The sequence below is a fragment of the Stegostoma tigrinum genome, chromosome 4 (assembly GCF_030684315.1).
Source record: "Stegostoma tigrinum isolate sSteTig4 chromosome 4, sSteTig4.hap1, whole genome shotgun sequence".
Lineage (NCBI taxonomy): Eukaryota > Metazoa > Chordata > Chondrichthyes > Orectolobiformes > Stegostomatidae > Stegostoma > Stegostoma tigrinum.
In genome coordinates, this window is record NC_081357.1 from 102,268,794 (window position 1) to 102,340,882 (window position 72,089).

Sequence of the window (72,089 nt, forward strand, 5' to 3'; positions counted from 1 at the left end):
TAACTTTGCCTACTGACAACAGTCTGTACAGAATTTGGTTAAAATCGTAGTTGAGTCTGAGGAACAACCAACTAAATTCTGTCTCATTACCATCTCTCTTGTCCACAAGTGACTTAAAATTGGAAATTGTAAGAAAAGTTACAGTATGTAACACTAGGGAAATTACAAGTGGTCTTGCACCACATACAGGTGCTAGATCCTAGTCATCTCCAAGACACAAACTAACCTTCTCCACTTCATGTTCAAAAGCATTATTATTACTGAATTCCCAATTCTCAACTCACTGCATTCTATCATTGTCCAAAAACTGATCTGGACTAGCCGTATACAGTTTAAAATTACTGTTGGGCATCTGAAACTAAGAAGAGTTTTATTCTCCAATGTTTGTATCCCTCATAATGCTAATGTTTAAAAAATAAACCTATTTCCAAAAGATTGAGTAGAGGTATGGATAGTCACACATTAAACTCATGAGCCAGAGAATGGTGTAATGTGAATTATGATTCATCAAGGCAGATGCATATCAACGTTTTGCTTCAATGTTTATGAAGAGATAGTTGAGCCTTTAATCATATTATGGTTAGACTGGAGAGAGAGGTTTGTAAACAGTGTAGGTGCTTTTGATGTAGGGTCAAATATAATTTTTTCTATTTAAATATAGTAAACAGAGGCCATACAAAAATCAAGACAACACCTCTGACACAAGGTTGGAGAAAGAACCATCTCCTAATAGTCATGTGACTTTGCGACCCATTCCAACGATGATCACTTATCTTACTCATATATTCACATTAACCTTTCAGACTACATCAATCCCATGTCTCTGATTCTATCCCTGGCATTACATCTGATTTTCTCTTCAGCTTCCCGCATTTTGTTTGGAGTCATCACAATGCTGGTTAATCATCCTACCCTGTGATATTGCATCTGATTATTTCCCCATTCAACACTTAAATAATCTATTAAACAATTTGTAAATTGAGGCACAATCTAACTTTTTCTAAAGTTGAAGAAAAATCCTCCCAAGGTCATGTAACCCATGGGGTGAAATATAATGACGAGGTTGCTTGCTTGCCTGCCATTATAGACATTGCACGCAAGGAGTGCCTGAAGGCTTGAGTCAGAGAGACGACTCACCAGTAGATTTGGTCTGAAGTTCTAAACTGGAAGAAAATACTTAGGAGGCTCAAAAATGTGAGAAGCAGATGAACAATGGTTGTGATATTGAATAAAGAGCTACAGCTGAGAACTCAGTTGAGCAATGCTCTTTCCTAGGTATTTCATGGTTACCTACTGATATAAAATGACAAGTAGAGAGTGCAAACACACTTCCAGCCGGGCATTGAAATTTCATAGCCCCAGTCTCATCAGCAGATTACGCTGGCAAGATTTAAAACAGCAAATAAATTATGTATGCGACAATCAGTACTGTGTACATGACCTGCTTTCTATTTTGGCAATTCAGTTGCCATGTGCAGACCCCACTGAACACAAGGGAATGCTAATCAGTTGTGAGGTCCTTTCTCCAGCACTATTTAAAGGAATCATGTGATAATTACATTACATACCTATAAAATATTAAAGACTTTGCGAATAAATCAATGGCTATGTCTTTGGTAGAGGACCATTCCAGTGAGGAAACAACTAATGGAACAGAAATGTGTCCATTGTGAGGTCAATAAATAAAATAATAGTGTGAGAAATGGCATTTTGGGTGACATGAAGTGAAAAATAAATGAGTATCACTTTGGTAGAAGTACGTTTCTGTTGGAGAAAACTAATTGAGGGTGAAATACAAATAAGTGTAGATTGACGCGGGGTGAAGAGAAAAAGTAATTCAATGGCTAAAAAGGAGTAAAATTATTTAGGGATGCATTGAGTGAAGACGGCATTGTAATTGGTGTTTTAAAGCTTCAGCTGGAGTTTAGCCACAACTTTGGCCTGTGCACAGTGGCCAGAGCTTCTTTGTACCAAACTCCTGACTGATTCAAAAACTGGAGTGCTGGAGACAGCATCTAAAGCGTCTAAAGAGAAAAAAAGAACGTTAACATTTCAAGTCCAGTAGAATCATAGAATCTCTATGGTGTGGAAGCAAACCATTCAGACTATTGAGTCCATACTGACCCTCTGAAGGGCATTCCACTCAAACCCATCCCATCCCTGTACCCCTACATTTCCCATGGGTAGGCCACCTCGCCTACACATCCCTGGACACTACGGCCAAGCTACCTAACCTGCGCATCCTTAGACTGTGGGAAGAAACCAGAACACTCAGAGGAAACCAATGCAGACACGGGGAGAATGAGCAAACTCCACACAGTCAGCTGAGGGTGGAATCAAACCTGGGTCCCTGCTAACCAGTGGGCCACCTTGCCACCCTAGTAACTTTTCATCAGAACAGAAGATAGCCGGGAAAGCAGGGCATATTTATAAGCTAGGTGTGCTGGAGGAAGGGAACCAAAATGGAGCTGGGTGATCACATTCTGAAATTGTTAAACTCAATTCTGCCTTGGACTAATAGGAAATTTCTCAATGTATAGTTTCAAATTGTTATCAAGAGAATCTATTTAAATGCTTATGTTACATCCTTACAGTACATACAGGGGGTTGCATGGTGGTTAGCACTGCTGACTCACAGCACCAGGGCCCTGGGTTCAATTCCACCCTCAGGCAACTGTCTGTGCAGAGTTTGCACATTCTCCCTATGTCTGTGTGGGTTTCCTCTGTGTGCACATGTTTCGCTCCACAGTCCAAAGATGTGTCTAGGTGGATTAGCCATGCTAAATTGCTCATAGTGTTCAGGGATGTGTAGATTGGGTGGGCAACGGAGGGATGGGCCTGGGTAAGATGCTCCAAGGTTCAGTGTGGACTTGATCATCAAAAGGGCCTGTTTCCAAGCTGTAGGGATTCTATGACTACATTCAAGAAAGATAACTATATGTGGTTATAGCCCTTTTTTCCAGCAGACTGGAATTATATACCATCTTGTACATTTTATCACACAGAGCTATCAATGTCATTTACAGGACTCATTTAGCACTCATAAGTAAACTTCAGCTATCTTGTTTAGATTGGCTCATTTTTATCCAGTTTCCTTCAAGATCCTTTAATAATGTGGTATGATTCCACTTCTGTGCTGAGGGTCTTCTGTTTGCTAATTAGTACTATTTATAAGATTTGTCAGTATGCAATTCTGAGTGCTGGCAGGCATTATACAATTATTGTAATTGCTACGTGGACTCATGATGTCAGTGAAAAAGCCTATTTGTTCAGATGATTTTCAAATATCTTCCACAAGAATTTCTCATTTGCTAACAGGGACTACAATAAGCAAGATGCTGTGCAGTAAATCACAAATTAACTAACTGATGTCACCTGAAGCTGCATTTGACTCCATTTTCTCAAAAGTCGCCTGTTCTACAGAGTCCAGATGGATTAAATTATCTGCCTGCATGGAGTGTTGAGCCTGTGTTAGAAAATGTCACTAATCATATTCTGCCAGCCCATCTTTCAAACCAAAAACTAACAGAATGAATTTTTAATTCGATTCATAGTTCTACTAAAATGTTGTTTTGCCACATCCTTCCAGCGGGGTGACAAATTCATATTTTAAAAAAATGCATCCCAAACAAATTTCATGTAAAATTAATAGCTTGTCAGACACAATCGAGCGTTTGCAGGCAGTAACCTCAATTTTCAGCCATCTTTTACATTATGCGCTGGAATTATCTTTGCTGGTTTCATTTCTTGTTAAATCAATCACAGAAAATGATGTTTTCCAAATCCTTGTAACAGGATGCCTAACCTGAAGGAGTTACCCTCCTCCCTCCGGGCCAACCTCAGGGAATCTCTCTCCCACTGCAACTCTCTTGTAATCTCCATCTTCGGTCCACCTCCCCCTCTCTCCCTATTTATTCCAGAACCCTCACCCCATCCCCCTCTCTGATGAAGGGTCTAGGCCTGAAACGTCAGCTTTTGAGCTCCTGAGATGCTGCTTGGCCTGCTGTGTTCATCCAGCTTCACACTTTATTATCTTGGATTCTCCAGCATCTGCAGTTCCCATTATCTCCGATACAATTTTAACCCCTTGTATTTCTGAGGTGCTTAGATGACCAGAAACAATCATTTCACTCCCCTGAGATACGTAAAGGCAGCTGAAGAGGGTGGGCTGTAATAAAAGTGGGACGGATATACTTTAGGACAGGTGATGAAAATGAGTAATGGTGACAGGCAAATGGAGGAGGAAGGGAATGCAGAAGAGCAGAAAGGGAGAGGGAAGGAAGACAATGAAGGAAATGATGATAGAAAAAAGGGAGTGAACATGGGGAGAAGGAGAAGAAAAGGCTAGGAAGAGAAGGCAAATAGAAAGACGTGGAAAATGGGGAGGGGGAATAAGGAACACAACAGGAGAGTGAAAAATAAAGCAGAAAGGAGAAGGACAATAAATGGAAGTGTAAAGAACGAGGAGAAAGTGTACTGAACGTTGCATTTCAATGAATACCAATGCAGTAAGGGAGGGGAGGTGTAACATGAAAAAGGGTGCCTTAACCTTTCTGGCTGTGGTAATTTAGCTCAGCCAGGGTGAGTTAGATTAAAGAAAAATTGGACTAACAGTGGTTCCAACCACAGAACTGCCTATGCTTCCAGAACAAATTAGTGAGCACGACAAGTTTCTGGACCTTTTTGGTGTTCTTTCAGGCACTTATAAATTTAGCTAACATTATTACAAGGTTTTTTTTGCAAAACATGTTTAAAGTATATACTGTATTAAAGTGCAATATGACATTGAATGGTCTGCATGAAAGAAAATGTTAAATATTTTGGTGCTTTTTTTTGTAAGTAACTTTTTAAAAGAAAAAATAAATTTTGCAAACTCATGAAATGGAAAAATAATTAAATTATGTTTAAAATTGAATCATTCACATAATGGTTTGAATTTTCATTGATTAGGACAACCTAGCAGCTCATCAATAGATGGATGCTATTTTATATATAAGATGTTTCTCATTGCAGTTATGAATCTTTGGGCTCTGGCCTGCAAGAATAAATTTATCAGTACATTGACTGATATACTGTAAGTGCAGAGATGGTAAAACAGTGCTTTTTTGCCATTGAATAAAGTGTTATTATGCATTCAAAATTGACAAAAAGAGTGCTAAACAACTCTAGGCTCAGAACATAATTTGATTTGTGTCTACAACATTTTAAATATGAAAAAAAGTAATGGCATTTACAGATTTTATTTGGAAAGAAAAACAAATCAGCCATCTCGTTCAGCTTTGATTGTCAGAACATCTAGAGAAGTCCATTTATATTAAAAAAAGATCTCTTTCATTGGGCTCCATCATATGAACTTTAATGGTGGGTTTTGAGAGCTGAGCTTGGTTGAACTTGAGAAGCTATGAAACATCTTATCCCAGCAGCGTTGATATATGTAGAAGATTTCAAAAGGGTTATCTGTCTTTGAGGTTACTGAATGGATGCTTGCTTTTAAAATGGAACTTCAGGAGATTCTAATCTTTTATTATTGGGTGTGGAGCTATTTTCAGTGTTATGTGTTTCTGAGTTTGAGTAACAGCTTTATTAGATTGTCAGAAATGTAATGTTGTCATACCCGTTTCAAGATCTTCCCTTTCCTATGGCTTCTGAGCTCCAAACTTAGTGGATCCTTGGTGAGTGGGTATTGGTGTCTATTGGTGAGTGGGTATTGGTGTCTATTGGTGAGTGGATCCTTGGTGAGTGGGTATTGGTGACTATTGATGAATGGATCCTTGGTGAGTCAGTATTGGTGACTATTGGTAAGTGGATCCTTGGTGACTGGTCATTAACATAGTCCAGGCGTTTTGTGGGATACTGGAGCAAGGTCTGATTAAGGTAAATAAGATACTAAAGGGGATTAACAAAGTAGCTGTAGAAAGGATTTTCCTTCGGGTGGATAATCTAGAGTTTACCATTGGTTTAGGATCAGGCATCACAAATTTAAGGCAGACATGGGGAGAAACTAGTTCTCTTAAAGTGTCATGAAACTATAGAATTCATTACCCCAGACTATGGTTGATGCTGAGACATTGAGTAAATTTAAGGAGGAGACAGGCGGATTTTTAATTAACAGGTTGAAGGATTATGGAGAGTGTGCAGGAAAGTGAAGTTAAGACCACGATGAGACCATTCTTGATTGTATCACATAGTGGAGCAGATTGGAGGGGCTGCATTGTCTGCACCAGTTCCTAGTTCTCAGAGGAGTGGATGAAGAGACATGGAGGGGGTGTGAGGCCACGGGGGCAATGTGGTGAAAGGCAAGTGTGAGGGAGTGTGTGGGATATGATTCATGGGAATGGGGGCTATGTGTGATGTGTTATATATGAGAAGGATGAAGAGTGGGAGTTTAAGCGCCCGTTATTCATTAATACAACTCAGTTAGTGACGTGGATGGCATGGTGGCTCAGTAGTTAGCACTGTTGCCTCACACACCGGGGGCCTGGGTTCAAGTCTACCCTCAGGCAACTGTCTGTATGGAGTTTGTACACTCTCTCTGTGTCTGTATGGGCTTTTTCCAGGTGCTCTGATTTCTTCCCGCACTCCAAAGATGTGCAGGCTAAGTGGATTGGGCATACTAAATTGCCCATAGTGTTCAGTGGTGTGTAGATTAGGTGGGTTATAGGTGAAAGGGTTTGGGTGGGTGCTCTGAGGGTCGGTGTGGACTTGTTAGGCCGAAGGGCCTGTTTCCACACCGTAGGGATTCTATGACTCATTATCGGGTAGCTGTTTGCCTACTTACTTTGACAACATGTGCCTGGCTCCAGAGCCAATGGGACCAGGTTCATCTCACTCCCACCATCCTGTCGATGAAACTATCACAGGCAGCACCTTTTTTAAGTGAGGAAGTTTCCGTACCTGGCCTTTCTACCCCCTCCACAAAAATCTGTCTTGAATTTTTTGAACATTGCAATCACTCTCACAATAGAATCTGATCACTTGCCTTTTAATGGCAGCAGAAAAATTACTAGCATTTAATTTAACTAATTTAATAGGTGCACACCTACCAAAAAATGCTTAGTTTTGTTTTGATAAACATGTTCCAGCTCTATTCTTGAAACATTGCTAGGCAACCATGCTTAAGGGCATGAAGAAATATGACACAGCTTGTGTGCTTTATCAAAAGCTGGTCCTTAGCTCATTCTCTCCTGGTACTTCACACAATGTTGTCATTATTCCAAATCACACACACTAGTTATCTTAGCCAAAGGAGCTAACCCACCCTACATTTTAATATAAGAAGGTTTAAAAAAAACTCTAAACTACATTGGAGGTTTTAATACTTATGATAACATGACTGTGGGAACTTAAACCATGACTTAACTTCAGAAAGCCAGCTCAGGTTTTGAACAGACTGCCAGTAGTAGCTGTCAGAAGAGGCAATTAGTATCTGAAAAAGTAGAATCGATTTACAAGACTGGTTCCAGGGAAGAGAAACTTGAGTTTTGAGGGGATATTGAAGATGTTGGGACTGTTATTCATAGACCAGAAAAATTTAAGAGGAGAATGGATAGGAGTTTAATGAGGGGGCTAGACAGAGTTGGGCATGAGAAATTTCTCCCACTCACAAACAGAATGTTTTAAACTGCTTTACAAAAGAATGAGATGTAAGATGAGAAAAAGTTATTTTCACGCAGTGACTGGTGAGGATATGGAATGCACTGTCTGGAAATATTGTGGAGGCAGGTTCAATTGAGACATTCAAGAGGACATTGGATGTTTATTTGGATGCCAACGCTATGCATGAATACAGGGATAAGACAGGCGATAGGAAAAAAAACCAGCGCAGATATGATGGGCCAAATTGCTGCCTCCTGCATTGTAACAATTCTGTGATACTGTGATTCTTTGTGTTTATGGTATGTAACTAAAGTAATTGTGTACACTTACCCTTATGCTGAGTCTGATTTTTCATAAGAAACAATCACGCATGCCAGATGAAATGTAGCAAGTTTTATGTATTTTTAATGCTGCTTATAGGATTTAATTTAATTTAACCTTTACGCAGAGAGTGGTGATCATCTGGACTGTGCTGCTGGCAGTGGTAGGGGAGTCAGATACTCTAGAGATTTTTCAGTGACTCTTGGATAGGCACATGGATGATAGGGTATGCAGGGTAGTTTGATTTTAGTAGGATAATAGGTTGGCACAACATCATGGGCTGAAGGGCCTGTACTGTGCCATACTGTTCTATGTTCTATGTATGTTTGTTTTTAATTTTTAACGTATTATGGAAAAATAATGCTTTTCAAGCTTTTTTGACGTGGTTTCTTCAAAACAAGCCATTGTAAGTTCATAATAAATTGAAATAACAGACATTGAAATTTTCTCTTAATCAATCATTCCTAGAAATCTAGTAATAACTTCTGGCTTCACTGTGGGCCTTGCTGGGGACATTTTGAACAGTGACTAACTTGGAGAGATACTTGTTTGATCTCGCTCAGTTGGAGGAAGGCCTGGAAAAAACCAATTACATCGGAGATAAACTCACTATGAACAAGTTTCCTAGCTTAACTCTCCCATTTCTTAAAAGAGAGCCCTCTACATTAGTTCAGGGTGAAACCTATTTTATCTTTTTAAAGAATGATTGAAAGAACATCTCAAGATTATATTTCCTGAGCAGTCTGTGACTAAAAGACTTCTGAGGTAACTGCACGATTGGTGACTTGACTGTATGCGCCAGAATGTCACAGCAAGATTCTAGAACACTCTATTATTTTTCAATTGTCTTCAAGTATAATCCATTGGCAAAATTGTTCTTTTTCAGAAAATCAACCTCCACAGGAAATCATTTTTCCATTTCCACGAAGAGGGTGTGTGAGCGTATTTATATGTTTATTCTGGCCATTAGTGAAAACAAAGTAAAACATCAACATATCCTTATATTTATGAATGTGACAATAGGATTCCTAGAATCTATTCATTTTCAGGATAATTCCATCTAGGGCAGTACTGGAAAAATTGGTGTTTTTTTTTAACTTGTTAAGGATTACCATTTGAGGTACAATCTGGCCAAACTTTACATCTAAGGCTTTCCATGAAATCATCCACAGTTTGGATATAAAACAATTGAAGTGAACTATGTTTTGTCTACAAATGCAGGCAGCTTGGAAAGGTTCCATCAGAAACTCAAATCCATGATTAAAGCACACTGCTCTGAGATAAAGGATTGGGTTTGCTTTCAGAGATTTTCTTAATGAAACCACTCTACGTAGTCCATTTGAATTTATTCATGGTCATAAGATTAGAGGTCTACTAAAATTAATTAGAGAGAAGTCCTTGAATGATAAAAATGAATACTTAATATCAGATTATGTTTTAGAAATGCTCCAGTGAGTCCAAAGGGTAATACAGGAACTTTTCACAGCTTCTCAGCTGAAAATGGAAGACTGGGCAGATAAACATTCGACAGCTCTGGTCAAGAAGGTAAGTAGGGATATTCCAGGCAACTATAGACCAGTGAGTCTAAGATTAGTAGCTGGGAAGCTATTGGAGAGAATTATTAGGCATAGGATTTATGTGCTTTTGAAAAGTATGGCCTAATTAGGGACAGTCAGTACATCTTTGTGCAGGGCAGGTCATGTATTACTAACTTGGGTGAATTTTTTGAGGAGGTGACAAGGGTGATCAATGAGGGTAGAGCAGTGGATGTTGTCTATGTGGATTTTAGTAAGGCTTTCGATAAGGTCCTTCATGGCAAGCTCATCCAAAAGATTAAAATGCATGGGATCCATGGTGATTTGGCTGAGTGGATTCAAAATTGGCTTGCCCATGGAAAGCGGACGGTAGCGTTGGAGGGGTATGGCCATAATGAGAGGCTAGAAAAACTCGGGTAGTTTTCTCTGAAATGACAGAGGCTGAGATGAGACTTGATAGAAGTCTATAAAATTATGAGTTGCGTAGATAGGGTGGATGGTCAGATTCTTTTACCTAGAATTGAAATGTCTCATACTAGGGGACATATATTTAAGGTGAGAGCAGGACAGTTTAGAGGAGTTGAGAGAGGGCAGTTTTTTTACACAGACAGTGGTATGAGTCCAGAACATGCTGCCATGGATGGCGGTGGGGCAGATACAATAGGTGCATTTAAGGGACTTTTAGATAATCACGTGAATATGCAAGGAATGGAGAGATATAGACTAAGGGCAGGCAGAATTGAAAAGTTTAATTTGCATCATATTTGGCACAACATCGTGGGCTGAAGGGCCCATTCTTGTGCTCTACTTTCTATGTTCTATGTAATTATAACCAAAGTATTTAATTTTCTAGTTTTCTTGGATTATATTACAGTAAAAGGTAACATGAGAGGAACATGTAGAACAACTAGAGAACTTATTTAAACTAGATTGTTCTAGATGGGAGACAAAGTTTTGATGGAGCACTTCTTTGCAAGGTGAACTTCTGAAAATGAAATCCAATAATCCATATGAAGTGGTTAAGAGGGTTAATAATGTGACTTGTTTGGTAAATGTTCATCATTGTTGGAAGAAGAATTGGTTATATTACATAAATGTGTTGAAAAGTTGTAATTGTAAGAAGAGGAGAAGGATGAACAAATGTGTCAGATGGTAAGAATGGTGGACAATGATGGAGATACTCAGGTGAGCTAGGAGAGACAGACAGTTCTCAAAGCAAATGTCCTACAATTCGACTAGCTACTACAGAAATACTGAGAAAGTTAGAAGCTGTTCTCGGATATGGAGACAGGAAAACGGGAAGATCTTATAAGACTACTGAGGAAGTATAAGATAACCTGGGAAAATATATTTTGATAGATGTACTACATTAGCTGGCCAGGGTGTGGACATTGGGGATTCAGAACCAGTAAAACAACATCCCTATTGGTTGAGCCAACAAAAGTAAAATTCAGTGGAAACAAAGGTTCTATGCATGCGAGAGAATCATTGAATTGAATTTAGTCAAAACAGCAGGAGTTCACGAAGAGAACCAGTTCCTAAATTCATGGGTCCATTCGATTCTGTACAGATGATGAAAAGGTGAATTTGGTCTCAAAAACAGATCTGATTTCAATTCTATGCATTAAAGGCTGTATTAAAATGGTTGGCAATGCCTCATACATTTCTAATATTTATCCATTGAAGGGTTATTAACAAATGCTATTAGCATCTAGGGCCAAAGAAATTTCCACTTTTTTTATACTGCAAAGGTTACACTGAATGGGTTACACCAGTGTTAATGATGCCAATGGGTTAAAGGGCACCCCAGCTTCATTTCAGAAGCTTGTGGCTAAAGCTTTCCACTGTGTAATGTATTTGGACGATATGGTACATTAGCAATTCTTGGGAAAAACACATAAGACAAGTCAAAGACCTATTCAATTGATTGCAGTTATTGGCTTAGTGATAAATGTACTCAAAAGTGGATTCACAAAAACAAGAGTGACTTACCTGGGACTTGCTACTGTGCTGTTATGCACAAATCTCTGCTAAAATCTATACATTCTTGACTGACTAGCAGCTTTCAGAAAATTCCAGTTATGAACAAAATTACCAAAAAAAGTCCTTAAATGTTTTACTTTGACATTAAGTGGTTTTGCCCTGTTAAGGGTTTAATTTCCACTCTGCTAGATGACATATATTACATACTAAAGCTATTGGTGCAGCAATAATGAGAGAAGCTAACATAAAAGATGCCATAGATTTGGCTCTGTGTTGTGATGAGGAACTAGAATTGCTGGGTTTTTTTTATTGAGCTCTGCAAAGTGGGGGAGTGTACTAGCTTGAATATAAAGATGTTTTCTTGCAACATGCCTGTTGAATGACAAAATCCCATCACACATGAATCCAGAATTCCTTACAACAGCCCAGGAAAATTATTCTAATATTGACAAGGAAGCTGTGGCAATGGTGTTTGCATTTCCGCGATTCCACACATGCCTGTCTGGAAATGGATCATGAGCCTTTGGAAATGATTTGCAATAAGTCACTGAAAAATGCTCCAATGTCTTCTTTTCAAAATTCCAACACTATTGTCCAGAGTTCGTAATATAAACTGGGATTCAAGGTAATAGCCTCATGTCATCTGATGATGAACAGCTACATTTGTTACAGCATATCATTACTGGGAGTGGCTTGAACATACAAAGCTGGTTTCTGGGAAAATACGTTCTTTTTGCCACCTTTGAAATGAGCTAGACCTATCGAGAATTGTGGAGGCAGATTTTCCTTTTCAATGTCTGACAATTTGCTTGGGACTTTACAGGAAGTGCATGTGCAAACACATTTAAAGGGCCTCCATTCTTCTTGAAGGTTCCACATCAGTTGTTTATGACCTTCAACTGAATTATGGAGATTCAAAGAACTGCTGGCTAAAGTAATATAAAATTGTAAAGTCAGACAACGCCCTGAAAGATATGAATTTGACTCAATGATGTTTGTTTCTGTTTTGAACTTTGTAACATTTTAAGAAAGTAAGATTTTTTGTGGACTCAAAATGCCTCCAGCTGTTATAGAGATCCTGTGTACTCTGTAAGCCAACACGTTTGATGTGAATTTGTCATGCATTACTTTTGATCATCTCTTCCAAGTAAGTGTTGGCAAAAGCACTTGAAAGTGAAAGTTTTTGAAAAGTGGATGATAGGTCTGATGCCTGTCGTAGATATGCTGCTGAGTTGAACCTTGAATGTAACATTATGTCTCACTTGAACAAGTTATTCGTGAATCCTCCTAAGTGTGGAGACTGTCATATACAAACATGTATGATGTCTTCTGTACAACTGAAGCTTCAATGGTCGAAGAGGTATGTTTTTTCTTGACAGCACCATGCGCACATTGGGTTTATCAAAGGAGGATCCGACATGTTGCTGTTTCCCAAGCTTTAGGTCTCAAGGTCAGTACACAGCCATGACTTCTGGAACTAGCAGCTTCAAGGAAATGTTGGATGGAGCCCAGAGCAGAGGCATTTGGTCCCGAGGGTTGCGTTCAGGGCTGAGGAGGTCCCTTCATGAAGAAGGGGAAGATGTAGAAGGATAGAGGGTCAATATCAATAATAACATCCTGCCTCGTAAAGCTACTCAATCCATCCTCTGCTTGGTTATCATTAATTGAGAGATATTTTGCTTATTTACCCATTATGTTGAAATCCATTTTGACTGCGCATTTAGTATTATACCTTTTGCTTTGTGATTCATGCTCTTGAAGGCACAATTTGTTAAGGAGTGTTTAAAAGATTTGTATTATGCCATCATTTCCATTGGTACTTTTCATGCATTGCCTGCTAGTACTGCAAAATAACTTTGCACAGCTATGCATAAGTCATGGCAATGCAAATATTAGCAACACACTTTTGCTCTGTTTTGTATAGTCTAATCAATATAGTTGAAGAATGACATATAAGCTGTATGAATGATACACAACAAATATCTCAGCAGTATGCATTTTTATTTCTAAATAAAAGCCATTTGTTTACATATTTGTTAGTAGCCTACTTATCCTTCTGGGAGAGACTGGGGCAGGGGAGAGCTTGGCGGGGTTGTGGAGGGAGGTGGTGGGAGTTTGGGGGGCTGTGGGGTGCCAAGAGTTAGGGAGAAAGAGAGGGTGACATTCATGGAGGAAAGGCCAGAGGGAGCGAAGGTGATACACAGACAAGGAAGAAGACTCACAGGGAAGAAGGGATGGAGATCCAGAGAAAAGCACAATGAGGGAGTGAGTGACATATATTGTGAGGTGGGGAGAGAGTGAGTCACAGTGGGAGTGAAAGAGGTACATACGCAAGGAGGAAAGGTGAGAGAAAGTTACAATAGTCTAACAGACTTAAAGAGCAAATTAGATTCTCTCAGAGGCAAAGCTGCATTTTACTTCATTAAACTTTCATGAATCTCTTGGGGTAACGGCATTGAAGGAACTGAAGGAGAAAGCAGGAATAGGCTCCTGAATTGGATGATCAGCCATAATCCTATTGAATGGCAGGTTTGGCTCCAAATGTCAAATGGCCTACACCTGCTCCTATTTTTAATGTTTCTTTATGTTTACGTTTATGGCTTCTGATTTGGAAGTGGCAAATCTCATCCATTATTTTCAAGGATGAACATGTTGATTACTAAAGTTTTGCTTTGTCATGTTGAACCACCTCCACATTGATCAAAGTGAAAACGTAAAGACAATTGTTCGATTAGCCTGATATCAACAAAGAATAGACCAATTGATACGATCGTATGAGAGATGTCAACTATATCAATTCCAGTAGTATGAAGAATGCAGTAGTATAATGCTCAAAATTCCCTCTGAACTATTGCCACAGTGTTATTTTAAGCCCATGGTCAAGATTGTGTATTGGTTTTATTATTTATTCATTTATGAGACAAGGCTGTCACTGACCAGGCAGCATTTATTGCCCACCCCTAATTGCTCAGGGGGCAGTTAAGAGTCAACCACATTGCTGTGGGTCTGGAGTCACATTTAGGCCAGACCAGGTAAAGATAGTCGTTTCCTTCCTAAAAAACATTAGTGAACCAGATGTTTTTTTCTTCCAACAATCAGCCATGGATTCATGGTCACCATTAGATTCTTAATTCCAGATATTCATTAAATTCAAATTCCACCATCTGCCATGGCAGGGTTCGAACCCAGCTCCCCAGAACATTATCTGTGTCTCTGGATTAATAGTCCAGCGATAATGCCACTCGGCCATTGCCTCCCCTTATCAATCCACTGGTGATGGATTACAAAACTTTCTTTCATCATGCAGATCAACGATGCTACCAATACTGCAGTCATTGACTAATTTAATGTTATTTTTAGCATGTTTGGCATCTCACTTTAGATTATGTCAGATTGTGGTTATGTAAGCCAGCCATTCAGAGACATGTGCAGGAAATGGGGCGGGGGGGGGGGGGGGGGGTGTTGGGGGGGCGTGTGGTGAGTCCAGCATATCACTTTCTCTTGCCATTATCCACAACGTAATAGTCTGACAGAGTGAACTGCATACACATTTAAGGAAATAATCATGAAGTGTAAAGCAACACAACAAGACCTCAGGATTGCCATGTTGAACTTGTAAGCTGCCCCTCAAAGAAAAAACCTACCTTCACCAGGAAATCTTATGTTGAGAAGACAGATCTGTGTTGTCCTTTGATCTCCTGAGATTCATACCCAACTGAAAGAACATAACTCTTTGCAGAGCACTTAGATAATTAACTCAGCTTCACCCAGCTCAAATGTAGAGAGACAACACATTGATGCCAACAATTGGATATTTGCTTGATTTGATTTAATTATTGTTGTCACATACGCAGAGATACAGTGAAAAGTGTTATTTTGCATGCTGTACAGACAGATAATACCATACAAAGTGTCTTAGGGAAGCAGAACATAATGCAGAATACAGTGTTATGCCACAGAAAAGGTGCAGAGAGAGATCAGAATTAACATTTGAGAGATTTGTTCAAAGTTTTGATCACAGCAGTGAAGAAGTTGTTCTTGGATCTGTTTGTATGTGCGCTTAAACTTTTATATCTTCTGTCCTCTTCCCAATGGAAGACTTGGAAGAGAGTTAAACTAGGGTGAGGCAACAAGACATGTAGATGGAATAATTGGATGGAAGGCTGGTTTCTGTGATGGACTGCGTGGTGTTCATAATTCTCTTGTGTTCTTGGGAAGAGTAGTTGCCATACCATGCTGTGATGCACCCAGTAATGACGCTTTCAATGGTACATCTATAAAAATTGGTCAGAGCCTTTGTGTACATGTCAAATTTCCTTAGCCTCCTGAGGGAGTAGAAACATTGCTGTGCTTTCTTGACCTGTTGCGTCAACATGGATTGTCCAGGACAGATTGTTGGTGATCATCACTCCCAGGAACGTGACTGTCTCGACAATCTCCACCTCAGCACCATTGATACAGACAGGGGCAGGAGCCCACTCTGTTTCCTGAAGTCAATGACCAGCTCCTTCGTTATGCTGACATTGATGGAGTGAATTTTGTCTTTATACCATGCCACTAAGCACTCAAAATCCTTCCTGCATTCTGTCTTGTTGTTGTTTGAGATCTGACCTACATTGGTGGTGTCATCAGCAACGTTGTAAATGGAATTGGGGTGGAATCTAGTCACACGGTCATGAGTGTAGAAGATGCATGGTAGGGAGCTGAGTATGCAGCCTTGCGGGGCACAGGTGTCAAGGATTATTGTGGAGGAGGGGTTGTCACTGATTCTCACTGATTGCAATCCATGGGTCAGGAAGTCCAGGATCTAGTTCCAGAGAGGGGGGCAGACACCTAGGTCTTGGTGATTAGAGATGAATTCCTTTGAAATTATGGTGTTGAAGGTGAACCTGTGGTCAAAAGGAGCCTGACATAGGTCTCGTTGTTATCCAGATGTTTCAGGGAAGCATGTAGGACCAGGGAGATAGCATCTGCTATGGGCCTGTTGCACCAATTGACAAATTGCAAAGGGTAAAGGCAATTTAGTACACTGAAGTTAATGTGGAAGGCCGCTGAAAAAAATTGCTCAACCCAGGTCATAGGACATTGCTGTGAACAGCAGTCATGTTCTCAGTTGAAACAGAGCACACACTTGAATTGCATATTTACATCCACAAGTCATCCACAATGATGATTCAGACACTGAAAGTATAGTGATTACACGAGATAGCAAGACAACCAAAGTGATCGGTCCACTCCAACTCATAGTAGCTGGCAACACAGAATGGCATGGAAGTGTGCTGAAAACATCCTGAGAATGGTATAAGAACTCAATCCAGTCACATTATGTAAAGTCCAGAAGAATTGCGAATGCCGTAAATCAGAAACAAAAATAAAATTTACTGGAAAAGCTCAGGATGTTTGGCAGTATATATGGAGAAAAAGCAGAGTTAATGCTTCGGGTGGAGTGACCCGCCCTCAGAGCTGAGGAAAGGTTACTTGACCGGAAATGTTAACCCCGATTCCTCTCCCTAGTCACATTATATGTCTAATGAAGCATTATCTAAATGTGTAAAGATAAGTTGAGGAAATATGTCTCTGTTAAATTTGATTCTTGAACAAAATAGTCATTGAGAAAATGCTATTTATTAAAATGGGGAATATTATGATATTACATGTATCTCTGATCAGACAAACTTTTGACTTTTGGAGAGTTAAGTGGTAACATCAGTGTGATGTCAAACCAAGTGATATCCTAAAATTGATGCATCATTTCCAACTTGAGTACTTGCTGTGACTGTAAGGTCAGTAAGTCAAAGAGCCTGGACTTTGCCAATATTTTTCACAGATTTGCAACATATTTAACTAATTTTTAAATATATTGCCTGGTACCTGTTTTCAAGCCCAATATCATTGTTCATATTCTGAAATACAGAAGTTAAAATCGTAATAAAATCCAGAACACATACCATCCCTGGGCTTAAGGACCAATACTACCCTACCCCTACTGCATGTCCTCCCCACAACCCTCCCACTGACTTCCCCTCCCCAACCTCAGGCTCTCCACCAATTTCACAATTCCCCATGATACCGAAAGCACTGCCTCTCCGGCTCCTCCCTGACCTGTCATCCTGACCTCATCCACCAACCAGTCACTTTAACCTCCTGCTAACCTATCTTCTAGTCAAATTGTGACTCTGCCAAACATCCACCTAATCCTGTCACTCACCTACCTCACCAAAACCTTACCTACATACCTCACTCACCCTACTCATTCACAAGAAATAATCAAGCAACTTTGAATGTTAAAATAAATTTTAAAATATCTAATAACGCTTGGAACAATTATTAAATAGCAATACAATAAATCTTTAAGAGTAATTTTAAAATTTTAAAAATCATTACTCATTTAGTCAATCAAGAAAAACGTAATCAAATGGTTAAAACAAACAGAATGTCGTGTTTACCAAAGTTTCGATACCCTTATCACTTAGTGTTTATTTCTATGGTGTTTGTTGCCGAGCTTAAGGAGAGTCCCCAACTCTTCTGGTATGATGAAGGGCATGGCTTTGCCTCCCATGTACTGTCTCTTGGCAATGACAGGAGTCTGCAGTGGAGGCATCTGGGAGAAAACAACCTCAGAAATGTGGATGAAAAGCAGGCAGAAATGTAAGTGAGCATTATTTTGATCCGATTACCGACAGGTAGATCTGTTCCGACAGTAATTGGAAGTCCTGGGCCTAGCTTTTTAATTCCAGATCTGTTTATTAACTGGAATTCAATTTCGCAGCTTCAGTGATGGGATTTGAACTCATGTCTCTGGACCATTAGTTCAGGCATTTGGATTGCTGTCTAGAAATATAACCACTATGCTACTGTCCCTACAGCATTGAGATCAGTCATTCCATTTCATTAAATTGCTATTTTGTACTGCACAGCATAATTTAAATGGTAAATTGGCAGAATGTGCTGAATTCCCAGACCTCAGCATCTTAATCGCATGAGTTTGAATGACCCACACAGCTTTCTCAGTGAGATCAATGACAACATTACTGCTAAATTTCAACTGGATTTAGGAGCTACCTGCATTTTGCTCCATATCAAGTTCTTAGAGGGTGTAAGAAATTGCAGATGAGTTTCATCTACTCGTAAGTGCGGAGATAAACGATAGTTGGGGTCACCTTGCACAAAAAATGTTGAATTTCAGTTAATGGGCATCTTAGTCCTGAGTACTGAAACTTGTCAGAATCACACTAAACTTTCTCAAGGTACTAATGGCTGATAAAACTTGCTGTGGGAAGATTGTTAAGAAATTAATTAGAGATTGGTTGATTTGGAAGAAGAATTTAAAGGAACACATTAACTTTGTTAAAACATCTAACTTGCCAACAGGGACTACACCATGTTTCATTTGTATTCATTCGTGGAATATGACCTTCGCTGGCTGAGCCAATATTTGGAAGGAATTCCAGGATTTTGACCCAGCAACAGTGTAGGAGCATTGATATATTCCCAGGGATGCTGAAGCCAAGGAATGAAAACGATGGTGTATTATCCATGCAAATTTCTGCATTGCATTGAAGAGTCTGCCAAGGGAAGCAAAGGATCATGAATGGCAAAAGAAATGATTCTAGCAGATTGAGTTTTAGGCTGGGGCTCTGGTGAAATCTTAGGAAAAGCAAAAAATCCTAACTCAAGAAAAACTCTAGAACTCAACAATGAAGTGGTGAGAGTGTTCATAATTGATAGATGAGAAGAATGGCACAAAAGTTCCTGAATTTTGGATGTTTAAGGTTAGAGACCCCAAATTCTGTGGCAATTTTAGTAGTGTTCCTTTGTAATCCCAGTGCGAGCTGTTGTGAAGTGATATTATGTGTTTGTGTCCATAGGAGGCAGTTCTTAAACTGCTATCAATTACTATCAACTCAACAGATGTGATGTAGTGGTCCCATGACCTGTATTCAGTTTGTAGCAGAAAATGGTCTGAGATGAGAAATATATGACTTTTCTTCCTAGTCAACATTATTTGTATGTAGTGCCATCTTCAAATAAAGAATTCATAGTATTGGTTCACCAATACTTGTAATGTGTTGGTATGTTGATGTTACAAAAAACAAAGGAGATGTGCTATTTCCCCTTTTTAAACCCCTCAACACTGTCTATAGAGGCATGAACATTTTTGCCTCAAGTGAAGAATGTATAGACCAATAAAAAATATTTTCTGTGTTTTGATTCTGATCTGAAATGGAAAATGATTGTTTAAAACTAAGGACTATGGGAGAAATTGCCATACTTTTAAAAGCACATTAATGAAACACATTGTGAAAAATAGTTACACTGCTGTGTTTTTCAAGCAGAGAGGGAAACTGTTTATAAATAGTCCAGCACCAGTGTGTATATGGAATGTGATTTGGCCATCAACAATTCAATGATTGAACGGTGGTTCCCAAAATTATTTTCCCTGCATCCATGGAACTGATGCTTTTTGCTTATCTAACAAGTAGAATTATGTGCTGATCATTCATTGCTATTTACTTGTGATTAGAGTTTACTTAAACAGTAGGTTTTTATTAATTATAAGAACTGGGTCAGTGTCAACTAACAAGTAAATCAGGGACTTTGCATTTTTTGATTAGATCATTAACTTTTGTGTTGACTGTGGGAGTAGTGAAGCTTGAAGATTAGTGAAATTTCCCAGTGGGTCATAACGAAGGCCAGATATTTGAATCTTATGCCTGAAAAGCATTGAGTCTTCTCAAAAACATTTTAGCAGTATGTTTACAGTATAGATTTCTTCTACCGTTATTCTTGATTCTGACCAAGACAATTGCTCTCTTTATTGATCAATAAAGATACAGAAAAGAAGAATTGAAAGACTTATCTCTTGGTATCTCATTCTTTCTCACATCATTTTAAAGTGAATGTTGTAAACCCTCAGAATACAGGCAGAAGCTTAGGATTTTCATTGCAGGTAGTGCCCCAGAAGTGAAGAAGGCAGGAACAGGGGCTAATTCCGTCTTCCATGGGTGCCTGGCCCTTAATTGTTGCTGTGATTACTTTGACCTAAGGAGTTGTTGCATTTCTTTGTTCACTGACTGTTTACTGCTTGAGCACAATTGGAAAACCCAATTTGCTGTTGATTCAGATATTCTTTGCAAGCTTACATTTCTGTTGCTTTTTTCAGTTTGCGATGTTCTTTTCATCACAGATGTACACTTCTTTAGCTCTGGAGCTATAAGTTTTAAAAGCTAATTCACATTTAGAAAAATGAGGTCACAGAATGAAATGGACAACAAAGTAGAGACGAATTTTTCAATTGAAGAGAGATGAAAAGACTAATGTATATCTGGATAGGCTGGGGCTATTTTCCCTGGAGCTTCGAAGGCTGAGCAGTGACCTTATAGATGCTTACAGAATCATGAGGGACATGGATAGGGTGAATAGTCAAGGTATTTTTATTCCCCAGGGTAGGGAATCCAAAAACAGAGGGCATAGTTTTAATTTGAAATGGAAAAGATATACAAAGGACCTAAGGGGCAACTTCTTCACACTGAGTGAAGTAATGTATGGAATGAGCTACCAGAGGAAGTGATGGAGACAACTACCATTACAACATTTAAAAGGCATCTGGATGGGTACATGAATGGGAAGCGTTTAGACGGATATGAGTCAAATGTAAACAAATGGGATTAGACTAATTTAGGATATCTGGCCGGCATAAATGATTGGGACCAAAGGGTCTGTTTCAATGCTGTACAATTCTATGACTCAATGACTCTATTTATATGATGACTGACAGTTGACCAAGCTAATTGGTAATGTCAAAGTCATTAATGAGGTAGCCTTATTGGCTGTTTTCATGGCCTTGCAGACAATTAGACATCATAGAGTGCTATAGAACAGTTATGACTCATTTGTACCAACAGATGGAAATAATTTTACTGAAACGTATACATTGTAACATTATAGTCGCCATAAAACATTTAAACACACCTCTTAGAAATATAAGGGAATCCTTGCTGGTTATCTTGATACTGAGAAATCCAACAAAGGAGATTAAAATCCTTTTCTCTTCTCAGTCATTACAAGTATTAAAAGGGGAATCTGATAGATCAGTTGACCCATTTGCCAATTAGAAAAGCAAATAGACTGACATTGATAGATAACTATTGCATGAGCCATATTACCAGAGGTCTATGCTGTACGAGTAATATTAGCTGGCTGAATATAATTCAGTTGAACGAACTGTCTAACCAATCAAAAATCAAAAAAAATCACCATTTTTTCAGAGTTTATTCTTCTAATTTTTAATATCCATCAATAGCTAGAAACCATTTTCTACATTCAAACTCCATAATTTGGAAAACATTTAGAAGTTTTCAATATGTATAACAAAGCAAAGGAATCAGAATACCCACTGACCTCAGTGTTAGGTAGGCTGCATGAGTGTGGTAGCTGTTTGGTGGTTTCAACCTGATTTCTAACAGACAAGAGTCAACAATGTTAATAATAATAAAAAAATTTGTGGCAATAATTGCTACAAAATTAACAATGTCAGGCCAACATAATGATCAACGCAAAAATGGATGTGCACCAATGCAGTAGGAAGCATTCTTCAGAGGAAGGCTTTAAACTAGATTTGCAACGATTGCACAGATATAAAATTTTGCTTTGCACCAAAGCCACTAGTGTAATGTAAATGTAAGTCAGATATTGAACTTTTTCTCCAGAGTTTCTCATTATGTTTCACTCTATGAAAGTTGAGTTTAGCTCGCAGTATCTAGATTGAAATAATCACCACACAAAATTATCGCTTCCTTAGTTCAGTTTATTTGGTAATGTTTGTGGATACATTCAATGAACTCATCTTCAAGGCTGCCTTGTCTGACCTGTTTCGACCAATCAACATTAAAATGTCCCATGATTGGGAAATTCATTTTTTTTCTCACAAGTTGCCTGTCTCTTTGAGGATCTAACAATACACTTTGTCCTCACTGTGGTATATTGCAGGAGTGTATTTTGATGAAGGCTCAGAATGAGTTGCTATTACTATTCCAAAACCAGGGTTCGAAGGTGGATAGAACTGTCTACCTTTACAAGCTTTATTTGCATTTCTACATTGTGGTTGGGAAGAAGGACAGATATGAGATTGAATGTGCTTGTTTTTGTGAAGAGTCAGTTTCATTGATTTTCATGAAAAAGTTTTCTCTGTGCGGTTTAGCAAGTTCTCTTGCCACATTGTACCAAACCCACTTCCCTTATCTCATCATCCTGCCCCTATCTTGCCCTCTCGTCTGATTCTAGCCTTATCTTACTACTCACCTACCCAGAAAGCCTCATCACTCACTAGATATCTGTTAAAAGGCTGTTATCCCTAATGCCTGTACCAACTTTAAAAGGCTCCTCTGCACCCAGGTATGTGCTGGCAATTCAGCATTGCTCCTCACTGGTACCATCAAGGCATAGCAGGCTCATAGCTCGCATAACTGACATGTCCTGATTGGTACATGTGAAAATAAATCAAAGTACAGTGAAAAGCTTTGTTTGTGAGCAGTACAGGCAGATCAGAGTAAGCAAGGGTGTACAGATCAGAGGTTGTAACAAAAATAGACTGAGGCATACTGGTTACATTGCACAGAGCATGTGCTAGATGAGATCAACATTAGCAAGATCAGCAATATTTAAGGCTAAAGGGTCCATTCAGCACCTAATAATAGCAGGGAAGAAACTGTTCCTGAACCTGCTGGTGCTTGTGTTCAGGCTTCTGTATCTTCTGCCTGACAGAAGAAGCTGCAGGAAATAATTACGGGGGTGTGATGGGTCTTTGATGATATTGGCAGTCTTTCTGTTGCAACGAGCCATGTAAATGGAGTCCATGGATGGAAGGTTGGGTTCTGTGCTGGTCTGGGCTGTGCACATCACCTTCTGTAGTTTCTTACGGTCCTGGACAGAGCAGTTGCCATACCAGGCCATTATGCACCCGGACAGTATGTTTTCAATGGTGCATCTATAGAAGTTGCTGGGCGCCCTTATAGATATAACAAATTTCCTGAGCTACCTAAGGAAGAAGAGACGTTGTTATGCCTTCTTGACCATCGCATCAATGTGGGAAGTCCAGGACAAGTTGTCAGTTACTGTCACTCTGAGGAACTTGACGCTCTTCACCCTCTCAACCTCAGTTCCATTGATGTAGATTGGGGGCGCATTCTCCTCCTTTCTTTCTGAAGTCAATGATCAATTATTTAGTTTTGCTGACATTAAGATAGAGGTATTTCTCATTGCACCATGTCACCAAGCCCTGTATCTTCCTTCTGCATTTTGACCTGTCATTATTAAATGTCCATCCTGCTATGGTGGTGTCATCAGCAAATTTGTAGATGGTGTTTGTTTGGAATTTGGCAACACAATCATGGGTGTACAGGGAGTGCAGTGGGGGGCTGAGGACACATCTTCTGGGGCTCCAGTGTTGATTATTATCGTGAAGGAGGTGAAGTTACCTATTCTTCGATTGTGGTCTGTGGGCCAGGAAGCTGAGGATCCAATTGCAGAATGTAGAGCTGAGATCAAGGTCACGGAGTTGTGAGATCAGTCTGGAGGGAATAATGGTGTGCAAGGTGGAAATGTAGCCAATGGGCTGGAATCTGACGTGGATGCCCTTGTTGTCCAGATGTTCTCGACATCAGTGAATGGCTAGGAATATGGCATCTGCTGTGGACCTGTTATGTTGGTAAGCAAATCGTAGGGATCAAGGCAAGTTGAGACATTGGAGTTGGTGTGGACCTTAAGCAGCCTCTCAAAGCACTTCCCACCCTCTTCACTGTTTATCAACCAGGTCAGACGGTTTACCTGTCCATAGCTGTATCCAATCTAAACATCCTCTCTAAGTCACCACTACTCAGTCGCCAATGTCCATTGGAGACCAACATGTTGTCATTATCCACTGGGTGAACATTACATACAGGTAAACAAAAAGACAAATTCAAACATGAGCATTTAGTTACAGGCAGCAAAAGTAAACACAAATAAAACAAATTCATGTTGCGATCATCCCCCACAATGCAGATCAAATCTTGGCTTCCTGACCAATAATTGTTTAATCTGCTGAACCTAGTTTTTATTTATTAGAACCAGATGTCAGACAGCTCCCGTCTACCTTATAGTGCCGGAAACAACTGAGTTCTGTCATCCACAAGGAACGCTTTCACCTCCCCCAGTGTCCTTTTTCATGTCCTTAGAAGATTACCCCCACTTCCTTGGTTACTCAGTTCTATCACATTGCGCCTTTGCCTGCTGTAATTATTCAATTGTCTGGACTATCATGGAGGAACTCTACCTCCTCTGCCCACCAGTTTCTTCCTGAAATCTACCAGCTGTGCAGTGGAAGTTCTAAGCAGCTGTTACCTTCACAGCCACTGGCAGAGGAAGGCCTCCCACTCCTGCAATCCTTGGCCTACCCTCTAGCACATCACATTCTACCATATGGCAGAATAGTACCGTTTCTTGCCAACCCTGATCAAATGGATTTGGTGACGATAAACTCTGGCCCCCCTGCCACCCCCACACGTCCTGAGGAGTTTGTGATTGCTACCTCAGCCTGAGCTGGGTGCTCCTCAACTTCCGCCCTGGCCTGCTGTAGTCCCTGTACTTGCCACTGAATCTGGTCACCCTGCATCCTTCATAGGAATGAGTGAGTGATGTCACACCAGCACCGGGATACATTACTCTAGCTGCAAATAACCTGCTTTGGGAACAGAAGGACCAAAACAAGTTCTTTGCAAAGAGAACAGTCAGTGATGACATACCTGCAGAGGGGAGCTGTACTCCTCCATCCAGTGAGACATTATACATCCTTATAATGAAGGCCATGTCGCTAACATTCGCTTAGTTTCAGCTTCAACATGCTCGTCACTATGGTCAAGGATCTGTACTAGTTGATTGACCATTACTTAAAGGGACTAGCTGCTATGTTTAGATACCCTTCCCATCCAAGACCATGACACTCAATAGGGTCCATGGTAATATTTAAAATAACAGACTTTTAAGCAATTATCTCCACATCCCACAGCAGCTTGCAAGAGTTACACATTATAGTCATGTTGGGCAGCATTCACCTATTTTTAAGTCATTGTCTCCAGTGTATGCATCATTGAGACATCAATGTCCAACTTGCACTCACCAATGATATGATGCGAATAAACTTTGGGGCAATATTTGATCCTTAAATTTGTTCCCTCTGCAAATTAAATGTAACAGCAGTTTACAAACACATGCTTCACATATTTGCCCCTTCAATGCCCTTGTGTTCAGTAGACATGGATCCCTCACATTTGGCCATCAAACCGATACTGGCTCTGCCCACTCTGGGTGTTGTCCCAGCCATTTCCAAATGCAATTAGTATCCAGAGAACAGAAAACAATGGCACAGAATATATTTCAAGGTGAACAATGTCAGCTCTGGTCTACTACCCCTCCCTGATCTGACCCTTCATGTCCCCTTTTACCTTGTACATCCTGACAACCAGTGCCAACCAATACCATCATATTGAGAGGCAGTGTCATTGATTTTTACACCAAGTTGCCTCTTTGCCCTTAGCCCTGACATAACGCATTACTGATACCCACTGTGTTGCTGTACTCTCTCTCTGTGAAGGGCTCTGCTCCGTGCCACACATTCTCTCCATATCTAATTGGGTTTCTACTAGACTCCAGTTTCCTCCCACAGTCCAAAGATGTGCAAGTTAGTTCAACTGGTTGTGGGAAATGTGGGGTTATGGGGATAGGGTGGACGTTTGGTCTGGATGGGATGCTCTATGGAGGTACAGTGCAGACTTGATGGGCCAAATGGTCCATTTCACACTGTAGGGATTCTATGATTCTATGATCATAACACTCATCTCATCAGAACCCACATCCTCCAATGCTGTATTGCAAAGCTCTCTTTGTAACTCGAGATCCCCTATCACCATCCTTGCGCTCAACTCAACACGTCCTCTGCCTCACTGTCCCACCAGCTTTTGGACATGAGCTCCCCTTGGCCATATTGGCTCTATGTAACTTCCTCATCAGTCAACACACAGATTGTTGGGACTCTATTTACCCCAGACCACCGGATGACTTTGATGAACAGTCCTTTGATTGACCAGACCCCTGACCGCATTTTTACAGATCTCCAATGCATCAAATGTGATTCCCCTGACTGCATGTGATGGCCCGACAGAACATACACTTGTTCACTCCCTGAACTTTGAGATGTACATATCCCCTGGCCATTGGCATTCCAGGTGGATGACTGACCATGTTCAAGGCCTCGTTCCATGTCAAAACTTGACAGATCCCTACCAACAAGCAACCTGTCTCTGTGTCTGTGCAGAAGAGTCAATAAAGTTGCCACAGGTAAAGTTGCCATTGTCCTAGAGGATGATGTGGCTGCTGTTTTATTGGAGGGAGAAAGTCGGTGCTATGTTTAACGTGAATGTTACCACACTTTAAGCAAGAGGTGAGGTTGAGAAGGAGAGTCCTTCATTGTAGCGTCAGCTGCTGCATGAATTGAATCCACATTGTTGGCATCACTCTGCACAAAAGAAGAGAGTCAATCCAGCAGTACTGATAGCCAATGGTGAAGAGCTAATACATTAACATGACAAGACATGATGAGGTATGCATGCTGCAGGGAGGCTTTAAGGATGCCAAAACAGAGTATAGGCAAGCAGGCCTCAGATGCAGCCTCATCCAATCTGTGAGCTGGGTGCCTGACCCTACATGGAAAGTGTTCTTGCAGTAGCCATTCAACATCAGTTGTTGGTGCGCCCTGCAATGTAGATTGTACTTCCTAAGCATCCTGCAAGTAGATCAGAAAGATTCCATAGGGATCTTGAGGTGTAGGCAATTATCAGTTGCCAACATCTGTAGCTAAAGGTTGTGAGAAACTGGCTCGTGCCCTGAAATGGGCTTGCTTGGAGACAAAATTGAAGCTCTCTACATCTGAAGCCTGAAGGCACCAGGTATCCGCTCTGACTTCCATACTGAGCAGTCTCAGCAAATAGTTTGCTCATGTTGGGTGGTAGGATGGGAAACTGCATCTTAATAATGCATGCTATGCAGTGAATAGGTTGTATAATAACTGCTACAAAGCTCATGGGGAGTTACTAACTAATCTGAGTGCAGCGATCATTGAGTAAGATTTTCCTTGGTAATGGGCAATGGCCTGCTGAGCTAAAACTGATCACCTGCACCCTTTATAATGGAGGCCCAGGGATTATCTGCAGAACTATCCATCCCAGCCTGGGACTAGCCTATGTGCACCATGAATAGTAGCTTTATATTGGTGTTCAACTATGTTCCTTTCCTGTCGTGTTTCTTGAGTTATAATAGATTGTTAACAAGCAATATACATGGTTAATAAGGAACTCTGCTGCCTACAGAGATTCTCATTGTGATACCTGGAACATAGTCAAAAGATAGGTCAAGTTGTTTCTGACATTGACATAGGCCTTGTGGGAATTCTGAAGTGATTCTGCCACATTTCCCACCAGAGCCCATATCATTGAGACCCTGTGAGGTTCCACCCACAGTTTTCATTTCATTTTAGATTTGTTCTCTGAGTAGTAAATGTGGTTGAAATTTGTTAATACATGCATTTTTAATGAGGGATTACAGACTTGGAATACAGCCTAAGGGAAACAATTGCATTGGGATAAACAGGTAGCAGATAAAACTATTGTTGCCTAGCAACAGAAGACCAGAATTACAGGAAGACAAATCAGTGCAGAAGGTCAGGGACTGTGTGTGCAGGTTCAGTCAGAGCAACAAAAATGTGTTGTTAGTTCAGCAGAATCTAAAATAGTCATGATTCAAGAAAGATTCTAGAATTGCTTCGAAACAAATTCCAGAACCAAAAAAGTACTGTGGAAGGTGAATGTTTGGACATTCCATGTGTTAGTTTTTATTTGTTCATTTACGGGAGGAGGTCATTACTGGCTTGGCCAGCATTTATTGCCCAGAGGGCAGTTCAGAGTCAACCACATTGCTGCGGGTCTGGAGTCACATGTAGGCCCAATATAAGATGGCAGTTTCCTTTCCTGAAGGAAATTAGCGAGTCAGATAGATTCTTGGTCATCATTAGACTCTTAATTCCAGATTTTTATTGAATTCAAATTCTACCATCTGCCATGGGGGATTTGAACTCAGGTTCCCAGGACACTGCCTGATTCTCTGGATTAACAACCTAACAACAACTCCACTTGGCCATCACCTCCCCAAATTTCAAAGTTGTTAGAAGTCAGTTAAAAATACAAGATTACATTAGCGCCAATTAAACAATGAATTTTATAGTGGAGACAGGGAGTCACTTCACCGTGGTTTGAGTATCTGTAAGTATGTGATTGAAAGTAAAAAATTGCAATTTCTGATATTTGAAATAAGATGAATTTAACGTGTTTTTGTATAATGTAATAGAGTCAGTGTTTTATCCTCTTGTGAATATGTTCAGTGACTGACCTCCAAGGTAAACAAAAGCAAAAACAAAACTTATGGTCCATCACCCAAGTTTCAGTTTGTGAACTGACTTGTCCAGTATTACCACCAATTGGGATCAAGACTGAATTCTCAAACTGGAGAGCAGTGTTCACCTTCAGTATCATCTAATTCATTGGATCACAAGGATGTATGCATTACATGCAGTCATACATGCTTTCACATATCTAATTCTTTGCATTCACTGGATTTTCACTGTTTTTAATGATCTAGCTTTTGAAAAGCAAAATAAAATTACAGTACAATTCAGTCTATTTCCAAATAATTGGTTCTTTCAATATATATTTTTGACTTTTTGTGTTTATGTTTTCTATTCATTTATTAATTACAATGAACAGTCTTAATACGCTATCTAAAAATTAGCAATAAAACCTTCAGCGTTCAGTTCATGCAATGAAATTGTTAATCTTGCTACACAATATATTTTTTGATTATCAATCCTCATACAATCAGTTTCAAACTTGACAGTATCATTCTATTTACTCTTTTGCCCCATTTTAGAGAGTATTCCATGAATTTGTGGGAACACTGAATTATATTTTACTGAAAGTCATTTTACCCTTTGGTGCGATAAGTAATGTGACTACTTGTTCTGTAATATTGTCGGAATATCACCCCAGGCTCATTAAACTAACCTTTCATGCTTGCTGCTGTCACAAACTCTCATGTACTTGTATTGAATGTTATTCTGGAAATTCCAAAGGAAACATTCCAATGCAACAGCCTCAGGAATGGCTGCTCAATAAAATCTGGAGGTGAAGGAGCACAGCAGGTCAGAGAACATCAGAGGATCCGGAAAGTCGACATGCCCTGATGAAGGGCCCAGATTCAAAATGTCACCTTTCCTGCTTCCTTGATGCTATCGGACCTGCTGTGCTCCTCCAGCTCCACATTTCATCAACTCTGACTACCTGCATCTGCAGTCCTAAAGATCTTCCAGGAGTGGTCACTGTTGCTTCATTGTAACAACATTACAAATCAAATTTCTTAACATCACTGCCTCTTTATTGGAGAAACTAAGTAAGTGAGACTCTAAATTCAACATGAACTAAGGGGTTTGATGAAAATTGAAGAATGGAAATGTATTGTTTACCATTTATTTGCGACTTCTGTAAGTTAATATTCACTACACATTCTCTCCAATTCAGGACAGTTTGTGTCAGTCAATTTTATTTAAAATTACTTATGACCAAGTGACAATGGAAACAATTCAGTGTAAGTGAATTTTACCTGTGTAACTGGATAACTCAGAATAACCTGCAAAGTGTACAATTTCAATATCAAGCTTTACCTACCTTCGGTAAATTAAGTTGAGTAGTTCTATAGGACTTCAGTCTGGTACAAAAAAAGGCTCATTAACTCATGTGCCCACAAATCCTGTTCAGATTGTGATTACACTGAAGAGGATGGAGAGAAAGAGTAACCAGAATTAGAATCCCTACAGTGTGGAAAGAGGCCCTTTGGCCCAACAAGTCCACACTGAACTTCAGAACACCCCACCCCCCTATAGCCCACCTAATCTAGTCACCCTGAACACTATGGGCAATTTTGCATGGCCAATCCACCTACCCTGCACATCTTTGGACAGTGGGAGGAAACTGGAGCACCCAGAGGAAACCCACACAGATACAAGGAGAACATGCAAACTCCACACAGATAGTTGTCCAAGGCTGGAAATTGAACATGGGTCCCTAGTGCCATGAAGCAGCAGTGCTAACCACCATACCACCCCAGGGTTGGAGCACTTTAGTTGTGAAGAGAGGCTGGGTAGACTTGGGTTGTTTTCTTTAGAGCAAGGAAGGCTGATGGTGACCTGATTCAGGTATATAGGATCATGAGGCGCATGGGCACAGTGGACGGGAAGCAGCTGTTCCCCTTAGTTGAAAGGTCAATAAGAGGGGGCATAATTTTAAAATGCAGGGTAGGAGGTTTACAGTGGATTTGAGGAAAGCCTTTCTTGACCCAGAAGCTGGTGGAAATCCGGCATACACTGCCTGGGAGTGCGGTAAAAGTGGGAAATCTTTGAAAAGTCTGTGGATGAGCACATGAAATGTCATAACATTCAAGGCTATTGGCCAAACATTGGAAGGTGGAATTAGTGTGAATGAGTTAGCAGAGACTCGAAGGGCTGCTTCTGTCCAATGTGGCTCTATGGCACTTGATCAGAAACACTGGCCGACTCATCACACTACCTGAGGCATCAACTGTTCTGAAAGCTTTCTCTTTGTCCTGAAGAGTAAGTCAAGCAAGACTGCAGAACAGTTACCCAGTCTACAATGTATACTCTAATCTAAGTACATTTCTGGATGCTAATTCAATGATCCAATGGCATTTTGATCTACTTATAGAGTTCTTCACTTTTGCATCTATATTTCTATATTCATGTTTTCAGCCTGATATTCACTCACCTTGTCTTTAGGAAAGAGATTCTTTGAGTGTTGTGTGATTTATTTGGGAATCTATTGTGCACATAAAATGCATCAGGGAAACAAAAATATTTATACAATGATTTGAGTGGCAAGTTGGTAAGAACATAGTGTTTAGGGGTTTGGGAGAACTGGTAGATGGTGGGGCAGACTTGGAAACTGTAATGAAAAGTCAGAGAGTTGATCACTGAGAGGTGGGGTGGCAGGGGTGCATAGAGATCACAAGAGAGGTCAGAGGTCAGAATGGGCAATCAGAGATCAAGAGGTTCATGGTAACTGAAGATCATGGAGGCAGTTAGAGATCATAGGATCGGTTATTAGACAGTCAGTGGGCATAATGGCTTGGTGGATATAGCGATCCTGCTCTTGCCGGTCCAACGCAGTGCATTAAATATGCATATCTCTTGGCCATAGCTATTCCGTCTCCATTTACGTGGAAGATTTTCTGAACTCCAAGAAAGCTAGTCTCCATTGGTGCATAAAAAGAGATTTAATAGCGAGGCATATGGCTTATTTTGAAGGTCTTAATGAAAGATCTACCTCTTAAGAATAAATTCATAGCCTGCGTCCAGCCTGTCTCCATTAAAAATGGTCTGGTAGAAGGGAATTGGTGGAAGAGAGCTTGCTTGAGCATAGAAGGCTATTGGGGCTATTGTTAAATATGCTCATGAGGGAACTTGACATAGCCCTTATGGCTAAGGGATCAAAGGGAATGGAGAGAGAACAGGAATGGGATACTGAAATTTCATGATCCTGCATGATCATATAGGATGGTGGTGCAGGCTTGAAGGGCTGAATGGCCTACTCCTGCATATACTTGCTATGTTTCTCTAAGGCTTGAGATTGTAAATGTTTTTACCTCTTGTTGATCTCCAAATCAAATAGACTTGAGATTTAAAACTGCTCCCCTGATGTGAATCAAAATTAAATGGCTTACCTTTCTTTGCATATTGAGCTCTGTGTTTTAAAACAAAAACTGGGTCGAAAATAATTCTCTAATAAAAACTTGAATGGCTCTTCTAAACTGAGAACCTTTCATTTTGGAATCACCTCTTTTCTCAATCCAATGTAATGCCTTTAATAACCTGGCAAATGTGGATGCTTGACTCTACAAACAGTATAGATGTTTTGAGTGCACACCATACAGTGAGAAAGTATGAGTGGTGCATGTCAGAATTTCCAATTTGCAGTGCTATTAAGAAACGCTTCCCATTAGCAGTTAACAGTGATACAATTACCCTTAATAGTTTAAATGTGACTTCACTGGTCTGCAATAGAAGTTTTGAATACCTTAATTTGACATGTTCAAATTATCTTAAGATGCCTCCTAGAGTGCATGGCCAATCTTTAAACTGACAGAATACTTTCAGACAAAAGAACTAAAACACATTTCTTTTTTCACTTACGCAAATAGATACACTTTTATGTTGGTCTGTGTCTCATGTTTCATATTCCATTATCCTATACTTGTCTGCATGATTGGGTCCATTCTAATCATTCAAGGACCCTACCAATAATATAATTGCATCATCAATAACATTATTTTCTGTTGAATTGACTAATCTTTTGACTGTTAGCTGGAACGTCCAGTCTGTGAAATTGTATGCATGAAGCTCAGGAACAACAAGAGGTTATTCTTAATTTTTAAATAATTTTAGGTATTGGGCAGATAGATTCATTATGTACATTGGTAAGAAGATATGAGTAGGACACTTGACACTGCCTTCAAAAGCTTCCCTGAAGGTTCTAATTTGTGGAAAATGAGCAATTGTTTATAATTGTTACAGAGATAGTAGGAATGGCCGATGTTGGAGAATCTGAGATAACACGGTGTGAAGCTGGATGAGCGCAGCAGGCCAAGCAGCATCAGAGGAGCAGGGAAGTTTGACGTTTCAGGTCAAGGCCCTTCCTCAGAAATGGGGGAGGGGAAGGGGATTCTGAAAGAAATAGGGAGTCGGGGGAGGCGGATAGAAGATGCAGAAAAGAGAACAGAGGGTGAGAGGAGACAGGCAGGTCAAAGAGACGGGTTTAGTTCCAGTGAAGGTGAATGTAGGTGGGGAGTTAGGGAGGGGATAGGTCGGTCCAAGGAGGACAGACAGGACAAGGAGGCGGGATGAGGTTAGTGGATAGGAGATGAGGGTGTGGCTTGAAGTGGGAGGAATGGTTAGGGAGGCGGTGGGTTTTCTAATGTTGAAGTCGGGATTGGAGCAGAGGGCTGCACGTTCTGCGGGGGAGAGGTTGGAGTGGGTGAGAGGGGTGGAGAGGTTGAGGCAAGGTTGAGGTGAGAGGTCCTGCAAAGACTGCTCCTGTTTTTTATCCTTCATAAAATCCACAACCTGACGTCTCAATTTTACTCGGCTTTATTAGATACTAAAAACCGAAAATACTTTAAACTCACTGGTGCTTTCCACCAAACCCAAAACCTTCCCCACCATGTGCCTGCCGCCATGAGACCACCTTCGGGGCACCAGCGGCTTCCACAGATGACATCACATCCGCTGTCACCTGGTACGCCACTTCCAGTACAACCGACGCCATCAACACTGCTACTAATGCCACTGCTTCCATTTCCAAGGCCAACACAGACGTCGAGGACGCCGCTTCCACCAACATTCTCGATTTACCAGCCGACATTACTCCGCCCACTGCCGACGCCTCTCTGCCCACTGGCGACATCACCGCCCCCACCAGCGACATCACCCCACCCACTGCTGATGTCACTCTGCCCACTACTGGCATCGCTCCACCCACTGCTGACATTGCTCCGCCCACCGCCTTAACAGCCAGCATCTCCAGAGAAGACAATGACACCCAGCCCTGCCAAGTCTTCACCGTCTCCCCAGACCTCCCCCTTACTGAGGACAAACATTCAGTCCAACAATAAAGGACTCACCTTTGTCCCCCTCCTCCAACACATCGACAAATACAACTCTGGTTTGGGCATTGAGCAGTTTTTCCGCCACCTTTGCCTCCGCACCTATTTCTTTAACCGTGGGCCTAACCCTTCCTCTACTGACCCTTTCTCGCACCTCCAACACACCTCCTCCTCCTGAACACCACCCCAAGGCCTCCTACCCTCCTTCAACTTCTTCATCTCTAATTGTCATTGAGAAATCAATCGCCTCAACCTCTCCACCCCTCTCACCCAATCCAACCTCTCCCCCGCAGAACGAGCAGCCCTCCACTCCCTCCACTTCAATCCCAACGTCACCATAAAACCCACAGACAAGGGAGGCACAGTTGTAGTATAGCGCACTGACTTCTACATCTCTGAGGCCAGGCGCCAACTCTCCGACACCACCTCCTACTGCCCCCTTGATCATGACCCCACCCCCGAGCACCAAACCATCATCTCCCAAACCATCCACAACCTCATCACCTCAGGTGACCTCCCACCCATGGCCTCAAACCTCTTCATTCCCCAAAACTGCACTGCTCGCTTCTATCTCCTTCCCAAAATCCACAAACCTGACTGCCCCGGTCGACCCATTGTCTCCGCCTGCTCCTGCCCCACCGAATTCATCTCCACCAATCTCGACTTCATTTTCTCCCCCATGGTCCAGGAACTCCCTACTTACGTCCGTGATACCATCCGCACTCTCATCTCCTCCAGAGCTTCCCATTCCCTGGTCCCCAACACCTCATTTTCACATGGACATCCAGTCCCTATACACCTGCATTCCCGTGCAGATGGCCTAAAGTCCATGCGCTTCTTCCTGTCCCACAGGCCTGACCAGCCCCCCTCCACTGACACCCTCATCTGCTTAGCTGAACCCATCCTCACCCTTAAATTCTCTTTCAATTCCTCCCACATCCTACAGACAAAGCGGATGGCAATGGGTACTCGCATGGGCCCAAGCTATGCCTGCAACTTTGTAGGGTACGTGGAACAATCCAAATTCCGAAGCTACACTGACCCTATCCCCCATCTCTTTCTCCGTTACATCGATGAATATATCGGCGCTGCCTCGTGTTCCCATGAGGAGCTCGAACAGTTCATCTACTTCACCAACACCTTCCACCCCAACCTTAAGTTTACCTGTGCCATCCCTGACACCTCTCTCTCTTTCCTGGGCCTCTCTGTCGCCATCTCTGGCATCCACCTGGAAACCGATATCCATTTTAAGCCTACCGACTCCCACAACTACCTAGAATATTCTGCCTCTCACCCACTTCCTGTAAAAAGGCCATCACCTATTCCCAATTCCTTCGCTGTCACCCAGTATGCCACTTCCGGTGCATCCAATGTTATCAACACCCGCTGCTGATGCTGCCACCTCCGTGTCCGAGGCCAACACAGACATCAAAGACGCCGCTTCCACCAACATCCTTGATTTACCCGCCGACATCACTCCACCCACCGCCGACGCCACTCCACCCTTCGCCGACATCACTCCACCCACCGCCGACGCCACTCCACCCACCGCCGACATCACTCCACCCACCGCCGACGCCACTCCACCCACCGCCGACATCACTCCGCCCACCGCCGACATCACTCCGCCCACCGCCGATGCCACTCCGCCCACCGCCGACGCCACTCCGCCCACCGCCGACGCCACTCCACCCACCGCCAACATCACTCCACCCACCGCCGACATCACTCCACCCACCGCCGACGCCACTCCACCCACCGCCGACATCACTCCACCCACCGCCGACGCCACTCCGCCCACTGCCGATATCTGCTCCCGAGATGAAGCATTCCACTCCCGATGTCCTCTTTTTACAAGAACCGCAATTTCCCTCCACAGTGATTGAGAATGCCCTCGACCATGTCTCCCGCATTTCCCGCAACTGATCCCTCACACCCCCTATCCGCAATAATAACCAAAACAGAATCCCCCTCATCCTCACGTAGCACCCCACAAAACTCCAAATCCAACACATCATCCTTTGACATTTCCGCCATCTGCAATCTGACCCCACCACCAAAGGCATTTTCCCCTCCCCACCCTTATCTGCTTTCCAGAGGGACCACTCTCTCGTGACTCCCTTGTCTGCTCCGCACTCCCGGCACTTTTCCCTGCAACCGAAGCAAGTGCTACACCTGCCCCTACGCCAACCCCCTTCATCCCCATCCCAGGCCCTGAGATGACTTTCTACATCAAGCAGATGTTAACCTGCACATCTGCTAATGTGGTATACTGTATCCACTGTTTCCGTTGTGGCCTCCGCTACATCGGGGAAACCAAGCGGAGTCTTGGGGACCGCTTTGCGGATCACCTACGCTCAGTTCGCAACAAACAACTACACCTCCCAGTTGCGAACTCAGCACCCACCCCCAACTCCTCGGACGACATGTCCATCCTGGGCCTCCTGCATTGCCACGATGTTGCCGCCCGAAAGATACAGGAACAACATCTCATATTTCGCTTGGGAACCCTGCAGCCCAATGGTATCAATGTGGACTTCACCAGCTTCAAAATCTCCCCTCCCCCAGCCACATACCAAAACCAGCCCAGCTAGTCCCCACCTCCCTACCCATTCCTCCCACCTCAAGCCCCACCCCCATCTCCTACTCACTCACCTCATCCCGCCTCCTTGACCTGTCCATTCTCCCTGGACCGGCCTATCCCCTCCCTATCTCCCCACCTACATTCAACTTCATTGGCTCTAACCCCACCTCTTTGACCTGTCTGTCTCCTCTCACCCTATCTTCTCCTTTATCCATCTTCTACCTGCCTCCCCATGCCTCCCTATTTATTTCGGAACCCCCTTCCCCTCCCCCATTTCTGAGGAATTGTATATAATGTCCACCTGCCCAGTGACATATCTAATTAGTATTTAATTAGAAGATACAGTATCCAGATAATTCACACCCTTTATAGAAAGTACACTGTAGTTAAATTTCTTCTGCTCATTCTTATCTTTTGTCCTGTATCCATGATGAAATAACCTAATGTTGTTCTCAGTTAATATCTCCATTGCTTATGTTGTATTAATTCTGCTTAAATGTTACTTTTTTGTTACTGCTTCAGCATATCTGTGAAATGTACATCTTTGTAAGGCTTTGGCAGTTTTCTTTCTGGCCTCCGACTTTTCTCAACTATTCCAGTTAAAATACCAGAGATAGCAGATGCTGGAATCAGACATAATACAGTGTGGAGCTGGAGGAATACAGCAGGCCAGGCAGTATCAGAGGAGCAGGAGAGTTGACATTCAGCTTGAGACACTTCAAAAATTTCTGCAGTGACTCAAACTGGGGAGGGGGATCTAGCATTTGGACAGGGCATTTTCAGCATGTCCTGGTTCCTCCAGTTCCAAAAGCAGCAAGTAACAAAATTCCAGACCAACAGCCTACTCCCCACCCCCACCCGCCCCTCCACTACCAGCTGTGATGCTGCACTTGTACACAGTGGGGCACAAAGGGAGAGAAATATTTCTGGAGAGGGCATAGGTGACATGAGTGTAATGTAATTGTAAATAATCTTTCAATTTTGCAAATATATCTGCACTTATTCTGTTAAAATGTCTAGTCTGGTATAATGTTTGCAGTTGGACTCAGTTAATTCAGACTTGTGAGAGGTGAGTAGCCCTCTTCAGATGACCCAAGATTCAAAGATGTTGCAATTCTAAACATTGTTCATCTGTTATATGCAGCCAGCTCCTTGTCTACAGAGATCCTCAGATATCAGGGATCCTTTTATCCGGACAGCACTGCAGCTAAACAAATGGGTGCTGTGCTAGAACCTGACCTACATATATTATTCAACCCTCAGAGCCTCCTTGTGAGTGAGAGTACAGAATTACTAACAATTCCACACAACTCTGGTTGGAAACATTCATTTTGTGCATCGACATGTGCAGTGACATGCAAGTCTGTGAGGTGTGTAGTAAGCCGTTCACATGCCCATCCACCCAAAAGTGCATTTGCCTCCCAAGAAAAGCTGCAGGGTATCCGAGCTAATTGAACATGGCACAGGAAGCCATTCAAGAGAGGGTGTAAGAAATGTAATAATATTAAGGGGTGGGATAGTGAGGCAGCTCGATACCATTCTCTGCAGCAAAAAACATGAATTCAAACTTTAGCATTGTGTTGCCTGCACCAAGGTTTAGGATACCTGCTTAAGGCTGGAATGGAACTTGCAGTGGGAGGGGAAGGATCCACTTGTCTTGGTCCATGAAGGCAGTAATGACAGACAGAACAAAGGAAGAGATTCTGCATTGTCAGAATGGGGGCACAGCACCAAATTAAGAAGAAGATCCTCAAAAGTGATCATTCTTCCACCATCATCTGAACTGTTGCACAAATAGGAATAGGACAAATCAAATTAGAGAGATGAGTGGTTTGATGACTGATGTGGGAGAGGTGGGATCCATTCATGGGGTACCAGTTCTGGTCCTGGGGAAAGTAAGGTCTCTCGATGGAAGTTTTATCCAAACATCCTTCCCAATCATTTTCCTGCAATCCAAGCTTTTTCCCTATTTTATGTTTGCTACTTAAAAGCTGGAACCATTCTAGTCAGGAGAGGAATTAGAAGAAAGTGAAGATGAAGAGTTTTACACTTGCAGCTATTGGCCCAGGCACTGATGCTGTACAGTTCAGAGGCTGGAATAGAGTTGGGATCCGCACTGGTGAGACACCAGGCTCAAATGGACAGGAATCAGGGCTGAAGCCCAGCTCACTGAGTCTGATGCTAGTTCTGCTACATGGGAATCAGCTGAGTACGTTGTTGGCTCTTCTGCAGCTTAACCAATCAGAATTTCTCCCTAAAAACCCTAAATAGATATTGGCCTCCTATTAATAGAACTCTGCCTTCATAATTTCTTAGCCTTCCCTGCCTGACCTCTCTTCATTATCCCAGTCATGCTCACTTTCAAGAGTGAGCGGCTACCAGGTCACACATGCACTGACGCAACTTATTTCAACACAAGCTTTTGTATAAACTGAAATATGCTTCCACAGTAGGCAGAACATTTTCTGCGCAAAGTTGGAAATCCACTTCAGTTTTAGAAAACTCCAAAAACAGTGTGCAATTCCACAAGCATTCAGAAGAAATGGTCTTTTACTAAACTGTAATTGACTCAAGGAGTTGGGGCTGGGGGTGGTGGTACATGGGGTAGGGATTCTATCGTGTGTTTTTTTTCGAGCATTGCATTGACAAAAGCTAATACAGAGCTAAACTCCAGTGGGGTAATCAAAATGGCAATGCGAGCATCAAATGACTGTTACACACTGATTGACATCATAATGTGCCTGCTGTACATGCTGCCAATGGTCAATAGGTGCCAGCCAGAAGCCTCGCTGTCAAGATGGCATTTGGAGCATTTCCTACCAGGGGCGTGTGAACACTTTTCAAATCCCATCTTTGAATTCCTGCAGATCACCTAAAATAAAGAGTGCTGTTCCATCCAATTTAGCTCCTTCTAATATTTAGTTAAGATGCTCTGATATTGTTCTATAATTTAATATCTGTTTGCAAAATGTTGCAATTCCAGCATTTTTAAAAACCTAGCCACACGACTTAAAGTGGAATGTCTTTGATTAAATATTTTTGACAGTTGTTTTAATGCTAGCATTTTCTAAATTTTTAAATTATATAGTGGGAAGATTAGTTTATGAATGACAACATGTTTGCATAAGTACCTCAGTCGCATGAGATCATTCACTCGTCTGAAATGCAGTTCCTTTAAAGCCTTTCGTTTTTGCCACTAAGTGTGATGCATCAAGTTGTAAATTGATCTTTCCACATTTAAGATGAATGATTTAAGCCTTGAGAACCTTGAAGAATGGTAATGCTTATCAAATGAATGTTTCCAAACGAAGTGGACAGGTTGAAGATTTCTCAGTACTGAAGTGTAATGGACGAAATTCATTAGCATTCTTTTGAGCTTCTTCACCAAATCAAAGAATATGATCAAGTCCTTTGGAGAGATTCCATTAACTTCATCTGCTTTGACCTGAATATCTCTGCAGGAGTAGGCAGTAAATGCAACAAGAAAAAATAACTTCTTTCCGCTTTACCTCCCCACACATCTGCAGTTATACACAAGACTATGATTTCACTGTCAGAGTATGTTAGAACTGGTTAAAGAAAATGCTTGTGGTATTTTACAATCCATCCTCATTTTGCCCCAGCAGGTAAGCTAATAGAGAAAGTATGTCATGTAGCAGTTCATTGAAAACTGCAAAAATGTTTTCACTGGGAACCTTGCTACACAATTTGTACACATTTGGAATAATGATGAACTATCTTTTAAGACAGAACATAATCATTGCAGCATAACCTTAATGTGCTTATCAATAGGAAGCTAAACTATCTCCATACATTTTCCCAACAGTTCGTGCTTATCTGTTATTCATTAACTTTATAAGAAATACAATCTTGTGTTGGGAGTATTCATTCATTTAAAGGTCACTTTTGTGTCAATGTCTTATCTTTAATAAACATTCATCTGTCAATGACTATGACTACTATGCCTTTAATGCATAAAGTTTTCACTGAGATGTAAAACTGAATTTTCTTTCAGAAATATTTGCATTTCAAAAGCTTGGTCCAATGTACCTGTTTATTATACTGTAAGGCAATTGCAGCCAAATCAAAATGCATACTCAAATAGGTGCCAATTTAAAAAAAAACTTCTCCTGTTTGCATTTAGGTCCCTGAATGATGCAGTTTATTTGTACACAACAATATGAGTCGTCTGTTGCTACAACTCCTATTGTTCATACTTCCATTGGAGTAGCATCACAGTTCATAATTGATGATAACTGGGCAAATATTGAAAAAGCAGTTGAATCTAAATTTAACCACCTGATATTTATAAGTGATAGGAAAATTGCCTTAATACCTGAACGATATGCTGTTGTTTGTATTGTGTAGACTGCAAATAGTTAACAAGGAAAACCAGTAAGATGTTATCCCTTACTCACTTCCTGATGTGCCTCAGACAAATGGAAAATAAGTAATACAGCACAGGAACAGGCCCTTCGACCTGTCATGACTGTGCTGACCATGATGCCATTCTAAACTAATTCCATCTGCCTGCATATCGTCCATATCCCTCGATTCCCTGCCTGTTAATGTATTTGTCTAAATGTCATTTGAAGGTTACTATTGTATCTACTTCTACCACCTCCCTTGGCAGCACCTTCCCAGTGCCAACCATCCTCTGAGTAAAAGGCCTGCCTCACACTTCTTTAAACTTACCCCCAGCACCTTAAGCCTACGTTGCCTCATATTTGATATTTCCTCTCTGGGAAAAAGGCTCCATCCTATCCATGCCTCTCATCATTTTATAAACTTCTATCAAGTCATCCTTCAGCCTCCCATGCTGTAGTGAAAACAATTCAAGTTTGCCAAACCTCCACTTTTGCCTAATACACTCCAAACCAGGCAACATCCTCTTTGGTATCCTTTCTCAAGTCTCTACATCCTTCCTATGAACTGCACAGAATACTCCAAATGTGGCTGAATTAAAGCTTGATGTAGCAGCTACATGACAGATTTGTGGAAGAAAATAGAGGTCTTTGAAATTTGAATGCTAAGACGTGTGGTAATTTCCATAAATAAACCATAAGATAAATTGAGGCACTTGAAATTGCAAGAGCAAATATAATTTTGACTGGCACAAGCAAGAGGTGTTATCTAAAACATTAATTTATAATGTCATTAGCTAGATAAATTGTGGCATTGTTGTGAAAGACCACAGTGCTGACAGTAACTGAAATGTTTTCTTCGTGATGAACTTTTGGGGAACTCTGAGACAGAGCACGTGACCCAACTGTTGGTAGGTAAAAAGCTACTAAATTTTGAACAAACAGTCAAAAACTGCAAAATCCAGGAAAGGAAGAAAAGAAGCCTTTTCTCCTTCTTTCTTTTTCTCATCAAAGTTGATTCAATGCCCCACCAGCAAACTTCCTTGCTGCAACCTAAGCATTCTGAAGGGAGAATATTGAATTGACTCTACTGAGTCCAAGATAATTCCAGTTACTACTGCAACGTGACTACCCCAGGAAGAAAGTCCAGTGCCAACAGCTAGTCAGGAGAATCTACTCCTTCAGCTGGAAACAAGTCTCTGCACAATCCATGAAAAATTTACTTTGCCACATTATATGACCAGATACTCTGCAAAGCTTTGAAAGTTTATTTGGAGGGATTGTATGTGCATTATTTTTATATTAGCAGGACGTTGAATATATTTGTCTGTTTCTATCTTTGTTCATAATTTCAACATGAGTGAGTTTTGGAAATGAAACTAACTCTTTTCTTGTTAACTTAAAGAACACAGTGACTTTTCAAATGAGGTATATATTTAACAAATTGGCAATTTCACCTCACTTTTATGAGCAATGTCTATTATAACCAATTCAGAAGTGGAAAGAAAAGAGGAGTCAGTTCACCCTTCTTGACTTAGAGTTATAGAGTCATAGAGTCATAGAATCTTACAGCATGGAAACAGACCCTTTGGCCCAACCAATCCATGCCCACCATAATGACAAACTAAACTAGTATCACCTACCTATGCTTGGCCCAAATACTTCCAAACATTTCTTATTCATGTACTTATTTAAACATCTTTTAAATGCAACTATATGCACAACCATCACTTCTTCTGGAAGTTCACTCCATACACAATTCAGCCTTGGTGTAAAAATGTTATTCCTCATGTCTTTTAAAACATTTTTCCTCTCAGCTTAAAAATTTGCCCCCTAGTCTTGAAATACCCCATCCTAGGGAAAAGACATCTGCCATTCACCTTATCTATACCCCTCATGATTTCATAAATCTCAGTAAGGTCACCCTCATCATCCTACACTCCTGTGAAAACAGTGCCAGCCTATCCATCCTTTCCTTAAAAATCAAACCCTGTCTTCCTGGCAACATTTTGATAAATCTTTTCTGAACGCTCTGCAGCTTAATAGTATCCTTCCTATAACAGGGTGACCAGAACTGGACACAGAATTCCAGAAGAGGCATCACCAAAGCCCTGCACAACTTCAACATTACATCCCAACTCCTTTACTCAAAGGTCTGAGCGATGTAGACAAGCGTGCTAAATGTCCTCTTCAAACTTGGTCATAATGCATGCTATATCCAGAAATAAAATGTCAGTGTTTCAACCCTTTGATCAGAGCTGAAAATCTACTGTGATCTCTTCCAAAGGGTGAAGTGGAGGGTAGCGGAAACAGGGCTCAACCTAGTAGTGGTTGGATGACAGATATCACAGAGATGTGGCAAACAAGCTACAGTGTGAGAAGATGGCACAAGATAGATGAGAGTGGCATACCATGTCAGCATGTCACCAGGCAGGAGTCGCTGCAGGCGGCAGTGGCAACATTGTGCATGAGAAAAAAAACCTTCCAGAGTCACTTATTACAATATCCTCACATAGAACCTTTTTTTAAACAAGGCACACAGTTTTTGAAAGTAAGTTTTTTTTAAAAAATCAATCCTTTTGTTCTTATAATTTTTTTTCTTGAATTAAATCGTATTTTGTATCACTGTCAACAAGGATGAACGATTGAAATGCATTGCTCCAATTTCAAGTGGGAAATGAAAGGGTAAATTCAGTACATCGATCAATGGAATTATAAAGTATGAAGGTCAATATAATCTTCTACCCAGATTTGGCACCATCTGCCTGCCGATGGCATAATGAGATTTGTTGTGTTGATTTCAACTTCAGTATTTAGGCTCAACTTCAGGCTCAATCAAAAGATGCAATTTTGAGGTGTTTGAAGTTGGAGACAAGAGAGATCAAGCTGTGATAATGGATTAAGTTGCTCAAAGGCCTAGCCCTCCTTCAGTGACCTCTCCCTTGATGTACTGCTCAGCCTTTGAGGAACTGGAAAGCGGTGTTCTTCTCCAACAATGTGAGGAAACTTTGTGCGGCGGTATCAAAGTCAGGATTGACAGCATTGACCTAGCAGGTCAGCAGCTGAAGCATTGGGCCTTACTCATGGGGTCAGTGCAAAAGTGTTTTAATGACTGAACCAGGTCAGCAAAGATTAATGCACTGGTGCATTTATCTACGTTCTGCTGTGACCATTATCCCACTCTCATTCCATTTTATTCAGATCAGTCCAGCATATCACACAACTTACAACGACAGATGCCTTTCTCTTTCTATACAGTTCCTCAGAGCCCTATTTATCCATCCAGCAGAGTCACTCACCCCCATCCTTGAGCAATTTGATGCCTCTCCCATGTAGTCACCCCTCACCAACTACTTCGATCCATGGAGTGAGTACATGTCATCTGATAACACAGCAGGCCCACAATGAGGCAAGGCTTGATGCTCTGAAAACAACATTTGCACACTTTAAAACAGCTTCAGGCTCACACATGGCTCACTTTACATACCATTGGTCCAATAACTGGCACAGTCTAAGTCCCAACATGGCATTGTTGCCCTCTCCAAAACTATAAGATTACCAAAATGCCAAAACAGTTGGGAAAAAAACATCATTGCCCATTTTAAGTGTGCAAGGTGGGTCACGATACAGAATCTCAAAGTGCACGTTCCACAGGGGAGGCTGAGTGCTCTAGACTTGGCCAATTGGGATACTTTGGAAAATCTTATAAATTAACAGCAACTTCATCATCTCAAAAAAACCCAAACAAGGTCCTGCAAAAATAAATTTCCCAGAGAAATAGAAATTATGCAGAGAAAAAGTTCTAAAGTTAAGATACACAATGAAAAAGCAAGACTAATATTTCTAGGTGAAGTCAAATAACGTTGTAATAGATGCTGGACGATGAAATGAAGGCACAAGAGTTTGAAACAGAATTTAAGCTCAACAGTGGACCATCTGTTTTTGTGTTGGCAGACAGCTTGCCACAACTGGAGTATGTAAGTGTCAAATAAGACCAACCTCAAAGTCCAGGAGCACAAATCACTAGGTGCATGGAAGCATTCCTATGAAGCTTAGTCACAAAGAGCTAAGTTTCAGTGAAATATGATAAGTACTGAGGAATCAGTATGCCTCATTGTCGAACAGAAATGCAAATGTTTGATTTGATCTCCTGGAGGATTAGATATCATACTTCAGAATAAAGATTGGAAAGGATTTTGGCAAGAATTTCCAAAGCTGTTCAAATGTTTAGGGAAACTAAAGCGTGAGTTTCATATTAATCTACAAAAAGTTGGTCAATCCATCTGCTTATATGGTCCCACAGGAATTCCTCATTCTTTGATGGGAAAGGTTATATCTCAGTCAGACAGTATGATTGAAAGCAGGATTGTATAGCTGGTGACAGAAACAACACAATAGTACTCAGGGATCATAACTGTCCCCAAGACAAGTGGAGAATGAAGATTGTGTGTGGATTTCATCCAGTCAAAAAAATAGTTAGAAGACAAATCTATCATATTTCATCTGTCAAAGACAGCTCAGCAAAAACTGACAACAAGCAAGATTTTCACAAAGCTGGTTGCTCACAGCAGGTCCTGGCTGGTACTTTAGACCAAGAACCAGGATTACTGAATAATAAGTGCAAACACTGATGGAATGCAATAAACAATCCATTTTTAAAATCAAGAACCCTGACTCTTGGTGGACAATGTCAGATTATTCAAAATCAGAAATGGGGCATCACCTATAATTATTGAGCCTGAAAATATAGCTCATGAAGACATGAATTATCAGGTTGTTTGTGTATTCCAATGAGTTCCTTTTTTTGTTGAAGTATTGGGTTTTTGACTGTAGATCTGAAGCAGGCTAGAAAACAGTCTGTCTGTCTCCACTCCTCAAGAAGAAATGTTCAGTGATAACACTGACTGGATAGTAAACCAAGAAACCAAGAGCTTATGATTTAAAATGTAACAGTTGTCTAATAAGATACAGGAGTAGAAGTAGGCCAGCCAGTCTATCAAATCTACCTCATCATTCAATGAGATCATAGCTAATCTGACAATCCTCAACTCCTCTTTCCTGCTTTCCCCAGTTGGTTCCCTGACAGAATGAAACTCTGTCTATCTCAGCTTAGAATGTACTTAACAATCTAGCCTCAGCAATCCCCTGTTGTAAAGAATTCCATAGATTAATTCCCCTCGGAGAGAAGAAATTCCTCTGCAACTCTGTCATAAAAGTGCAACCCCTTAATCTGAGATGGTGCCCTCTGGTCCTAGGCTCTCCAACAAAAGGGAAAAAAAAAACCTCTGCACATCTACACTGTCAAGAACTTTGGAATTATATGCTTCAACAAGGTCACATCTCCTTCATTCACATTCCAATTAATACAGGTCCAATCCACTCAACCTCTCCGAAGTCAGCTCTCCATATGTGGTAGCAGCTTTGCGAACGTTCTCTGGACTGCCCCAGTTGCAGAGCATGATTCTTTAGGTAAGATGCTCAAAGCTGTTGACCATATTCCAGCTGTTATCCGACTAGTGCCTAACATAGCTTTAGCTAAAGCTCTAACATTTACGGATTTGAAAATGAACTAACCAATCATACTCTTAGGTTACACCATGCACAAGGATGCGCAAAGGGCTCTAAATTGTCTTTTTGAAATCTCCTTTGATTCGAACATGATCCTGTTTGGTTGTTTGTCGGTACTTGAGACTGTTCAAAGGCCACTCCTCAATGTTGTCTCTTTATTCTTCTTCTCAGGATTAGCAGATAATCTTTTTGTCTCAAGGGAAACTTATGATTCTGCCCTCACTGCTACAGAAAATGAAACAGTAAACTACATTTTAATTGGATGAGGTGATGCCATGTGCTAAAATGTCACGACGTATAAGAAGGATAAGTAAAGGAGAACTAACTAATTCATTCACACCCCGTTATCTAGTTGTGTCAATCAGACAACATAGAGAAAAGTTAGCTGAAATTGAAGATATCATGGAACTAGAACAGAAAGGAGAGAAGAATCATTAGGCTCTTGGTCACATTGACTAATACTGGTGATGACATATTGCTTGCATATCATTTTGTACCTATCTGTCTTCCCAGCCTGAGGCTATAGTGGCAATATAATTCAGCAATAATCGGTAGAAGACCTATGACTGCCAACATTGTAACACAGGAACTGACAGCCAACACAGCCCTTTTGTTTCTACTTGATCATCCTTCTATGATGACTTAAATAACAAGGCAGAAAGAAAAGTAATCCTCTATGGCGCCAATAATGAAATTGACTTTCCTGCACATAGGTTAAAGCCCTGTACATGCACGAACCTGGCTGAAGCAAAAATGGAAAAGACTGGAGGAACCCAGCAGATTTGGCAGCATCTGCATAGAAAGAGAACCAAAGTAATGTCTTGAGTTTGATTTGACTTCTTCAGAACATGCTTTCCATCTTTCAGATAGGGAAGATTAGTGAACCACACATGCAATCTATGGAAGGACCGCGATATACCTACTCTTACTACCTTAGTTAAAAAGAAGTAGCAAGTAGATATATCTGAACTATATTTTCTCAAACAATGCGTGATATGGAATTGGTTAGGGTCCAAACAAGACAATGACCTTATTTTACCAAAAGTATACAGGTATACAGCTTGAAAGAAGCTGTTCAATGATCTAAGATTTCTTTGCATTCTTCAATACTTTGCAGCATCCTATTTATCACATGACTGTAAATAGTACAAGACAGTAATGGTATCAATGTCTCATTAGAAGTTGCTAGGTAAGACAAATGTATTCCATTGTAAGACTGATTATGCTCCTGCACTGTCCATGTACCTCGAAAGTGCAAGCAGGTTCCCATTAAGAGCAACTATCTCTCTATAACATTAACAAGTTTCTACTTTTATGTATGTTATCATAGTCAAGAATCTTTGTGTAGCTGAATGGCTCATATCACCTCTATGGTTATGCCATTCTGAATTAAGCTTGCATTCAATGTATTTTGTGTTGGAGCAAAAAGATAAAATAATTTACTTAGCACTCAGAGTCCAGTATCAATGCTTTTATTAATATTATACCAGTGGGAAGAAAGCCTCTGCTTCTTCACTGATAAAAGGGAAACCTACATTTTTATACCTTTGTTTTAGCCCACCTTGTGCAATTACAAACCAAATAAATGTTTAATTGATTACATAGACATCCAATCAGGTTAATCATGCGTGATGGGCAACTCTAGGTCTTCCCATGATCTTCTGATGTTTACCAGGCATCTTATTGATTCATCCTGGGGATTTCACAACACACCGAATTCAACCATATTCCAATACTGATGACTTCTGCATCTGTTATTCAATTCTTCTTGCTAACAGGCTGGGGACCTCTCCCAACTATAAAGTGCTATCTGTCTGCAGGAATTCAGGTACATTCCTTCATGTCTGTTATATTTAAAATCCTATGGCTACTATTATCTGGAGGTCTTAACTAAGGTGGGCCTTCCCCTGTATCTTATACCGAATTCCAGACTTGGAACCTTCCTGGTATGGAATCTTGTATCAGCATACTTAAGGATGTTTCTTATCAAGTGTCTCTGTATAACCAAAAACTGCTGTGTCTTTGCTACTACTCAATAGGACCCTTTGTGTATGCATTGCCAGGACAATTGTGTACTATCATATTCATTTTACCTTGGGTATATTCTTTTACCAAACTATGATTGTTCTAGATTATAGTTTTAACTTTCAATCCCAAACTAAAAAAGCTATTGATTCAGCCAAAAGTCTCCCTGGCCATTTTATGTCAACCAAGAGCTATCTTCAGCCATTTGATGTTGTTGTCAGCCCAACACGTTGTTATAGTCTTTAAATAATCAATCATGGGTCACCCTACCAACCTGTCATATGTCTTTAATACACCAAGTTTTGTTGTCAAATTAATTGCTGTACCCACAGGATGTCTGGGCAGACACATACAAAAAAAAATTATCAAAATAGAAGACACAAAATGAGGCAAATTTTCAGCAGGTGAGACCCAGGAACTGTGGAGGCAGAAATTAAGTTACTGTTTCAGATCATTGACCTTTCAGCAGATGTGAGAAAAGCTAGAAAGGTTTGAAGCAGTGAAAGTCTGGGAAGTAGGAACAAGAGGGAAGGTTTGTGAAAAGATGGAAAGCAAGAGAGACTAAATGACAGAAGATATAGGTGATGAAAGGCAAAAAAGAGGTGGTAAGGAAAAATATCCTGTTGAGTCTAGAGGAGTTGTAAAAATGGCAAGAAAGCAGAACCATTCCCAACTGCTACTGACCAGACAAATTTGTACAAAGTATATAATCTGAACCGTGTGGACTGACAGTTAGCCCCAGAAGTCTGCAAAAAAAAGTTTCTATTCCTCAAATTTCCATTGTGGTTCATCCAAATCATGTAACTCACCAAGTTCAGAAGGATCAACATTGGAATGTATGATTATTAAAAGGACAGGCAACTGGCTTTAAAATTGTGATCTCCTGCAAAATGGTAACCCAATCTGTGTCAGGTCCTCCTCCGGCAGAGAATACATTGTGAACCATAACAATTCTATTTAAATTGCACCATCATGAAACATGGTACTCCACTAAAACACTTTAATATGCAAAATGACACAGTCGCAAATGAAGATATTATGTCAGTTGACAAAAAGATTGGTTAATGAGGTATATTTTACACATCTTAAAGGAGGAAGGAGAGGTAGAGTGGTGGAGAAATTGAAGGTTGGCTACTGAAAGCATGGTCATTGATGCTGGAGCAATCATAATTTAGAATGCATGAGAGGTTATAATTGGATGTGTGCTAATATCTTAGAGGGTTGTGAGGATGGAGCAAATTATAAACAGTGGGAAGGTCAGGCCATGGATTTGTTAACAGAGACGAGGCTTTTCAAAATTAAAAGATATTATTTGATGAGGATACAATGTAGACCAGTAATCACCAGGTAATAGCTGCACTTGCTGCAAATTAAGACACAGTCAGTAGAGATTTGCATACCTCAAACTCATGGAGATTAGAATGAGCAACATCAAAGAGGAGGTCATTGGCTACTCAAGCCGAGAAGTAGCAAAGATATGGATGAGAACTTCAGAAGTGATTGAGTTGAGACAGGCAAATTTGAGCAATGTTGTGCAGGTGGAAATAGCAGTGAATAGATTATACTAAATTAACTGAAGTTCAAGTACACTCAGTTTGGGTGAGAAAATACAGTGCCCATTAAAAAATTCTATTAAAAACAAAATTCAAAACTGGCCTAAAGATGGATGGAAACACATTAACCCACAAAAATTGCTGATAATTTGCATAATAGTCACATATGACAACCGTTTGATCAAAATGATTTCTTGTCTAACAAAGCAGAAACAAATTTAGGAATTACATATTTGTCACACTATTGGTTTGTCATAACTCTATTAATAAATGGAAGGTTTGAATTGCTTAGTTTGTTAACCAAGCCATTCAAAAAAGAGGTGATATTGCAAATTCAGGTAATACACATTTCCATGCGATGGGATTAGATTCTTTGGTTTCTCTCTGGTATACACACCAGCCCCTCTAGATGGATCCAAAGCTTTACAAATCTCTTATCACATTACTAGTTGAGTCACAAGCCAATTTCTTTAAAATGTCAGATACTCTTTAAAAATGTGTCATTTCAGGCATAAGTCTTCTAAATAGATGGTGTCAAAAGCCAAGATCACCCATCAGTCCATCACTTAATGAGTTAAAGAGGTCTTTCCAAAGGTGTAGATTTATTTCACAATACATGCCTGATTCAATGGAACTATTGATTATGATTGATCTTCAGAAGATAGCAAGGCGTAAAACCTAAAGTAATGAAGGCTATTAAATCCCAAAATGAACACAGAGCCGTATAAAGTATGTACTTCCACTCATACCATTAAATAAATGTACAAACCCCACATGTAGGAGCAAATATTCTAATAAAATAACTTTTTTATTTTTGATTTGACCATGAATATAAATGGGGACATTTGTAAATATTTGAAATGCTATCATGTTTTAATGCTGTACTCTAAAGTTTATTAGGTGCATTGTCAGGACAGCATGGGCGGTGAAGCATGTCACCTCAATGAAGGCTTTCAGCAATTATGTTAAAGCATCGAACCATTTTCTCTTTCACAGACAAGCTATTAACAAGGAGAAGTTTCTGCTACTGGGAACCTAGATTAAGCTTTGTTACTCAATAATTCACGTCCTAAATGTGCTTATTGTACTCAACGAAGGTTGTTCTCAATACAGGTAATTTATGCATCGTTAACGAACTTAAATGAACATATTTTCAACCCCAAAGCTTTACTTTTTTATTGCAATTGTAAATATATATAATTTAAAAACCCAAAATCAAATAGCTTGCAAAATTTATTGAACAAGCTGAAGTAAGGTATTTCAGCTTTAAGGCAGATTTACTACACAGACAGGAAAATCAGCTCTGGAAGAACCTTCAAAACACAGACAGAAAATTTTCTGAAAAGTATTTTTAATGAAGTAACAATGGCATCTTTCGAATTGAATTACCTTCAAACTTCACTACCGTAAACCTGGGTAAAAAATAGACGACAGGAAAGGCAACTTATTCAAGTGACATTAAAATTAGTAGCAATCAGATAAAGCAAAAATGTTAGGAAAATTAAATGAAGGAATTAAAGTAAAATGGAGAAGCTAATATAATGTTCAAAGATTTACTGACAATAAGTGAACTGGAAGTAACATAAATTACCTTGCAAAAGCTTAACAATGCTGATCGAAGATACAAGAAATGTCAATTCAATAAAACCAGATACAACAAAATTGATTCAGAGATAGTAAGAACTGCTGATGCCGGAGTCAGAGATAACATAGTGTGGAGCTGGAGGAGCATAGCACGTCAGTCAGCATCAGAGGAGCAGGAAACCTGACGTCAGCTTTCCTGCTCCTCTGATGCTGCCTGGCCCGCTGTGCTCCTCCAGCATCACACTGTGTTTTAAAAAAATTGATTAATTTATTTTAAAGAGGAACAAAGAAGGCAAACAATAAAAAGTATACAGCCTTTGGAATAACGGTCAGAGTTCCAATTAAGAGAAAATTAGAGATAGTATCACCCAATAAAATTATTCTTATTAAATGGTTACACGCATAATTAATTGTAATGCTGTCAAAAGAGAAATGGTAGACAACATTGCTCAAAAAGCAAAGAATCCACTGGAAGGAGCCCATGGAACTTTTCAAACAACTGCAGTGCTGTTTTTCACGTGAAGTCCAGCAGCAACACAATGATTGAGAATATTCTAAGGATGTGATAAGTCGTGAGATAAATTTATATTCCTGCTTTTGAGAGAAAAGGAGTTCCTAACATAATGATGTTGCACAGTATATAGTCATTGGGATAAGATCTCCTGCAAGAAGAAACAATACAAGGGAGTACTCAATGAATGGTAAGAAACCAGGAAGCTTGGGGGTACAGTGGGATCTTGAAGTGCTTGTCCACATAGATCCCTGAAGGTGGTAAGGTAGTTAACAAGGCATACGGGATGCTTGCCTTGATCATGAATAGCTTATAAGAGCAGGGAGGTCATTGGAGTTGTATAGAACTTTAGTTAGGCCACAGCTGGAATACTATGTGTGATTCTTGTCACCACACTATTTGAAGAATATAACTGCACTGGGACAGTTACAAAGGATGGGTTCATTAGGATGTTGCCTGAGATGGAGCATTTCAGCTTTGAAGAGAGATTGGATAAACTAGGGTTATTTTCTTTAGAGTGCAGGAGATTGAGGGGAAACCTGATAGAGGTGTAGAGGATTATGGAGGCCATGAACAGAGTGAAAAGAAAAATGTTATTTCCCTTGGTCGAAGGGTCAATTACAATAATTTTAAAGTGGAAGGCAGGAGGTGTAGAGGGATTTGAGGAAAACGTTTTCATTCAGAAGGTGGTGGGAATTTGGGAATGCACTGCCTGGGAGGGTAATTAAGGCAGGTAACTATACAACCTTTATAAAGTATTGAGATGAGCACTTGAAGTGTCATAACATTCAACGTTATGGCCCAGAATGGAAAATTGGGACCCATGTGGCAGCAGTATATTTTGACAGTATAGGGCCTTCTCTGTACAGAATGATTCTATGGTTCTAGAAATTAAGTAGCACTGCAGTTCCTAGGGATTTGCCACAACTGTTGCAATGAAGCGGAGAGCAGACAACTATGCTTTACAAAAAGGTTTTACAGTAATTCGGCTGTAAACTACAAAGAGGCAAGCTCCATTCATTCTCATGAGAGCCATTGTTTCATTTGGAATTTCAATAAATTAATTAACGATGTTGAGCATTGGAATCTCAGGTGTGCCAACAAGGAAACTTGCAGGAACACCAGCTGTTTTAAGTAAGAACAATGTGGAGAAAGGAATTAAACTAGGAAATTAACTCATGCAGCAGAAGTTAGAAAGACAACTTAGTTTTATATGTAGAATGTATGAACCTACCACAAAGCGGATGAAATTGGGTAAGATTACAACAATGTATAGTGGCCTGGACATCATAGAAAGGATATGTTATGATAAAAATCCATCCAATCATTTATGTTAATGCTGGCTGAGTAAGTAGCCAACTACTTTAAACCCACCTTTCAGATCCTGGTCTGTAGCTTTGCATATTCCAGCCCTTCAGCTACAGATCCAGGCTTCTTTTGGATCAGTTGAGGATTGCAACTTCCATCTTCGAGCTGGCATTGAATTCCAGAAACCCACTACCCGCTGCAAGAGGAATATTTTCTAAATGTCCCCTCTAATCCTTTGACCAATCTCCATCAATTTGTTCCTCTCTGTATTGGCTTCTCCACTAAGAGAAACAAACCTCCCCATCCAAGTTATCCGAGGTCTCATAGTTTTTTACACTTCAATTAGATCACTCCTCACCTTCTCCGTTTTAAGGAAAACAACTTAGTGTGTCAAATCCATCCTCATAGTTGCCAACAGCATTCTTACAAATATCCTCTGTATCCTCTCCAATGTGGAAATGTTTCTCCTATAATGCAGTGACCAGAAAGGCCATCAAAATTCCAGCTGCGACCAAACCAGCATTTATACAGTTCCTGCATTACATCCCTGCTTTTGTTTCCAATGAAGCATTTCCTGTGCTTTATTTACATTGTTGCCTACTGATTCTGACTTCTTCAATGATCTTTGGATTGTACTTCAAGATCTCTTATTTCCTCTGTCCCTTTCAATATCATTTTGTTTACTGTGCATTCCCTCGCTTTCCCTGTCCACCCCAGATGTATTTCCTCACAGTTCCCTAGACTGAATTCCTTTTGCTATTTTTCCGCTGAATCAACCAAACCGTTAATAATACCATGAAGCTGATGGCTATCCACTCACTATGAACTACACAACCAATTTTATGCAATCTCTAAAGTTTCTAATTGTGCTTCCCTATACAACAAGCAACTGGGTATCCAGCACTGAGCTCTGTGGAACATAAATGGAAGCCGCTTTCTATTTGCATAAACCCATTGACCATTACCCTTCATTTCTTGGTGCTGAGGAAATTTTGGATCCAACTTGCCATGTTCCCTGATATTTCAGGGCTTCTAACCCTCTGACCGGTTTATCATCTAGGATCTTGCCAAATATCTTGTTAAAATTCATGTAGATAATATTCACTGCCCTGCTGTTATTACTCCGACCTGTTACTGCCTCAAAAAGTTAGATGAAGCTAGCAAGACATAACCTTCTCTTCAAAAAACCATGCTAACTAACCCTGATGAATCCATGCCTTTCTAAGTGGCAGTTTATCCTTTGTCTCAGAAATAATTGCAACAATTTGCCCAGTGCTTTAGCTAGATTGGCCAGTCTATAATTATTTGGCTTGCCCTTTTCACTTTTCAATAAAATGGTACAACATCAGCACACATCTAATCCTCTGGTACCTTGCACGGGCCGAATGAGGATTGGAAAATGGTCCTCAAAGTGTCTGTTATTTCCTCCCCGACTTCTTTTAACAAACTGTGAAACAATCCTTATGGTCTTTGTGATTCACCCACCTTCATGAATTTTGGCCCCTCCTGTACCTCCTTTTGCATTCTGCACATGGTATCAAATATTTCGCACTCGTCTTCCTCAATAGGAAGTTCTCTAGCAACCTTTCCTTTGTGAAGACAGGAACAAAGTAATTATTAACAATCCATTCATTAACTTACTTGTACTGAGGTCATAAGAGACCCCAGTAGAGATGAAAGGCCAGCAAATGACATTACAGCTTACCTGTTATTTCCTGCATCACTGTTTCTTTCTGACTCCCTTTCTCAGGGTTCTTCTCTCATGCACTCCTCTAGCTGCTGAGTGTCTGTCTGTCACAGGGTCCATCTCTCACCCGCTCTTCTGGGTGCTACTGACTCAGGATACTCCTCTGGCCAATTTCCCAAGATGCTTTAGTGTTCCTGTCACAGGGCCTAACTGCCTTTCCACCATCTAAGGAATTTGAAAATGTCCAGTGATTTTAGGCATTAATCCTATTCCTCGTAAAGATGGTAGAGGTTGGATAATTGAATACTTTAAAGTTGGAGGTAAATAGATTTTTGATAGGCAAGGCAATCATAGGCTATCGGGATAGTTGGTAATGCAGGATTGGCAATTAGAATGGAGTAGCCATGCTCTTATTGAATGGTGGAGAGCAGCACATAGAGAGAAGTTCATATGTGAAATGAGCTTCCAGAGGAAATGGTGGATGAAGGTACTGTTACAATATTTAAAAGACATGCGGGTAAGTACATGAATAAGAAATGTGTGGAAGGATATGGGCCAAGTGCAGGCAGGTGGGACTAATTTAGTTTGGGATTATGGTCGGTATTGGCTGGTTGGACTGAAGGATCTGTTTCCGTGCTGTATGACTGATTGGAATATTTCTGTTCCTAATGTGTGCGTTCGTATGTTTCTGTGACTCTCTGATTTTTAATTCTTATTGGCGTTTGTTCTGAATTATTCAGGATGAGTATTGAAAACAGATTGGGGCTTTGCATACAGAAGTGTTAATTGATGCGCACACTGCCAACGATAAAGGTGTTGACAAAGTGCGTAATATGCTTTAGCATATACTGGAGATTGCCTGCACTGCATTTGAAGAAAACATTTAAATACGTCTGGGGAACTCTCTGGAATGCTTTGTCAACACTCTATCAGCAGCTTTTGCAGAAATTCAACATTGGAAGCCAATTTGAAATGGGGAAACTCATTGCAAAACACAAGAACGCAGGTCAATTACATTCCCAAGTAATATGCCTCTGATATTAAATACAGATCTCTCACATTATGTAGAAAATGATGAAAATCAACATGAGGAATATTACAGAAAGGAAAAAAGCAAGAAGTAAGGCATTAGCTTATAATTTCTTGATTCCAATTATGACAAGTAAGACCAGTTTCACTGGAAGTGCTGCAAACCTGACTTTAATGGAATATGATTCTTTTTCACTATGGCCAAGGCTTTAGCTTGGGTTTTTATGAACACCTTATCAATCATTTCTCTGTCAGTTTCAGGAAAGAAAGACTAAAAGAAAATCAGTTCTTTCAGCATCATTAAATATTTAAATGTGTTAAAGATTCATATTCTCGTTCCGTTACTATTAATCTTGAGAAGAATAGAGAATTTATTTGAAATTCTACACATATCATTACCTCATGCAGACATTAATAAGAACATCATAAATAGAAACAATAATAATTTTAGTCTGCATTTTTGCACAATAGTTAAATAGGCAAACTTAATACATGCCATTAAAATTTTGTTCAAATTATTAAAAGCTTCCATTGATGATGAAAACGGTTAAAATAATTGCTAACTGCATTTGATTCAAACACAATTTGGTTATAAAACCAATGTCAGGGTAACACAATCTATAATTTCCCTGCTATGGTTTGAATGTTCACATTATAAAGTTTACAGAGGTTCATTCTGCAGAAAGAAAAAGAGGATGACTTTCAACAGGTATTTTGTGCAGTAAAGACTAATATGATGATGTCATAAGTTTAAACACCAGTTTGACCTGTAATTAGCACAAGGTAGCAAGGAGTTGAATTCTGTGTTAGGAGCAGCCCACCGAGGAGCATTAAGCAGCTGATCGATGATTAAATTCTTTGCTAATTTTCATTGAGGAGGCTGCATGCCAAATTGGCAGCCATCCCTTTGATCTAATGCACCTGGTTACAATTAAACTGCTAGTTGTAGAGAATTTTATTTGGTATTTTGAAGCATGTTGACTTTGACTGTTCACTTGCTGCTAGAAACCATTCAGAAGAATTTCTGGGATCCTAACACCCACACCTGAAGCCCTAAAAAGAATGAGAGAAGAAAGATACAGGTATAGAATCATACATCATGGAAACAGACCTTTTGGCCCAACTCATCCTTGCCAACCAAGTTTCCAGATCAAAATGGTCCCATTTGCCGGCATTTGGCAGAGTCGGACCAAAGCTACTTCACAAGAGAGAGATGGAACAGCGTTGGATAGTGACCAGGGTCTCCAGAATGCCTTACCCCTACAATCAAATGCCTATATAACAGTGTATCAGGAGTCTGCTCTTTACCAACACAGCCTCATAAATATAAACTCAGATTTTGCAATTCAGCCAAGACTGCATTGTCTGAGACCTTCAAAAGTACCATCACACTTCACTTTATGCTACTGGGACTTTTCACTACGACACGTGATGTCATTACATCTCACAATTCTCTGTCTGTATTTCTCTACAAGGGAGGTCACTGATGCTCTACATCCTCTGAATAATAGCCGTTCATCATTTCCTATTGCAGGCGAAGGCCAGAGGCAGAGAATGCTTGGATTCGACAACATAGTGAGATTCCCAGTTGTCCAGGGAGCCATTCGTTCCAAACATGTGGACATGCAATCCCCTTCCTGAAACACAGGGATCTGCAGGACCAGGAAGAGATCAGACTCTCTCTGATGAAAGATCACAGACCCAAACACACCAACACGGTTGCTCTCTCTACAATAGTTGTCTGATCTGTTGAAAATGTTCAGCATTTTCTATATTTAGCTCACTTGCTAAATTGGTAGTTTATTTCTGTTAAAGCACTGGCATAACACATCATGTAAGTAAATGCCTGCTGTCCAAGAAGTTGCTGTAATTAATTTATAATCAGACAATCTTCTACCTTCGGGTCGCTGAGGCCTAATACGATGTGCCTGGCTGATTTGTGAATAACATGGGGTAGCTTCTGATACTGTAGCTCCTGATTCCCCTGCAGAAGCCTAAAAGCGGCTGAGCATTTCTACTGTGAGAGTGGTTCAGGAATATCTGTGCAGATTGTCAGGTTCCTGCAGCAGGCGTTCAAACAACAGGAGGTGTCCTGCAGTACTCAACCAAGAAGGTGTCAAGATTAATCATGTTTTGCTGCATGCTTCATAATCTGATACCAGGAGGCATTAGTCATTAACAGCAACAATTGCACTCGAGCGCAATGTTCAGGAGGTCAGAGGGAGATTTTGGAGAAGGTACCTGATAAATGGTAAGTGACATGCTCATTACACAAGTGTCAAACAATGGCCATCTCCAATAAGAGCAAATTTAACCTTCTTCCCTTGATATTCGATGGTATTATCATCACTGAATTCCCACTATAAATATCCTGGGGTTTAGCATGAACCAGAAACCGAATTGGACAAGGAATTTAAATGTCTCCCAGATCAAAGACTTGGAATTCTGCAGTAAGTGACCCATCTCTTGACTACTTGAGCTCAGTTACCCTGATGAACATGGCCCTCAAAAGCATTCAAGAAGCATGATACCATCCAGGACAAAGCAGCCTGTATGACTGCTGCTTAATCCGCCACTTTCAACGTTCACACCACCCCCTACCAACACACTGTGTCAGAACCGTGTACCATCTACAAAATGCCCTGCATGATTTCACCAGAGCTTCTCCTCCAGCGTGTTCCAAACTTACGACCCTTCCATCTAGAAGCATAAGATCAATAAATACTTCATCACCTGCAAGTTTCCTGCCAAGCCACTCACTATCCTAATTTGAAGCCATGACACAGAGTCAAAACATCCTCTCTAATATCACTTTGGTCATGTTAAGGTTCAAGGTAGAGGCTCATCATTGTTTTTCCAAAGGCATTTAGAGACAGGCACCAAATGCTGGCTTTGCCAGTGTTTTTCACATGAATAAATAGAAATAAAATTCTGTATTTAATGCATTCAATGTGCTGTTTAATACCATTGCAAAAAAAGTGTAAAGTTTAAAGTTGCATGGATCTGAAGTACTGTTCTATCAGACTAAATCTGTTCTGTAACAGATGCACCATCAGAATGTAATTTTCTAATTTATTTCTTGCTATAGGTTGTATTCACATTATGTCAGAAGTTGAACTTTAGGACGTTGTGAGTCATTTCTTTGCTTTAGTGTCCTTTTTTTATGCTGAAGATTTTATGAGGTCACATGGCAATGTCAAAATGGGTGATGCATGCAATTTTACTTAAATTGCCTTATTCTGCCTTTCAGCTCAGACTGAGCCCTCTCAGAATGAAGATGCAAACACATGAAACAGAGCCTACTGCAGACTGGCTAAGATCATAATGGCAATCAGTTTCTAATCATCATCAGGTAGAAAACTTTCTAAACTAATCTCTTCAGGACACTCAATCTTTTTGAAGATGGCTGTGGCAGAATTGGCAGTGTTTGGCTCCTGAACTTGGAACTCGGCTGGACTAGGCTCATGCAGTGGGCTCTGCTGCATCCACATAGTTTCATTGTTGTCTTTCCAGCTCGGTAACATTTCTTTTTGTTTTGGTTGCCCTGCGGCCTCACCCTAATGTCCTCCTGCAGGAGACCAGGGTCACAAGATCTCCATCCCTGCTCCTCCTCTGGTGATTGCATCGGAAGCCGAGTGAGGACTCTATCAAATGACTCAAAGCCAGGGCCCCATTGGTTGATCCAGAACCAGGATCCCGTCAACTGACTCGGAGCCAGGACTCCATTGGTTGACTCAGAGCCAGGACCCTGTCAACTGAGTCAGAGCGAGGACGCCTTTGTGGATGCCCAGTGTAAGAGGAGATGCTGGACCTGCGCAGTGTGGCCATCTCCAGCTTGGAGGTGGCGGACATGGGCGCAACAGTGTTGGTGAAAGCTCTACACCTTGTTATCTCAGATTCTCCAGCATCTGCAGTTCCTACTATCTCTGAATCAGTTTTAATGATATCAGTTTAATATTATTTTATTCAGTTATTTTTCCATTTGTGCAATTTATTCAGTAATATATTCTGTAATCCAAGGTGACACCAGAACGTGGCAACGTTATCCATTTTTCACTGAACCTAGATACAAGTGACAATATATTAAATAAATAAATACATTCAAATATGGGACGCACTAGAATATTAAACAATAGTCTTATGTTTGACACCAGTTACTATATTAAATGCAGGCTTGCCTGCAAGCAACATGGTCTGGGTTTTGGATATCATCAGGGTTCCAAATGTATCACATAATGTTCTAGTCCTCTGACTTGACAACACTCTCCATTAAACCAAACAGCACCAGATGGGATATTTCAGAGGTCTGAGCTGATCCCTTTCTATCCTAATCTCTTCACGAATCACTTCTCACCTTTTCTAAGATGGCAGGGTCAGCAGCATTTGGCTGCTGAGTGTGGGGCATGGCTACTCATAGCTCGGGCAACAGGTTCAGTCCCATCCACATGGCTTTATTGCTGTCTTTCCAGCTCAGTAATTTTTTTTGCAGTTGCGTTGGTTGCCTCGGAATCATGGGACTAGGATGTACATTTTTTAATGATCTCCTCTGATTACAATCCTGAATACCCTTGCTTTTTGCTGTGACTATTTTCTCTAGAAAAGTTGAAAACTTGAGCTTACATCACTTTAACTGACCATTTAAAAGGATTTCAGCCCCAACTTTGTTATGCTCCCTTGCTCTGAATGGTTTACCTGACTGGTGTTCATGCAACTACAGCTGAGATGTGGAGCTGGTTGTGTGCTGATGAGACAGCAGCCACTGAAACAGTAGAATATAGCACTAATTAAAGATGGAAGTCAATGAACTTTCTAAACTGGAACTGCCCCCTATAGCCACTTTAATAGGATTGCTTATGTGAGCTAATCACCTTTAAGGAATGGGCTCAGGGATGCAGGTAGTACGATTTTTAATTGGATCACGTCTATACAAATTAAATACATTGGTTAGTTGAGAATGAATAAATAGAAATGCTGAGCTCAAAGAAAACAGTTTTATGGTTAGTATGTTCAATAGCTGAACAGCAAGTACCTGCATGCAAAAAATGTCGTCATAAGATAATGAAAATCATGTTATATTATTTCATTTCCTCAATTAAAAAATACATTATTTGTTGGTTTCTTCATTACAAGTTCAGTTTGTTAACTAAATTATTGATAAGATATATGTATCCCTATTAGTGTCTCCTTACATAGTAGTGTTTTAACACTTTTGTTATACACACATGCCAATCTGGTCAACTCAGACATGTAGGATTTAATAAATGAAACTTCGAGCATCGTGAGTATACCTTTGGGAGCATGCAAGGTAAAATTGTTTTTGGACCACAAAAGTCTTGAAGATTTTCAGGTTGAGATGGTATAATCTTTTGATGTCTGTTGAATGAATCCTACAGAGACAAAGATGATTGAGTATCTCACTGTGAGACCTCTTGTCTAAATTAAACATGACAAGAGAGATACTCCTTAAAATTGTGCTACACAGACTTAATGTGGAATGCCCTGTGGGCCTCATAAGTAGCAAAGCGTGATTTTGATTGCAGTAGTGAATTGACGGTGGTCTACATTTCACTGCCCAATGTGGTGTTACACAAGTATATTTGTCCTCGAATATTTTTTAGCCCTCATTTTCAGTAGGTCATTTTTGAATGAAACTCCACTTTGCTGGAGTTGCATCAAAGCCTGGGTTGTATCTAATAGTAGACCAATGAACAGCAAGATTTCTTGAAGGAAGCCATCTCGGTCTACTTCATTTTAAGATTAGCTTGAAGCTTGGCACTAGATTTGCTTTCTACAAGTAGAGTCAATGGAATCAATAGGCTTGCGCTGTAATTGAAATGCCATTAAATGAACAGGGTTGTCTATGCTTCATTGGCAAGTGCTTTCTGTTATTTTTAACATATTAAATGTGTATTTCCATGAAGGAGGGTTCAAAATCTGGAGGAGCATATTCTAAGAGTTTTCACCTCATAATTGTGAGCCTCTTCTGCACTGGGTCTTGATATATTATTTTCTCGGACATTAATTTTCCCAGCAAGCAACCAGAATTCGTCCTTAATGTGAAGATAGGACCATACCCGGATATTGCTAACTAACAGGTTACGTATGTGCAGTTGACACAATTTTTGCTGTTTGTAGACTGAATGGTCCTAATATATAACATTCTATTACGGTGATAATAATTGAAAGCAGTTTAAGAACTGCTTTCTTAAATTCACATATACATCTTATCACAACACTTTCTTTATTTACCCTCACAGCAACGATTTACATGGCAACAAAAGAAAATAATATAGTGTCTGAATAAACCAGTGTGCAAAGCAATAAAATTACAAGTATTTGTGATGCATCTAGACTTAGTTACAGAGATCTTATGTGGAAGCTGCTGTACATTTTCAGAATGCTGTTTAGTGCTATGAGGTTTTAGTTGCATCTTAAACCATGTCCTATTCAAACTAGGATCAATAGTACCTTCTGAGGACAGGTCACTGGACCTGAAACGGTAACATTGTGTTCTCCTTCAAAGATGCTGCCAGACCTGCTGAGCTTTTCCAGCAGCTGTTTCGTTCCTGATTTACAGCATCTGCAGTTCTTTTGTTTTTTATTTCGGACCAATCCATGTTTCCAGTCATGGTAGCTTGTGGTTTTCGTCCATTTTAATTAGAGGAGGTTAAGACAGGCATTCTGTTTCTCAATAAGAAGGTGATTTTTGGTTTATTGAAATGTAACCCCTAAGCAAGAGTACACAGACACACAAAAAACACTAACAATACACAGAGTTTCGCTGATTCTATAACTAGGTGCCATCATCTGAAAGCTGGAAGGGGACTATTTTAAAGACAGTGTTAGTTTAATTATTTCACATAACAGATGGTCAGTGTATGGAATGACATACCTAGCAAAATTAAGGAGGCTTGCCACTTGTAATTCAAGTGCAAGATGAGAACATATTGAAGCATTTGGTAAGAATAACTAGAAGGAAATTTAAGTCAGATTTCTAAAGACTTAATTGTCGAGCTTCTGCTTCACAAACTTATGTCCATTTTGCAAAATGTTTTATCCCCTGAGGTCCCATTGAAACTATTTTTATACTGCTGAATGCAAAATCTACCATGAATCAATATGAACGGGCAAATTTTCTTTGATATGCTTCAGGGTGGTAATTTGCTCAAGTTTGATTAATATAGTTGAGAATGGAAAAGTGATAACACAGTGTGGAACTGGAGGAACACAACAGGCCAGGCAGCATCAGAGGAGCAGAAAGGCTGACATTTCGGCTTGGGACCCTTCTTTAGAAATGGGGGCAGGGAAGAGGATTCTGAAATAAATGGGCCGGTGGGGGTGGGCGTGGGGGTGCAGTGAAAACAGGTAGATAGTGGAGCAGATAGGTGGAGATAAGACGGATTGGTCAATGAGGCAGGGATGAAGCTAGTAAAGGTGAGTGTAGGTAGGTAGTGGTGGGGATTGGTCAGACAGGTGGGAGGAGCGGATAGGTGGGAGAGAAGACAGACAGGTCAATGAGGTGGGGATGGGGGCACTGCTGGACTTAGGATGAGGTCAGGAGTGGGGAGATTTTGAAGCTCGTAAGCACCACATTGAGACCATTGGGTTTTAGACTTCCAAGGCAGGATATGAGGTTTCGATTGGTTTCCCCAATGTAGAGGAGGTCACATTGGGAACAGCAGATGCAGTAGACCACATTAGCAGGGGAACATTTGTTTCATGTGCAAGTTTTTCTTGGGGTCTGGGATGGGGTGAGGGGTGAGGTTTCGGGGCAGGTATAGCACTTCCTGCGGTTGCAGGATAAGGTGCCCAGGGTGGTGCACCTAGTAGTGAGTATGGAGTGTACAAGGGAGTCACAGAGAGAGTAATCCCTCTGGAAGGCAGATAAGGGTGGGGAGGGAAATATATCCTTCGTAGTGGGATCAGATTGCAGGTGGTGGAAGTGCCGGAGAATGATACATTGAATCCAGAGGTTAATGGGGTGATATGTGAGGATGAGGGGAATCCTGTCTTTGTTTTCAGTGCTGGGAGGGGGTGTGAGGGCTGAGGTGCAGGAAACACAAGAGATGCAGTCAAGGGCGTTTTCAACCACTGTTGGGGAGGGGTTGTGGGGGGTGGGAAATTGTGGAAATTGTGGTCCTTCAAATATGAGGATATTTGGGATGTTCGGAAGTGGAACGCCTCATCTTGGGAGCAGTTACAGCAGAGGCAGAGGAATTGTGAGTAGGGGGTGGCATTTTTGCAGTAAGGTGGGTGAGAGGAGGTGTAGTCCAGTGGGAGTCAATGGCCTTGAAATAGATATCAGCTTTGCAGTGGTCACCAGAAATGGAGACAGAGAAGTCCAGGAAGGAGAGAGATATATCACAGATGGTCCAGGTGAACTTAAGGTCAGGGTGGAAGTTCCGTGTAAAGTTGATGAGCTGTTTGATGATGAGCACGAGGTGGTACCGATACAGTCATTGATGTAGTGGAAGAAGAGGTGGGGGATAGGGCCAGTGTCGATATCGAAGCGATCTGACCCCACTACAAAGGATATATTTCCCTCCTTACCTCTATCTGCCTTCCGGAGGGACTGCTGTCTCTGCAATTTCCTCATCCGCTCCATACTTCCCACTAGCCCCACCAACCCCAGCACCTTTCCTGGCAACCACAGGAAGTGCTGCACCTGCCCCAACACCTCCCCCCTCACCCTCATTCCAGGCCCCCCAAAAAAAATTCCACATTAAATAGATGTTCACCTGCATGTCCGCTAATGTGATCTATTGTATCCGCTGTTCCCAATGTGGCCTCCTCTACATTGGGAGATCAAGTGAAGGCTCAGAGACCACTTTGTAGAGCATCTACGCTTGGTTCACGACTAACGACAATACCTCTCAGTCACAAACCACTTCAACTGCCCCTCCCACTCCTTGAACAACATGTCCATCCTGGGCCTCCTCCAGTGTCACAACGATGCAACCTGAAAACTGGAGGAACTGCACCTCAAATTCTGCCTTGGAAGTCTACAACCCAATGGTTACAATGTGGACTTTATGAGTTTCAAAATCTCCCACCCACGGCCTCACTTCATGACAAACCCTCCTTCTCATCCCCGCCACTTTGACCTATCCATCTTCTCTCCCACCTCTCTGCTCCTGCCACATCACTGACCAATCCCCACCACTGCCTACTTACGCTAACCTTTACTAGCTTCATCCCTGCCTCATTGACCTGTCCATCTTATCTCCCACCTATCCACTCCACTATCACCACCCCTCCTCTATTTATTTCAGAACTCCCTTCCCCTCCCCCATTTCTGAAGAAGAGTTCCGACCCAAAACATCAGCTTTCCTGCTCCTCCGATGCTGCTTGGCCTGCTGCGTTAATCCAGCTCCACACTGTGTTACCTCTGACTCCAACATCAGTAGTTCTCACTCACTCACAAAAAAATGAAGTGGTCAGAGACCATGAAGAAAAATCACAATTGTTCTTGTAAAACAACATTCTCTTCCTGATTGTTCTTTCTAAACTTTGTTTTTAAAAAAAAGGTTAACATTGCCAGACTCTTAAGGTGACTGCTATAATCAAATGACTGTAATTAAACCAAACTCTCCAGATCTTTCTGTAAGTCAAGACCAACGAGCCCATAAGTAAGATCTTTATCTCCTGGCAATTTGGCCTGCTACCTTTTGTGATTTTAAACTGTCTGAAGGTGTCCCAATTTCCATGAAGAATAAGACACAAAGGAATTGTAAATTACTACTGTCCGATACTAAGATGGTAATAGCCTTTCTATTAGCCACTGAGATGGGACATCAGCTCCTCTTCATCTCACAATGGCCATTTTGATGAGGGCAATCAAAGTGTCCCTTTTGTCAGAAGAGTGTAGCCGCAACCATCATGTCACATGGCTGAATTTGAACCAGATGATTGACTTAACTAAACCATGCTGACTTCTGATTTCAGTTACTGACTTAAAAGCATGAGAAGAGCAGTTCCAGGACTTAGCAGCTCGAAGGTCAGAAATACAAAAAACGGAAAATGCTGAAGAAATACAGATCTCTGCGGAGAGGAACGGTTAATGTCTTGAGTCCAATATGATTCCTCTCCAGGAGAGGGAAAGCTTGATGGCCAACTCGCATTCTTTCAAAAGTCTCATCTTCAGAAATAATCTTGGATTTCATCCCTCAAACTGGACAAATTCTCTGAGTACAAAAATAATGCTGTATGACAGTTTCCAGGAAAATAATTGCTATGAGATCATTCAGATTCCCAAATGCATATTTGCCTATTAGCTTCTAAGTCACATAAACTAATACCAACATTTTTGATTTTTTTAGAAGAAATTCATAAGTTGTATGTTCCTTAATTCTATTTCTCTTTCTTTCTACCTGGTGCGCTTCTCTACATAAATGAAACAGTGTAGGAATTCCCCACATTTTGAATATTATACCAGACCTTTGATTTCATCTCAAAGGCTTTTTCTGGGGTTTTACTTCTAAAGTTGGAATCTGAAAACCAGTGTTTGGTGAATGTCCTTTGACCTACTTCAGTAAGGCATAGGAATAAAAAGAGAAAAGTGTAGTTCATGCAACACCTTGCTGAATCAGGCTTTAGAGGGGAAGAGTAATCATAATTTAGATTCATACCCGTTTCCTCCTTTGTCTCTGACATATACGTTTTATGTCAGTGTTAATCCACCTCCTAGTATCTACCTAATGTAAAATACTGCAAATAATTTTTTAAAACTATTTTCTATTAAGATTGTAATTAGATTCTAAGTAAATTACATAAAAGTCATTTACAGCTTTTTGAAAGCATATCTATTTATGGTCCAAGAGTCCAGCTTAATGTTTAGTATCACAACTGATGGGATTTCTAAATAATGATTAATTAATCTGGGGGTGGCAGTGTGGCAAGCCTAGATTTGTTTAAGCAGGAGAGGGTTCAGAAAAGATTTACCAGGATGTTGCCAGGTATGGAAGGTTTGAGTTATAAAGAAAGCCTGGAAAGGCTGGGACATCTTTCATTGGAGCATAAGATGCTGAGGGGTGACCTTATAGAAGTTTACAAAATAATGAGGGATATTGATATAGTTAATGTTAATTGTCTTTTCCCTAGGATGGGCAATTTCAAGACAATGGGGCATATTTTTAAGGTGAGATAAGAAAGATTTAAAAAAGGCATGAAAGGCAAATTCTTTACACAGAGGGTGGTTTGTTTGTGGAATGAGCTTCCTGAGGATGTAATGGATGTGGGTACAATTACAATGTTTAAAAGACATTTGGAATAGTATGTGAATAGGAAAGGTTTGGAGGGAGATGGGCCAGGAGCAGGCCGGTGGGTTTAGTTTAGTTTGGTATTATGTTCAGCATGGATTGGTTGGACTGAAGCATTTGATTCCGTGCCGTATGACTCAATGAGCTAATATTGCATAAACTAAAGTCACACTGAGGGTAATTTGTGCTTACATTTCTGCTATCTTTTTCCCTAATTACACTCATACTGAGGAAGTTGTGCTGAAGAAAACCACAGCAACTGAGTGAGAAATTCTACTAGGCAGGATAAATCCATCAATTTTTTTTGCAATACTACACATTTCTAGAATCCTCTGAAAATGCAATGGTAATTATTAGCAAAGATCTTAGCACAAAACTCGATATGTGTTGACGTTTGTGCCTTGAAGTGCTTTTGTGAATGACTACATTAATCCATGTTCAAATTCATTAATGCAAAGAGGTCTTCTCCAATTATAGAATTCAAGAAGCTAAGTGTAGTGGATTTATCATAAAATACTTGTTACTTTTTAAAGCGAATTGGACTTAGTCTTTTTCAGAATTCTGAAGATTTATTCTTAAGTTTGTGTCTTTATCACTGATGATTTGCTGTGAATAATACTTAGAGCTGATATATAGCCTGTGATACTGATTGTTGCGTTGGATTATGGATGCTTACACTGAAAAGCATTTAAATGAGTCTCATGAATCTTTAAAATACACTTTTACATATTGAACATGAAACTTGAATGGAAAATTTTATTGTTTTATGCTAAATGCTATTTTACATTGAAGAATTTTGACTCATCATTGAGTAATGTGATGCAGTGGTAAAATATGACCACTATATGATTTACATGGCGTTGCTGTAAAGGTTTGTCAATTTAAATGGAAATGAGATTTTGTGTTCAAATTCTAGCATGCCCGGTCTTCAGAGGAAGGCATTAAACTTAAAACAATAAGATCAGTTTGCCATTAACAAATTTATCACTTCAAATAGAATTGAACGAAACAATTACAAATAAGGAAAATGTCACCCAGAACAAGTTCCAAATAGGGCAGCAATAAACTATATTTAATACAGGGGCTCAATTTCTTTACTGAAGTTGAAGCAAGTTTTCAGATGTGAACGATACCACAGGGACAGAAAAATCCATGACCGGCCTGATAACACATTAAGCACATTGGTGGACATCTTCAGCAGCAATCTCCCCACCCAAATCCAAAGACTCATCTGAGCCCCCTGCAGCAGAATTTGTCTCTGGCAGAGAACGATACATCTTGGATGGATCCACGTTCCAAGATCATTCTCCACCACCTGCAGTCTGACCCCACAACCAAAGATATATATCCCTCCCCACCCCTACCTGCTTTCCGTGGGGATCACTCTCTCTGCAATTCCCTTCACCTATTCCACACCCCCCTCCAGCCCCACCACACTCAGCACCTTTCCCTGCAACCACAGGAAGTGCTTGAGGTGCCCCTACACCTCTTTCCTCACCCCCATTCTGGGCCCCAAAAAAACCTTCCACATTAAACAGATGTTCACCAGCACATCTACTAATGTGGTCTACTGCATCCATTGTTCCTGATGTAGCCTCCTCTACACAGGTAAGGCCAAGTGGAGGCTCGGAAATCGCTTTGTAGAGCACCTTTGTAGAACACTTCCAGTTGTGAATCACTTCAAATCTCTCTCCTGCTCCCTGGACATGTCCATCCTGTGCCTCCTCCAATGTCACAACAATACCACCCAGAAACTCGAGGAACAGCACCTCATATTCTGCCTTTGCAGCCTACAACCCAATGGTCTCAATGTGGACTTTACCCATTTCAAAATCTCCCCACACCCGGCCTCATCTGATAACCAATCTTCCCTGTCATCCCTGCCACCTTGATCTGTACTTCTTCTCTCCCACGTATCCTTTCCTCCTACCTCACTGACCAATTCCCAGCACTGTCTACCTGCACTCACCTATCACCATTCCATCTATCTTCCCCAGCCCCAACCTTCCCTCTATTTATTTCTTAGCTCCCTTCCCCCTCCCCCATTTCTGATGAAGGGTCCTGGCCTGAAACATTAGGTTTCCTGCTCCTCTGATGTTGCCTGGCCTGCTCTGTTTCTTCAGCTCCACACTGTGTTATCACTGGCTCCAGCATCTGCAGGTCTCACTATCCCTCATTGTTCTCAAAAATACTGGTTGTAGAAGACTTGTGCCTGAAGACTAACCACACAGTGGCCCCAACACTAAAACAGTTTTTAAAATAATATTCAGCTTCATACCTGAGCTGGTGGCTGGAAGAATCAGATTGAGCGATGGTGGCTCCTCATCGCCGATGTTAGGCTGCTCTCTCTCTCTTCTTCCTGGCTGTACCGAGTGGCGGACCTCGGGAATCTGAAAGAATAAAAGATTTGAGGTAGGAGATGGAGTTGCAAGGAACCTAGGAGGTCCATGGACAAAATATTGGAGACTTTCAACTTATGGCAAATTTCCGGTTGAAAGAGAGAGTGAGTTGAGAAAGTGCAGAATGGTGTGTAAGCCCTGGCTATCATTGATGCTCTCTGTGGTGACAGAATTCATAGGCTGTATTGCTGCTAGCCCCATGATTTAGTGCATCATCTACTCAGTTATGTGTGTCAGGTAGTGCCCCTCCCCCATCCTGAATTTCTCTTGTTATAAGCATCATTCTTCTGCAAAGAGTGGGCAGAATACTAATGATTGTATGACACTCTATTTGATTATGGGCCTGGAATAGCTGAATATTGGGATGTCTGTGCTAGTAGCAAGAGATCGGTGAGGGAAGCAACACTGGAAGGTGCAGGTACGGTGAGGCAGAGTATCTGAATATGAAATATGAACCCTCTGTGCTGCTGGGTGAGTGATGAAGGGTGGAATGGACAGTATTACAGCCTGATGATTTGTCTTGTATTCATGCAATGTGGGCAGCAGCAGCCAGATCAGCATTTATTGCCCATCTCTAATTGCCCTGAGCGCAGTTAAGAGTTAACCACATTGCTGCCTGTCTGGAGTCCCATGTAGGCCAGATTAGATAGGAGCGGCATTTTCCTTTCCTAAAGCGTATCTGTGTCCTATTTTTGTTGTCAGACTTGCATTACGGGACAGACTGTCTTTACAGTTTGGAGGAGAACTGGAACATCTGTCGCTGAGCTGCACTGCATAATGAGGAGACAGCAAGCAGTTTGTGCTTAGGCTACATCCAATGAAATCAGATTTGTCAAGATCACTTTTAATTTTTATTGGAGTGTAGACTAAAAATGGGAAAAGATATTGCTTTAAACTGAAGAAACTGTGTTAGGGTTAGGATGTTTTAAGTCGTGCAAACTCATTACTCAAGTATATTAGGAGTTGTACATATATTGTTGCCTTATACACCAGTGAAAGGGAGAGTCCCAGAAAAATTGACACTGACTGTGCATATTCAGGGCAACTCAACAGAGACAGTCTTCTGATTAGCTTTTCAATTGGTATCAGTTATTGTGGGCTCAGGAGAGCTCAGTATAGTGACAACAACAGCCTAATTGGACCAGCTGCATTTTAACACACTGCATGTTCGGAAAATTAAAAGCAGAAGACAAAAATGTGCAGAGGGGTCTTGGTGTCCATGTACATAGATCCCTGAAAGTTGCCACCCAGGTTGGTAGAGCTGTTAAGAAGGCTTACGGTGTGTTAGGTTTTATTGGTAGAGAGAATGAGTTCCGGAGCCGTGATGTCATGCTGCAACTCTACAAAACGCTAGTGCGGCCTCATTTGGAATATTGCGTGCAGTTCTGGTCGCCCCATTACAGGAAGGCTGTGGAAGCATTGGAAAAGGTGCAGAGGAGATTTACCAGGATGTTGCCTGGTCTGAAGCGCAGGCCCTATGAAGAAAGGCTGAGGGACTTGGTTCATTGGAGAGAAGGAGGCTAACAGGGGATTTAATAGAGACATACAAGATGATCGGAGGATTAGATAGGGTGGACAGTGAGAGCCTTTTTCCGAGAATGATGACTTCAGCTTGTACAGGGGTGCATAGCTACAAATTGAGGGGTGATAGATTTAAGACAGATATCAGAGGCAGGTTCTTTACTCAGAGAGTGGTAAGGGCTTGGAACACCCTGCCTGCCAATGTAGTTAACTCAGCCACATTAGGGGCATTTAAACAGTCCTTGGAGAAACATATGGATGATGACGGGATAGTGTAGGGGGAGGGGCTAAGATTAGTTCACAGGTCGGCGTAACATCGAGGACCAAAGGGCCTGTTCTGTGCTGTATTGTTCTATGTTCTATGTTCTAAAACCCCGAAAACAAAATTTGTTGGAGATAACAACAGGTCAGGCAGCATCCATGGAGAAAAAGCAAGCTAACATTTCTACTC

At 40.8% G+C, this 72,089-nt stretch overlaps 1 long non-coding RNA gene across 1 annotated transcript; it reads right to left on the reverse strand.

The window, feature by feature from the left end:
* Nucleotides 1-21,836: 21,836 nt before the first annotated feature.
* Nucleotides 21,837-52,045, reverse strand: LOC125452392 (uncharacterized). Its single transcript, XR_007247534.1, has 3 exons — nt 51,933-52,045; nt 44,495-44,619; nt 21,837-21,894 (listed from the first exon to the last, which is right to left on the reverse strand). It is a non-coding gene; the product is annotated as an uncharacterized LOC125452392 (long non-coding RNA).
* Nucleotides 52,046-72,089: the final 20,044 nt, after the last annotated feature.